Raw genomic sequence first — 60,948 nt, forward strand, 5'->3', positions numbered from 1 at the left:
GACCGTTGAAAGCAGCAAAGAACATGGGAGCAATCAGTGTTGGCAAGACTCCTGGGGGAGCTCCTTGGGTGAGGTGTGGTCACAGGAAGGTTACAGCGGTCAGAGGTCAGGGATGGAGGTGTCGTTAACACTGGGGTCCACGGGTGTCCAGGCTGGAGCAGGAAGGAGGCGGCTCCCGCTGAGACAGACTCTGGGTGTTTAGCCTGGAGAATGTTGCCAGTGGGCGTGTCAGTTATCTAAGCCAGAATAGGAACCATCACCCTGTAACCCCATTAGGCCTGTCTGATTATAGCTCAGTTTTGTCTATTCAAGATTCCACATAGATAGAACTATATAATATTATTTGCCATTCTTTTTTTTTTTTAGCTCACTGGGGTGCTGGGTGTGCAGTCCACACTTTGGAGACTGGGTATCATTGGTCTGTGTAACTACTTCTTTGTCCATTGGGATGCCTTGAGCTTTAAATTTAAAAATAAATAAATAAATAAATCACTCAGTACATTTTGGAAAAGAGGTTGGGGCGGAGCAGGAGCGGAGGAGGTGAGGATTGCCGAGTGCTCACCGCAGCAGTCCAGGTGGACTGAGTTTGGGGACCGATGAGGGAGACAGACTTCAGAGCTACTCGGAGGGTAAAATTAACAGGGGCTCGCTCCTGTTGTTTGATCTTGGTGGGTGTTGACACCTGCTTTCCCTTTGTGGCCCCTTTATCCCTAGACACTACGACTCCTTAAACATGTTCTATTGAATAGTACGCAGTCATTAAAAAGGGTGCTGTTCAAGCAGTGCATTTGAAATCTTTACCTGTCTGTGTAGGATGACCTTGGATTTTCTGGTCCAAGCCTCTACCTTGCTTGAGGCTATCTTATACCGCCCACCCCGGACCCCTGGTTTTTATGTCAGATGAGCTTGAGCATGTGCGTCTAGAAAATTTCCTGTCTCCGCCATTAGTGCTGGGATTCCAGAACTGAGTGATTCCACACTCCACTTTTCATGACTTCTGGGGATCTGAACTCAGGTCTCAAGACTGTATGAGAGCTTTGTGCACCGAGCCACCCCCCCATCTATATTTTCCAATATAGAAGGATTTTCAAATATTTTATTTAGGAAACAGGTTACAAAACTGTATATAACGCAGTAATGAACATTTTTTTCTCTCTTTTTTTTAAAGAATGCTTATTTATTATTTAGACAGTATTCTGCCCAGATGAGGGGATCAAATCTAGATGGTTATGAGCCACCCTGTGGTTGCTGGGAATTGAACTCATGAACCTTTCGGAAGAACAGCCACTGCTCTTAATCTCTGAGCCATCTCTCCAGCCCTGACTTCTGTATTTTAAAAAGTTAATCCGTCAGTCAGTGTGCCTGTGTGAGGAAAGCCCACTCCACAGCACACAGGTGGAGGGCAGAGGACAACCTTTGGAGAGTCGATTGTCTCCCACCAGGTGGGTTTGGGAAATTAAACTCAGGTGGTCAGGCTTAGCAGCAAATGCCTTTCCTCTCAGCCATGCTGCCAGCTCAACTTTATGTGTTTTAGAAACAGCACTGAGCGAGATGCATGCTGGCATTAAATGCGACCTCCAGTTTGAATTTTCAAAGCGGTTTTAAATTTTGGTTATGGATTTTCGAAAATTTCCACGAAGAACACACGCTAATTATAAATTACGAAGAAGGCAATTACCAGCAGTTAGAACTCCAACAATAGGAACACACTTTGAGAACGTAACACAAGAATAAACAGAGCCCCACAGGGGTGGGAAGGGACTGGGAAGAGCACCCTGCTCCTCCCCCCATCATCCTTGAAAGGCTTCTTATGAACTTGTGGTCAAGGACCGCTCGTTCAGATGCTGTGCCTACAGGCTGCAGGGCTTGCGAGAGGCTGAGCTGAGTTCAAGATTTTGAAATCCATGGGGCTTCCTCTGCTCTTAATTCCAGCAGTGCTGAGCTGTTATGTCTGCCATCGCATGCAATTGCTCCTGTAAGCCAACCCAGACTGTTGCTCCTCCGGCCTCAGACCTCTGTTACACGTGGAGAGCGGAGGCCGCCTTCCTCCAAGCCCCTCCCTTCCCAGCCCCTAGCTTTCCAGTCTCCTTTGCTGAGTTTCTTCTCCAATGTCTTAGTTGTGGAGGGTCTGAGGGTTCAGATGCTCCATCTATGCCTATTACCCTAGTGATGTCATTCAGTTTCAGCTCTTCGTCTTCTTCTTTTTTTTTTTTTTTTTTCCAACATCATATTTTTATTATTTGGGAGTTTCTCATAATTCTCCCCAATCACACTCACTTTCCCAGTCCTGTCAGGTCAACCCCCCCACCCATGTGACACCCTCACCCACCCAACACCGCCACACAAAACAAGTCCAGTTTGGGCTGCCCATATACTCACTGCAACACGGTCAAACTCCCAGTGGCCAGCCCCTTAGAGAAAGCTGAGTCCTCCCCCACCCCCGCACCCCCATTCAGCACCCTCATCACAGTTTTGAAGGTTTCTCTTCCATGGCTTCCTGTCTAGGCTGTGGCTGTTTGGGTGTTGGGGTAGGGGTTGACACAGAAGCCGGCTGTTTCTATTTCTGAACTGTGAGTTTGCAGTCATCTGTAAAAGCAGCTCCCTTGCCCTTTACAGTCAGCGGGAGCACAGACCATGGGCTTCCACATGGCTTCCGGCAGCACGAGCCAGTCTCTTAACACTCCCGTACACACAGACTCCCCCCTCCCCAAGACATTGTTTTCCTGTGTAGCCTTGGCTGTCCTGAACTCTCTCTGTAGATCGGGGCTGGCCTCAAACTCAGAGCTCCACCTGCCTTTGCCTCCCAAGTGCTGGGATTAAAGGGGTACACCACCACCGCCCAGCGTGGACTTCTAATTTCCATCTCCAACCTGGAGTTTCTCTGAACTGCAGACCCAGCATCCCAGCTAACTTTTTTTTTAATTTATTATCTTGTGTGTGTGTGTGTGAGTGTTTTGCCTGCGTGTATGTATGTATGTGTAGTGTGCGCATGCCTGGTGCCTTCACAGAGGGTACCAGAGCTCTGTAGCTTGAGTTACAGACAGTTGCTAGGCACCGTATGGGGGCTTGGGAATTGAACTTGGGTCCTCTGCAAGAGCAACAAGCCTTCCTCACCACCGAGCCAACTTTCCAGTTCCCCAGCTGATGTCTAATGGTTGCATAAGTTAAACACATCTTGGGAGGAGGCCTGTTCTTCCTCAATCACAAATCATTTCTCCTCAGCTTTCTTTCTTGGTTTCAGTTCGTAGCAACTTCAGTCTTCCTTGGCCCCAAACCTTGCAGCTGTAATGAAATCCCCTTTGCCCCAACAACTGTTCAAAACACACTGGCTCCGACTTACAGCCTGCAGCTGGCCAGGCCTCTCCCTCCCCTGTCACCTGGATTTCTGCAGCCGCCAAGGTTTAGTTTTCTTGCTTCCTTCCTTGCCCTCTCCTGTTCAACTCACAAGTCAAAAGAAACAGATTTTGAAGTAAATATCAGATGAGGTCATCCCTGGGCTCAGAAAGTTCTTAGCAGCTAACAGAGAACAAAGCAGGTCCTGGCATCCTGAAAGTCTGTGCTGCCCATTGAGACCATTGCTCTTCATCCCTCAGTGTGGTCCTTGCCCTTCCACAAACATTCCCAGGCAGCTTTACTCTTTCAGACTTCCACCTGGCAGTAGTCTTTTGTTTGTTTGTTTGTTTGTTTGTTTAAGTCTTTGCTTAACTGTGAGGCCTTCTTGCCCTTCACTGTCTCCCCTCAACTTCCTCTTCCCACAGCAGTTAGCATCTTCTGGCAAATGCTAGCACCTGTTTATTCCTTTTGCTCTTTTGGTCCCTTCTGCCACACAAGGTCCGGAGCATAACAATTCGAATTTGCTTTCCCTCAGCTACACCCCAGAGTAGCACCTGCCCTGGAATGCTGTTACTTAACAGACGGCGCCAGTCAGTGTGCTATGCGTCGAGTCTAGAGAAAGGTTTTGTTGGTAGCCTGAGAGCTGCTTAAGGACTCCATTTTGACTCCCCGCAACCCAAGCCATCTTTCGAATAATCGGCAACTGATGGGTAACTGAGTGATGGAGATGCTCTGCCCTTCAGAATGGAAACAGGGGGAGACCTGCTCAGCCTCAAAAGGGCAATGCAGGAGACACCACCCATGCTCCTGGCACAAAGTACACAAAAGTGTTAATGAACATCCAAGTCAAGGTGGTCAGAATAAGAAGGCAGAGCAAGTGTTTAAGTGTGAGCCTGGAAGTGGAACAATAAGCATTTGAGGGGTCATTTTTTTTTTTTTTTTTTGGTAAAAGGTTTATCTATTTACTTTAACGAACGTGAGCACTCTATCTGAATGCATAGCTGCATGCCAGAAAAGGGCATCAGATCCCAGTATGGGTGGTTACAAGCCACCATGGAATTGAACTCAGGACCTCTGGAAGAACAGTGCTCTCAACCACTGAGCCATCTCTCCAGCCCCTTGACGGGTCGTCTTAAGTGTTACCATCCCACAAAGCAAACTTTAATTTGAAACTGCTATTTCTAAAGACTCCAGCAGTGACTGGCATCTAACAGGTACTCAGAGAACGCTTAGAAAATGGACAAATTTGCTTAAACGGAGAGCTGCACTATATAAAGGAGAAACAGTGGTATTCTTAACTGTTCTGTTTACCCTCAACGCCAACTGCACACACACCTTAAATTCCCCGGGGAATGTCCCCTGCCTTCTAGGTCTGGGAAGTGGCACCTCACCAGTGCCCTCATTGACCTAGCATGGCCCCCAAGATCACACAGCTGGGGCCAGAACCTACACGTCCAGGCTCCCAGAGTCTAGCTACTGTGAAAAGAATGATTTTGGAGGCCGAGAGCCACATTTTCAGATTTGATTTCAACCAAGTGTTCCCATCTGAGAAAAGCCTGCCAAAATTTTTTAAAAAAATTTCTAAAAAGTGCTCTATAAACTGTAAAGTGCTATCAAATGGTTAGCCGCCTTTGGATCACTGCCAAAGTCAACAGATTGAAGGCTGGGTTTAAGACTCAACTCTTCATTTGGTAGGGGTGGACACTGAAGGGTCCTCTTCTAAATAGGGTCAGTGCTTTGGCCAGAACTAGGACACAACTTGCTTGTCCTTGTCCCACCACAGAACCCTCTATCTGTGTGGAGCAGATTCACATAGACCACTGAGAACCAGTGTTTTGCTCTCCCCAGAGCTCCCCACCACCTAGATGTTTTTCTTCTACATTACCCAGCCCTACTGCTTATAATTTACACCGTGAGCGAGCTCTGGCTTCCAAACCACATTCTTTCGCCCTCACCTAACAGCTGAATGGGCATTGATTGTTCTTCCAACTTGGCTTGTGAAAGGGGATACCACAAAGAATAAACTTCACATTTTCTGGCCTCCTTACCCCAGTGTCCAACGCTAGGAGGGCAAGTGTTGGGTGACCTCTGGCATTAGGTTAATGATCTGGGTCTGAGCCTGGGCGAGATAACGAGCCTGGGAATGATAAATAAGGACCTGACTGTCTAAGCTTTATCATCAGGAATCTGAGGAGAGCCCTCTGTCCCGCGTGCCCTGCCCTCTCCCTGAGCATCTCTTCTTCATCTGTCGGAGCTAATGGGGTTTATGTGGCAGACATTCATTCCCCACAAGTTCCCATTCAAAAGGCGGTGTACCAACTCAGTCTCGGATGTTTCCACACTTAAGGGCTTGTAAAACAGTAAAAGACAGATAGCAGATAACTTACAGAGAGCCTTCTGTTCTAGGCTGTAAAAGGCTCTATTTTTTTTTCTCTTCTGTAACAGGAGTCTTGAAAGCTCCAAGTTAAAAGTGCACAGGGATACAACAGGAACCCTTCACACTGGATGCTATACAACTGCTGTTGGTTTTCTTCCATTATCTCCTAAGTGTTGTATGTGTTACATGCTGTGTATTTTCCTCCAAGAGCAAGATATGGACACAGAGGAAAAGTATTTGCTGTTACATAAAACAAACCAACCAACCCTAAACAAAACAAAAAACAAAACAAAACAAAAAAACCCTAGTTCTTTTGAGAGACCAAAAGAAAGTATTTCACTTGTCCAAAGCAAAACCTATTCAGAGAAAAACTGGGAAACAGTCTTTGTGTTTACCAGTTTTCAAAATATCAACCAAAGGTGCTGAGTTAGGACTGACTAAAAATAAAGACCTGCCTGGTCAATCTTTCCACAGAATCTAAGGTTCAGGCGAATCATGTTTTAAAGGGGGAACATTAGTAAACCCTGGGTTGGGGTAGGCTCTCTGCCTCTAACCCCTTGGGAAGAGATTTTTTTTTAGTCCTTTTTTCAACCCCATCATCCATTAGAGAGGGGGGGAGGGGCAGGGAGTTGAGAGAAAGCCCAATGGTTCTTGCTTGCTTGAAAATCACAGCACTGAGGTAAAGAAAGAGGCAGGTTTGAGGAGCGTGTAAAGGAAAGCAAACTTCTTTATTGTACACAGTACAGAATATAACGCAGCTCGGCAGGATGTACACAGCCCTGTGCAGGGAAGAGTATTTCAAATCAACTGGCAGGCTAAAGCCTTTCTGCACTGTAGACTTTCCACACTCTGGAAAAGAAGTCAATGAATGAAACAACCCCCACACACCCGGAAGGAAAGAGCTATCTGGGAGGTTCATGAATCCAATGGGAATGCAAAATGACGCTGCTGTCCTGTGTCCCTTGATGGCACAGGCTGTGCAGTCACAGCGGGGGGAGGGGCAGCTCAGGCTACAGATAATTCTTTTCATACCCAATGAAACAGCATAAACTTATTAAAAAACAAAACAAAAACAAACCCCAAACCAGTATTAAGTAAAGAGAGGGGGAGAAAAATCTATACAGCATTTACAACAAATAAATCTCTAGCCAGCTGGGGTAAAATACGCATCTATGTATAGACTATGTGTAGATTAGAAAGCTATAAATATGGTTTAGAGAGTCCTTTCATTAGAGTACAATGCTAATTAAGGCCCAAGCTTCAGGTTTGACATCTCTGTGGGCTGACAAGCTTCCAAGAGGAGAACCTTCTTAGGTCCTCAGAGCTGTAAACTGCAGGCCTGAGCCCTGTGACCTCCTCAAGTGTGCTGTAAGTCGTGAGAGCAGCTGTGGAGTGCCTCTCTCATAGGACAGCAAAGCGTGTCCCATGCTCAATCAGTTCCGTGTCCTGCACATGAGGAACACTTTTAACGAGTGGAGTGTCAAGGACAGCACAGACTCCTGTCAACAGGGCCGCAGGAGCAAGGGACTGGTGCTTTCGGCTGACTTTTCCTCCACTCCGAACCCAAGCTCCATACAGCTTTAGTTTGGTTGTTTAGAACATTCCCAATATAATACAGCGATCAGAATAAAAATTGATTGAAGAAGAAGAAAAAAAAGCAGGAAGCCAGAATGCTAGCACTTTTACCTGTCAAGGACAGGTAAAGTTTTAGACCCTAGGGAACCATTATGCAGGGTTCAAAGTCCAGAACCGAAAGGAAAAAGGAAGAGAGAGACTGGGGCCTGGGGTTCCCCACCAGGTGACCAGTTGTTAACATGGATATGACGTGTAGTATGTACATCTGCTTTTCCCGGAGAGGGCAGGTTGGTGAGCGTGGAGAACTATACACATAGAAATCTAAGCTGTGTCCAGGCTGCCCTGCACACTTCAAAAATGTACAGATTGGGTGGAGGTGCCGTGAACAGGCGGCCTGGTGCAGAAGGCACCACGCAGGCTTCCATGCAGCGAACGGGAAGCCCCAGCTAAAGCCCCCCTCAGCTGCAGCGTCTTCCTAAGTGGGCGCGGCCCTGTCTAAGGGATGCAGTGCAGTTACCAAAAAGTTTTTATTTTTTGCTTTAAATACCAAAACTACAAAAATCAGTTTATATAAACTGTTTTCCCCCCCAAAACAATCACCAAAACCAAAATGATCCCCCCCAAAAGCAAAACAAAATACTGTCAAGTGTTAATCATCTTTCCTCTAAAATAGAAGCCATCTGCACTCAGCCATGTGACTGGGAGGAGAGGGGGCTTGATCTACCTGGTTGACCACTCAGCTCAAGAGGAGCAGTGGTCAGAGAACCATGGAGTGGGTTAACAGCTGTCCTGGCCTCCCTAGCTCTGGACTAGGTAAGGGAAACGAGCTACCAGAGTTTTGCAAATTCTAAGCCTCAATGGTCTGAGCCTTCCCAACCCAGCCTATTGACTCGCCTATGGGCGTGCGGTTTCTTTCCAAACAACTGTGCAAGTGAAAGCTCTTCTACGCAGAGGCAGTTAGCAGTCTGTGATCAACGCAGATTGTCATACACTCGTCCCCTTTTGTCGGTGCTAACCTGAAAAAGGTATTGTTCTGCACACACTGTCCATAATGGCCAGGAGGCTTCGCTTTCATCTCTTCTCGGGAATCAGAATCACCAGCGGCCTGGGGTTTTTTCTGTCTCTCCCTGTCCCCACTCCCTAGCCAAGGTATTTGTCTTGAAGGGTGTCAAATCCAGAGACGGCTTGGGTTCTCCAGATAATACTCAAAGGGCAAGCTTTAGGAACAGCCAAGAACACAAACAAAACCACTGCCCTCATTTGCCTGAATGGGGACTGCTAGCTCTAGGGTTTGGCTACTCAGCCATTCAGAAACTTAGTAAGCGAAGCCTTCAGCGTAGGGGAGGCTGCTGCAGCGATCCACGTCCAGGAGGTAAGCAGGGTTGTCTTCAAAGTGAGTCAGCGGCAGGGTGTCCTCCTCGCTGAGGGGGCATTCTGACTCTGCCTTCAGGAAAGGGCGCTGATTGTCGGGGAAGGCCATGGAGAAGAGCGCGTCTGGGTCACAGACAAACTTGTAGACGTACCGTTCCCCAGCCACCTGCATGAGAACACATAGCACACAAGGCTTAGCTGGGGCAAGGCATGGGGCCCGAGCGGAGAAAATGAGAACTTTCAAGACAGCAGCTTCTCAGGGAGTCAAGCACCCAAGAGCTAATTAGAGTTGATTATTCCAATCATACGCAATAGAAACGCAACTAATAAAACACTTCTTTCTGCATCTGAGATTTGATCTGATGCTATTAAGTAGGTTGGAGGGGAAATGGAGATTGAATGCTAATGAATATGGTTTTGGGGGAGGGGTGGAGGGCTAGTGGATAAAATACCATAAAATCAATTATGCAAATACTCAAAAAATCTGAAAAACTTCAAAAGTGTATGAGTGCTCTTTCTGCATGTACACCTGCATGCCAGAAGAGGGCATCAGACCCCAGTGAGGATGGTTGTGAGCCACCAAGTGGTTGCTGGGAAATTGAACTCAGGTCCTCTGGAAGAGCAGACAGTGCTCTTAACCACTGAGCCATCTCTCCACCCCCAGTTCCATCTTCTACTTACCAATGGGGTTTTACGGTTGAGGTCTCTTAACCCCTACCCTAATAAGGATTCTACACTGGCTCTTGCAAAATATACTTTACTTTCTCTTCTGCAAAGGGAGGCCTCTTAATGAATGGCTGTGGCTGCTAGTTGACAAGAACTGTGTCTCTTAAGTTCCAGGCTGTGTAGGTCGGAAATAAGAAATAGATTTTCGCTTTCCACCATCTTGGCACCCGGAAAGGCCTGCTGGGAACAGGATTTCTAAGCAGTGGATATGTCGGAAGGCTGTGGTACAAGGCCATTTTTGCTGACTACAAGTGGATTTGGGCAAAAAAAAAAAAAATTTTTTCTTATTCTTCTATGGTGTTTCACTGTAATGACAGGTGTAGAGAGCTGTGCCCTGGACAGTTTAACAACTAAAGATTCTAAGAGGTCTGGAGCAGAGATCTTAAACTCATTCCTCTGTGTCTTTGCTTAAATGTTTGGGACTTTTTTTTAACTAGAGGAGGCTTCAGAAAAGCAGACAAAGCCAATTTCCTCCTGTGTCTTCCACAGCAACTTCTGTTACATGTATTCAACATCAAAAGCACTTTTAAAACAGGTTTTGGGGGCTGGAGAGATGGCTCAGAGGTTAAGAGCACTGGCTGCTCTTCCTAAGGTTCCGAGTTCAATTCCCAGCAACCACATGGTGACTCATAACCACCTATAATGTGATCTGGTGCCCTCCTCTGGTCCACAGACACACATGCAGGCAGAATACTGTATAAATAATAAAAAAATATTCAAAACAATAACAACAAAAAACAGGTTTTGCTGTTGTTAACGTGTACATGTGAGGAGCAGGGCGCATGTATGTGTATCGTGTGTACACGGCCTGCGAAGGACAGAAGACGGCGTCAGATCTGCAGAAGCTGGAGTTACACAAGGTCGTGCCCTGCCTGGTGTGGGCACCTGAAGTCAGGTCCTGGGAGAGCACGCCGTGCTCTCAAAAGCTGAGCCATCTCTCCAGCACTAAGGGTACTTTAAAGATCTTTTCACGTTTTTAGAGACAGGTTCTTACGGAGAGTGGGCTGGCCTAGAATTTGATACATAGGTGAAAGTGGCTTTGAGCTAATGATTCTCTTGCTTCCACCTCCCAAGTGGTGGCATTATAGGTATGTGCCACTCTGTCTTGTCCACAGATTCCCTTACGAGGCTCATGGCTTCCTCTAGTTAGTATAAAAGTCTTATTACAGAGGTTAGCCCATTCTCCTCGGAAGCGGCTAAGTGATCTAAGCTCACCTTCTGCATGATGCCCTTTTCGTAGTAATAGCGCAGAGAGCGGCTCAGCTTGTCGTAGTTCATGGCTGGCCGATTCTTCTGGATACCCCAGCGCCTTGCAACCTGAAGGGACAAGAGAGCAAAGATGCTAACACATTCCCAGGATGTTCTGTAACTCAACGGCGGCGGCCAATGATCGGCTTCCTCTAACCTGGAAAGGAAAGCGTTTAATTCTCTCAAGATCAAATATTAAGTAAAGGTGACGATTCGGCCACAGTTCCTAGGATGTGAGGCCTGGGGGTGAAGACTCCTAACATTTTAAGACTGGAGGGGACTTGGTTGGCATCCCAGAGGACACAGGCCCTCTGCTATTTCTCCATTTATGAATTATTGACCAATACTCACAGACCATTAGCGTTCTGCCATTAAGTGCTATGGTTTCTGTAGCAGTCAATAAGGAATAATTAGAACGGTCATTCCTGAAACATTAGGAACATGCCAGTGAGCTGCTAATGGGCCTGCAGAGCACAGGTTCAATTCTAATAAGATTGGAGAGGGGCTGGAGATGTTTACTTATTGCGGCTCGTGGACGAAGGGGGACTCAGATCATTACAGCCTACTGCCATCCAGCCATTTGCTCACAGCAGACCCGCAGAACGGACAGCAAGGCACGTAGCACCATTACCCATTTAATGAAAAATTAACAGGGCTTCTCGCACGGTTCTAAAGTGCATTACAGCAAGCCAGTCCACTTGAGGTGCAGGGATGGGGAGACGTAATCAGAGCTTTGGGCAAAGAGGCACTATAGTAGGAAAATTTCCTATCAGAGTCCACCTGATTATTGGGGCAGCCAATCAAGTTTGGCTACCAGCATTCAAACTTTCAACGGTGGAAACATGAGCTGTCTGAGGTCTTCATTTTGGTTACTTCTGGAAATTTTGGCTGGGTTGTGCCAATCTTTAATCCTAGTGCTCTGGAGGTAGAGGCAAGTGGAGCTCTGAGTTCGAGACCAGCCTGGTTTACAGAGTGAGTTTCAGGACAACCAGGGCTAGACACAGAGAAACTGTCTTAAAAACAAAAACAAAAACCAAAGAGCAAACAAAAACAAAAGACACTTCAAAAAAGGCCTATCAAACTACATTCTTTTGATGTTTTTCTAATTTTTTTTTGTGTTATTTGGAGATAGGATCTCTCTCTATAGTCCAGACTCTCAACCTTCCCACCTCTGCTTTCACAGTTGCTTGGATCACAGACATGCACCATCAATGCCAACTCACTCTTTGAGACAAGGTGTGTGTGTGCCCACACCCACACATGCGCGCGCGCGCGCGCGCGCGCACACACACACACAGAGGGGAGAGAGAGAGAGAGTGACTCCAGGCAGCAAGACCATAGGTTAAATGGTGCAACGACCTCTAGCAAACACCAGAGACAACCCGGGAAGGAAGAACCCATCTGTCCTAATTACAGCAGAGCCACCCACCGGCCACATCTTCTACTCTGTCCTACAAGAAATCCCATGCAGGTTCCATCTCCGATTGCTGTTCAGTGTCTCCCAGGCAACTACGAATCTCAGGTCTCCCCCTTTTCATCAATTCAAGTCTATTTTAAAAAATAAAACAAAGCTGCTTTTTTGAGAAAAACAAAAACAAAACAAAACAAAACAAAAAAAAAAAAAAACAAAAAACCACACCACCAACAACAAAAAAAAACACCAAATGGCAGCTGACGCCAGTGCAGTGGGAGGGCCCAGAGGACTTAGGGGCCCGGGAGGCCGAGGCGGCTTCTGAGGAGGATTCAGCATTGGTCTTAGGGGCTGCAGTTGTGGCCAAGAGTGGGGGTGGGCTCATGGAGGTAAAGCTGAAGACAAGGAGTGGATTCCTGTCACCAAGCTGGGGCGCCTGGTTAAGGACGTGAAGATTAAGCCCCTGGAAGAGATCTACCTGTTCTCTCTGCCCATTAAGAAATCCAAGATTACTGACTTTTTCCTGGTGCATCCGGAAAGGATGAGGTTCTAAAGATCATGCCATGCAGAAGCAGACGCAGGCCAGGCAGTGGAGCAGGTGCCAGGCTTTTGCTGCTATTCAGGACTACAGTGGTCACGCTGGTCTTGGTGTTAAGTGCTCTGAGGAGGTAGCCACTGCCGTCCCAGGAGCCACCATCTTGGCCAAACTTTCCAACGTCCCCCTGAAGAAAGGCTACTGAGGCGACAAGATTGGCAAGCTCCTCACTGTTCATGCAAGGTGACAGGCCGCTGTGGTTCTGTCTGGTTCATCTCATCCCTGCCCCCAGAGAAACTGGCATCATCTCTGTCCCTGAGCCCAAGAAGCTACTTAGCAAAAACTAAATCCTGGTGAGAGGTCTTTTTTATGAGACAGGGTCTTATTATGTAGCTTATTATTATGGGTCTTATTACGGCTGGCCTGGAACTCACTGTATAGCCCAGGCTGGTCTTGACCTCTGGAGTGCTGGAATTAAAAGGCATGTGCCAACCTGCCCAGCAAGGGTAAATATTCTAAATCAATGGAAATATTGGCAAAAATAAATAAATAAATATAATAAAAAATTCTGCTCAGTCAATCTCAGTCCTGCCAGGATCAACAGCAACTCACACGCCAAAACTAAGCCCCAACCTGTCTGCCACAAGGGACAAGGAATGTCAAGGTAGCTGGCTTCGTCTCTGTACTCCACCCAATGGTAGAAAACCACTTTGCCTAGCCTTCAGCTTGCGCAGCGACCTCTCTGCTGTTAGCGCATGCGATAGCTTACTGGAGAGGTTCTGTGTATGTGCAGATTTCAAAGCTGCTCTGGTAGTTATAATTACTGACTCACCCTCCAGGCCGGTGCCCCATGACTCAGAGGCCCCCTCTATAGTAAGGCATGATGCAGCTGGAGACTCGGGCGGTCCTTATTTGGTGTTACGAGGAGCAGGCGAGAGCGTATTGACAGCTCGTTCTTTCTTTCTGTTTCCCGAGTAGTAGGTTATAGAAGGTTCATTTTGGGAGCTGAGATGGGGGGGGGGGGCGGCAGCGGCGGGGGAAGGGAAGGACACAGGGACTCACCTATTCCTCTTCAAAGAGCAAGCGAACAGTCGCAGGACAAGGAGCAGCTCTTTCTAGCAAGCCAGCTTTGAAGACCACCCATGGAATCACTGGTCTGCCTCATGTCCAACACACAACCCCATGGCCCCCCAATATTCATATTAATGCAGATTCACAGTTAAAATGGCTCCAGATTAAAGCCGAGTCAGTCACAATTGAGAGGGTGCTAAGTTGGATGACTGTCAAAAGACATTTGATTAGGGGGCCTGCCAAAACGCAGTTCTAAAACCACAGTTTCCATGCACAGTGTAATGGATATTATGGATAATTACCCAGAGTGCGCTACTCAGCCACACAGCTGCCTACAATTACATCCCCAACAGCTTCCTCCTCTGCTTCACCCTTTAAGCTCCCCCATGACAACTTCTTACAGCTTTCCCCAGGAGCTGGTGGCATCTTCCTGACATTAACAAGGACAAGGTCCTCACAGTTACACAGGGAGCAGAAGAGGAAAACAAACACTGCGTAGGCCGAGGCTAAGTGTTCTGAAGACTGCAAAGGGCCCCGTATGAAGGCACGGAAGAACGCCAGGGACCTCAGCATAGGGAGAAAAGAGCAGCCCCTAAAGAAACAATGCTGGGGATGGTGGGATGCCTCAGTGGGCGGAGGCACCAGGACCGCGCCTCCTGGACCCACATGATAGAAAACTCCTGTGGGTTCCCTGTGATGCATCACACACAAACCGGTGCCACTCCCACAATAAAAAAATGCAACAACAACAATAAATGCTGCTCAATCCACAGAGAGGCTCAGGGCCACACATGTGACTTGGCATTTATGAGCATTCTGGGTTAATATTAGTTCCTTCATTAAGTAAGAAAGCAGGGGCCCTCTGCCATCTGTTCATCATTTTCCTTACTGCTGGTAGGAGAGCGGAAGATTCAATAACAGCCTTACAGAGGCTCATAACCAGGTTTACCTGCAGCTGGACAGCCTGTGCTCAGGCCTGAGGCGGTGGCAATAAAGTCATAAAAGCTCCTGTTTGTGGGATGAGATGAATCAATAAGGGCTGCCCACAAGACAGGCTTACTTTCATTTCAAAAAGCCTTGATGAGTCAAGGTGTCCCCCAGCCTCATGTAAACCAGGCCATATTAACAGGAAGGTACTGAGTGAGGAAGGAATGGGCCTAGGTGGGGCACTGGCCCTCTAGCAGGACAACTGAGGCCAATCAGAGGCTGGCTGTGGTGCTACAATGCTGATAGCATTTCTGTGAATCAACAGGAGACAGGGAATGTGGTGCTATGTTCATTTGGAGGCCAGAGAGGCAAGCTGGGCGTCTTCTGTGCTTGTTCTCTGCTTCACTTTCTGAGACAGGGCCTCTCCCTAAACCTGGAACTCATGCATTTGATTAGGCTGGACAGGGATCTGTCTGCCTTCACCCCGAGTGCCAGCGTTACAGATGTGGTGCTGTGTCTGCCTTTTCCATGGATGCTGGAGACACACACTGGAAACTTCATTCTCGTGTGGCCGGCACCTGAACGACTGCACCCTCTCCTTAGCCTCACACATGGGGGTTTTCTACCACGTTAAATGAAGCCTGCCATATTCTTCTTCTACCAATTCAAGATTCCCCCAATGTCTAATCCCTCTTTTCTCCTCCTTTTCCTATCAACTTTCAGGCCACATCCTCCTTCCAAACCAAGTATCAGGGTGTTACCTCCTGTTGCTAACTCTGCAGTCCTTAATGGGACGCTTCTCAACAGTGCAATTCTCATTTCCGTTGTAGCCAACTCAGGGACAGCGTTTACCTAACCATGCACCATAAAAGCAGCATATGTCAGCCGGCGAGTGTCTCTTTTTGTTGTTGTTTTTCGAGAAAGGGTTTTTTCGCGTAGCCTAGACTGTCCTGGACTGGCTTTGTACACCAGGCTGGCCTTGAACTCACAGTGATCCACCCACCTGCCCCTGTCTCCCTGAGTGCTAAGATTACAGGTGTGTGCCACTGGGCCTGGCTCGTGTGTGTGTGTGTGTGTGTGTGTGTGTGTGTGTGTGTGTGTGTATTTTTTTCCACCTTTAATTTTCTAAACTTAGTCAAATAGAAAGTACTTCCTTTGGAATGGGTTCCACTAATGACCTGGTTTAATTCTTCTCTGTGCTGTCTATTCAGGAAGGGGACCTACGGTCGCGTCTTCACTGAAGATGAGGTGGTTAACAGTGCTGGCGGGGAGGGAAGGACCCTTTCAAAGGAGTCACCTAAGACTTAAAATCAGAATATTTACATTATAATACTTAACAGTAGCAAAATTATAGTTACGAAGTAGCAACAAAAATAATTTTATGGTTGGGGGGGGTCATCACAACAGAGGAACTGTATTAAGGGGCTGCGGCATCAAGAAAGAAGGTTGAGAACCACTGCTGGAAAGCATTTTCTTAATTAGTCGTTGGTGTGGGAGGGCCCCTTCAATTTTGCGTGGGGACTCCCCTGGTTTTATAAGAAAGGCTGAGCAAGCCAGTCAGCAACACGTCTTCAGCTCTGCGTCAGCTCCTGCCTCCAGCTTCCTGCCCTGTTTGAGCTCCTGCCTGGACTTCCTTGGATGATGAACAATGATATGGAAGCGTAAGATCCCCTCACCCCACCTCCCAAATACCCCATAATCCTTTTCTACAGGAGTTGCTTTTGGTCATGGTGTTCTTTCACAGCAACAGTAATCCTAACTACAATACCCAGGATCCTACATAACATCTTTTTTTAAAAAAGCATCTATATATTCTGGAGAGATGGCTTAGCAGTTAAGAGCACTGTGTTCTGCAGAGGAACCAGGTTGGATTCCCAGCACCCGCACAGTAGCTGTCAACCATCTGTACCTCTAGTTCCAGGGGATCCAATGCCCTCTCCTGGCTTCCAATGGCACTGCACATATGTGGTAGATCTACATACAGCCAGGTGCACGCGTACGCGTACGCACACGCACAAACACCAAACACACACATACACACACACAGAGGCATAAAATAAATACTTATAAAAAGTTTAGGTTTCTAAGACTTATCTTGGGTAATTTTATTTCTCCTGCAGTATGTAGTGAGGTCAGTGAGGACTCAGCAGGTTAAGGCACTTGCTGCTATTACCAATCCTGGCGACTTGAGTTTGATCCCTGAGACCCACATACAGGAGAGAACTGATGGCCAAAACGGGTCCTCTGACTTTCACACTCACACATGAATTGAATGTACAAGCACGGAAACACACACTAAATAAATATTGAAAAAGAAAAGAAAACACGTGGCAGGGTAAATGCATTACTAGCATGTCACACAGTATGTTCAGGCAGCCTCAAGCCACAGGCTGTGAACCAACTAGGGTTGAGATCAGCTCAGCTGTGTTACAGAAACTGAACTCCCACAGCTTTTAAGAGGACGAACGCATCCTATACTAGAGCAACTCTTCATGGCTTCAGCCCCCATTCCACCCCCATGCCCTGGGGTGCGATATACTTTTAATGTTGTCTACAATGGAGGACGCTTGCCTGTTCGTTTGGCAACATGCAGGAAATTGTCCTACTGACAGGAAGAACACTGCTGAGCCCACCAGGCACAGCTTCTCTCTCCCTCTCACATCCAGCAACTACTGTGGTGGCTTAAGTAAGAAATGTGCCCCATAGTCCCTGGCAGTTGAACCCTTGGTGTCCAGTTGGTATTGCTGTCTGAGGAGAACTAGGAGGCATGGCTTTGCTAGAGGAAGTGTGTCACTGGAGGGGGCTCTGAGGTTTCAAAGTCCTGTGCCATCCCTAGTGCATGCTCTCTGCCTCGTGGTGTTAATGCTGGAGCTGTGAGCTCCCAGCTTCCTTCTCCTGCCACCATGCCTGCAGCTTGCTGCCCTGCCTCCTCACCATGACACGCTCTTACCTCCCCGGAACTGTAGAAAGCCCAAATACACGTTTCTCTAAGTTTCCTCGGTCACGATGTCTTATCACAGCAACAGAAAAGTAACGGAGACACTCAGACTCACCTCTTCCGGTTCTATCAGCTTAAATTCCATGCCTCGACCAGTCCAGGCGATGAAGTGGGCATTGGCTGGGTCATCGAGAAGGGTGACAAGGAACTGCCACAGCTGAAGAGAGCCTCGTCTCTGATAGGGGGGGCCCTCTCGGTACATGGTGGGCTCCTGCTTGACTTTGCCTGTGTGGGACAGGGGTGTACATGTAATAACTTAGGCTGGAGTTTCTGGGGGAAGGGGGGGTTGCTTAAAAAAGCAGTGCAACCCTCTCACCCAGCATCCGGTCTTGGATGGGCATCTTACCTTCCAGTCTTTCCGGCACCACGCAAGTGTCGTCAAAGTATAGCCTGGGGTCCTTTTCGTATGTGAATCCTGAAAGAGTTTAAAAAAGAAAACCCCAGTTTAGCATCCGGTACTATACTAAAAACTATGGCGTTAAGGACTATACTGACATTCTTTAATGCAAACAACTTTTTTTATTATCATCTTGTATTCATACCCTCTCACCAGGTTGTTTCATTTTTGGTTCCTTAAGTGTTACTGTTGCACCAATGCCAGACTGAATTTCCAGAGACTTCCAAAGGACTCAAGCATTCAAGTTCTGATGTCATTATCTTGGTCTCAGTGAGGGCTGAATCAGTTCCTGCTAACAGGGCTCGAGCTGCAGGAACCACTGAGTCACCGCAGGGTCCTTCACATCGTAAGCCGTTTGCAGGAGGCACTGTTTCTATGACTAACGCATCCACTCTGGTCAGCCTAGCACGCTGGCTTTCTTTTGTGTGACAGTGCTGTCATTTTCCTTTCTGCTAATATGAACTCAGCCTTCCCAACAGACGTGTCCAAGCTCTCCACACATTTCATGGGCTCTGACAGAGCATTGAAGAAAAAGAAAACAGGCAGAGCCGCAGGGCGACAGAAGACTGGTTATAAGAGCAGCACACTTCAACCAAAACTGGAGCACTGTCTCCAAACAGAAGGAATCAGGGGAGAGTCGTCACAGAAAGGGGGTCAAGAAATAGGAATCAAGCTGGTGATACATGCCTGTAATCCCAGCACTCTGGAAGACACAGGCCGGCAGATCTTGAGTTTGAGGCCAGCCTGGCTACAGAGACACCCTGTCTCAAAAAACCAAAATCAAAACCAACCAACCAAAAAAAAAAAAAAAAAAAAAAAAGAAACAGAAACCGAGGATGGGTAGTGGTGGCGCACACCTTTAAACCCAGCGCTTGGGAGGCAGAGGCAGGTAGATCTCAGAGCTGGAGGCCAGTCTGGTCTACAGAGGGAGTTCCAATTTATTCAGGGTCACACGGAGAAACACTGTCTCATATAACCAAAGGGGGAAGGGGAAGAAAAGAAATGGGAACCGAGTGGTTCAAAGACACACACCAAAGACTAAATGGCTAAGGTATGAAGTGAAGGGATGATGGAAAAAGATGGCTGCACATTCTCCACCTAGAAATGCTGGCAGGTGTGAGTGTGGAGCCTCCCACTCCTCAACAAGATTCATGGTTCAAGCCCAAGGCAGCTAACAGCTCCAAGACAGGCACCCCATGTTCCCTGCCTCAACAGCATCACACTTGGTGTAGAGTCCCTCATCCCTGGGCTCTTCCCTGGCTTAGTCCCTGGCTTGGTCACCTGGTTGGAGGCTGCTGGTCCGTGTGCACTGAATACGCAGATGGGACAGGCAAAGTGACACGCAAACCCCACACAGGTCAAGGACCCCAGACGGGATCCCTTGGTCTTCAAAATCAGCCCAGGCCCGGCACCATCATAATATGCGAGGCCTAGAAAAAACTCAGTGCAGTGGAGGAGACTAATTCTACTGTTTATGAGGTTCATCTTTCGTTCTTCAGCCTTAGGTGTGATTTTTCTGTTTAAATTAACGGCACCATATACAGGCCAGAGAAATGGCGCAATGGGTCAGAGCACTGGCTGCTATACCACAGTGCAAAAGCTTTTGGTGCAGTGTGTGAAACAAACGACAGCTGCAGGCTGTAGCTGGCACCGTTAAGACACCGAGTGACCCTGTGCCAGGTGGAACGGCTCATGCCTTCAGTTCCAGCACTCTGGGGGCAGAGGCAGGTGGATCCCTTTGGAGTTCCAGGCAGCCTTGTCCACCCAGGACTAACAGTGAGACCCCGCCTCAAAAACATACAAACTAGCCAACAACCCAGAATGCCAGTGTGAGGATTTTAATCTTGATGTCCCCTGCCATGGAGGGGATTTCCCAAGGACAAACGGTCATACCCTACGCATCTTCGTGTTGTCACAACCCCTCACCTACAATAACTGCTCAGTATTTGGGCGACTGCACACCTGCCAATTTAAGAACGCTGACACTTTTTCCCTTGAGACATGCTCTCATGTGGCCCAGGCTACCCTGAATTCACAGAGCTGAGGACGACCTTAACCTTCTCATCCTCCTACCCCACCCCCAAGCACTAGGACCACATAGGTGTGTGCACAACACCTGGCAAACCGGCTTTTATGACGATCTGGCGTACTTCGTATTATCAGCAAGACATAATTCCTCATGCGTCATGCTTCTTACCCTCGGCTGCCAGGAGGTGACACAGTTCCCACCTCCCATATGTGTTTTGGTACTCCAGGACTGTTTAAATGGTCTTGTTATAAAGTCAATTTAAGCGGAAACCACTTTAAAGTTTACACACCTGTCAAACGTGCCGTGTTATTTCTCAGCACTGTTTTTCCCCCCCTCCAAGGCATAGATAATTCATCCACAACCCCACAAAGCCTAGATTAAATTCTTGTCTTGGTTTTCAAAAGCCTGTAAGGAACATCATCTGGGCACATTTTGTGGTTTCCGGTCATTGCCACAGGCGGTCCTCTACAACACCTGAAAGATGCTCCTGGTTGAAGTAATAAGTCAGTTGAGTTGGCATCAGCAGTTATTTCAGTTGTGGCCAGACCTGTATCTAATCACTCAAATAAAGGTACAGGAAGGAAGAACCTTTTGACGGGCAGAGTGGAAATGAAAGACTCAAAATATCACAAGAGGATTCTAGGTGGGTACCCGAGGCAGAATGGCTATCTTAGCAATCAGAGATGCCAATCAGGAACACTTGTTTTGATAACTGTTTCCTGGGCATCTGTGGTCAAGACTGTGAAGGAAGGATAGGAAAAACCAGCCCAAGATAATTTAGAGCAGTTTAAGACGCTGGCTTCTTCGAAATTCACTTTTTCAGTGTGTGCGGTCAATTGGGGAAAGGACTAGGTTGGAGGGGGGAGGCTGGCGGTGGCTCCGTGAGATGGTCTGTGTGTAGTAAGCAACCTAAAATCTTACTAAAAATATTTCCCTTAAGAGCACGCTCTCTGCTAAATGTTGTAATTATACGAAATGTTTGCCTCGCTCTCCTTGCTGCTCCCTCCACCCCCCGGTGCCTACTGCAGACATCATCAACTGCCTCTACAGAAACAGCGAGGAATCTGGAAGCAGCCCCGCACAGCTGCGCCTCCACAGCCAGCGGTCCGGTAGACAGCCCGCCTGCTCACGTCTGGACACTCTGAGAATATCGCGGGGCACGCGGCAGGGTAAGCGGCACTGGTCTCATCCAGCTGGGGAAAGCTGCCTGCCCAGGAATCGGCGCTCATCAACTCGTCACTTGTAAAAAAAAAAAAAAAAATCGATGCTCCCTGAGTACTTAAAATGCTACAGACAGGTGTTCACAGCCTCAGGTACACGAGATCTCACTACGGAATTTGGGAACCCCACCACTTAGGGCGGCGGCTCTCAACCTGCGGGTGGAGACCCTTTCACAGGGGCTGCCTAACACTACCTTGCATAATCAGATACATCATGGTCCACAACAGTTGTGAAATCAGTTAGGGAGTAGCAACAACAATAATTTTATGGTTGGGGTGGACCACATATTGAGGAACTGTCTTCAAGGGTCACAGCATTAGGAAGGTGAGAAGCACTCTCTCAGCACCAAAACTTTTAACTTAAAAGCCTCTTCAGTGAGTCTACAGTACAGCTGAGGATGAGTGTGATTTTCAAACTTGGAAACCAAGACTTCTGGGCTCCGCGTTGGAGCTTTTGATTCATGAGCTCTTGAGACTTTATTGATCAAAATTCCAAGGGAAGCCTGTGCCAATGGTCTGAGGGGGTCAGACTGATGTAAAATATTTATATGGACAGATCTGTTTGACAGAAAATGAAATACTTCTGGGGACCTACGCTAAGGAAAAGTATTTCCCAGCCTCGGTGTTTGGAAAGGAGGTCCTGACCCTACCCCACTGCCTGAAAGAGTAACTTCCAGCCAGTGCCTACCTCTGAAGGACTTCCCTCTCAGACCACACAGAACTCCTTCCCATCAAAAGAGCTGCCACTGCCACCCATTCATGCAGGAGCTATGAGTTCTGCAAATATTCCTCACGGCTCTGACAGCTCAATTATCCTCCGCCCACGCTGTGGCCGCCTTTCTCCTCTGGATTCCCACCCCATTACTTCTTCAAACCAGCCCTAAAAATTTAAAAATTGGCAACCACACACTGAAGACAGACAATAAAATGCTGGCCTTTACAAAACCTGGCAGTGGATGCCTCAAAAAATGTCACATCCCCTTAACCCAGAAGGTTCAGGGATTCAGCTTCAAGAAGTAGTCAAGGAATTGTGGAAAGATTTAATGAGATGGATGTTCGTTTTTAATTATTTTGTGAGGCATTTGTAAATATTTAACTGTTAGCAAGTGGTCATAAGCCAAATGCCTCCTCCCACGGCAAGTACTATGTAGCCACCATGGACAAAGCGGCTGAGAGATGCTGGATCTGGCTGATTACACTGGACAGGTGGTATGGAGAGAGATGAAGGCTGGGCCCTGGGCCATGAGGGCTTATTTCAGAATTTTGGGTCTACCTTCCAAACTACTTATTTTAGAGTGAATCTTGTGACCTCTGGGAGTTTCAGCGGCTTATACGACTGACTAAATGAGTTGAATGCAAGTAAAAAGCTCAGGACAGAGTCTGGTATGAACACACGGTGAATTAAGAACTCCCGTTGAAAGACTGGACAAAAGGAATCATGGTATGATTTGTACAGTTCTGTATAGACGTGTGCACAGAAAAGAAAGCTCCTGACTGTCTTTGGACAGTGAAATCTGATCTTTGTATTTGTGTCTGTCTAAATTGTGTGTAATTTGTGCTTATTGATTACAGAAAGAATAAGCTATAAAGTCTGCACTGTGAACAAAAGACTCACAAGAGCAAGGCTTTCCAGGAACTCCCGGCTCCAGATCCGTTCTGACCATTTCCTTGAGATACTCCATGCTATACAACATCTATGAATCTTTCTAAACATTCTATTTAAGGGCCTGACATAGCGGCACATGCCAAGTTCCCCTTTCCTTTACATTGTCCTATGAACTCTGCAAAGTTAGGGTCACTGCCATTTTAAAGGACAATGGCTCTCAATGCTCGGAAGGCTGATCAAAGCCTCTGTGCAGACTAACTCAGCTTGCACACTCTCACAATCACACACCACGGAAGGTCTAACCACTGACCGCACAGCTCAGCTTAGAAGCAGTAATTTTTTAAGTTAAGCACGAGTAAGCTGGGTGTGGTGGCGCATGCCTTGAATTTCAACACTTGAGAGGCAGAGGTGGGCAGATCTCTGAGTTCAAGGCCAGCCTGCTCTACAAAGAGAGTCCAGGACAGACAGGGCTACAAAGAATAACCCTGTCTCCGAAAAACCAAACAATGTAAAGCATGAGTATTACCAAAAACAAACAAACAAACAAAAAACTAAACACTAAAAACAGACAGACAAACAAAGTTAAAGGAAGGAGGAGAAATCCTCCAACTTCCAGCATGCTGTACCCCACCCCAAACCCCAACTAAATTAATTTTAACAGGGCTAAAGCAAGCTCCTTACCATCATGGTTGCTGGAGAAATACCCTCCTCGCATGTAGGATGACTGGCAGTTAGGCACTTCTGAAAGGCAAGAACAGATGCTCCCTTAGCAACCGCCCCTGCAGAACAGCAGAGATCACACCAGGCAGCAGGGGCCCTAACCCTCACAACTAAGGTGCTGCTGCTTGGGTTTTGTCAACTTTAACACAAGTCAGAGTTCCCTGGGAAAAGGGAAACGTCACTGAGTAACTGACTCTGTAAACCTAGCCCGTGGGGCATCTCATTAATGACTAATACGGGAGGGCCTGGCCTACTGTGGGAGAAGCCTGTCAGAAGCTGCTGCTTCTGGGGTGTGCAAGAAAGCAGGCTGCGTAAATTCCAGAACAAACAGACAGACAAGACAAACAAGCCAGTGCAGTCCCTACTGTGGCATCCCCCGGTGGTGATGGGCTGTAATCCCTAGCCAAGCCCCACCCCCACCCCCCAACCTGATTCCGACGAGTGTTTTACTGCAGGGACGAAAACTCAATCGAAGACAACGGACACGCCTTTGGGGTTCTGTTCTGTGCAGGTGTACCATGTTAACACACAGTAAGGTTCACACCACAACCCACGGCGTGCGAGTATGACACTCCTCATGCAGAGGGCCGCTCTGTCTCCAGACATCACTTAACAAGGCACCGGGTGAGGAAGCTGGCCTTCAAAGGGGCTTTAGGACGGGGAAGGGGAAGACGTCTGTTTCAGATCTGCTCCTTTGGCCAATGATGGTCATGTGCAATTCTGATGCCAGGGGGTGAAGGTATCTAAGGCCAAAAGGATTAGTGGAACTAAAGCTCCGAATCCAGGGCGGCAATGGCAGGGTGGGCACTCTAGTTTGGCAAGCACGTTCTCCCCACGGTGGATATGTTATGCTGAAACTCAACCGCGCTCAAGGGGTCTTTTCTTCGGGGCCCCGTGAGAGGAAGGTGACCCGGGTGCACCCTGGGACAAGGCGTCTGATGTGAACCTCTGCTGACTGCCTTTTGACTGAGTGGGAGGAGATTAGAAAGAAAGAAAAAAGTTGGCTAGATTAAAACGCCAATGCCAGGGGCCTGGTGGTTAAGAGCACGCCCTGCTCTTTTAGGGGACCTGGGTTCAATTCCCAGCACCCACATCAGGCAGCTCACAACCACCTCCAACTTCAGCTCCAGGAGAATGGCCCACCTTCTCAGATTTCCCCAAAACTAGTTTCCACCCAAACAAGCACAATCAGTGTGTTATCTCAAAGACCACCACAAGGGGCACTCAGGTTCGGGTTGCTCCAACCTTCCAACCTATCAACCACCCTGCGGTCACTTCAGCCCCAACCATAAGGAAAGCGTGGGTGCAGTGCAGCAAAGCTCGGGTCTCCATTAATGGGGCTGGCCCACAAGACGGAAGAGGGAGGCAGGTCGGCCTCGACTTCTTCATATGTTTTTGGAGGTGCTGGCAGGCCGTGGAACCCAGAAGACTGCACTGCTCCACCCTCAGCCCCTGAGGGCAATTCTAATACAGTGATTCCCCCAAAGCATTGCACAGAGCAGACCCAACACGGATCAGATAGCCAAACACGAGAATGCAGAAGCCAACGCAGTGAGCTTACACTAACCTGAATCGGCACAGTAGTCTCGGGGCTCCTGTTTGATTCCCATTGGTGACTGGAACCCGTGCGCCGGGGGACCAGGCATCCCGGGGACCCCATGTTCGTAGAGCGGGTCATGGTATTCCTGCTTGAATCCCTGAAGGGGTGGGGGAGCGGCCGGGACAATGGGCTCTGACATCTGCCGGTGGTAGCTGGGGCGATTATCTCCAGGGACTCCTGACTGAGGGAAGGGGTGGCAGGGCTCAGACAGCTGTCGCTGAAATCTGCAAGGAAGAAAAAAACCAACATCGTATTGTTTAATAAGAAACGAATACTTACTAGGATCCAGCATTGGGGTTTTAGTCACAGCATCTGGTTTTGAGATGATGAATTACTTTCTAAATTAGAGAAATGTTGTTATTAATGTGAAATGTTGTTTATTATTAATGTGTGTGTGTATGTGTACACATGTGGGTGGGTTGGTTCTCTCTCCACCTCTACACAGGTTCTGATGACCGAATTCTGGTCACGTTAGCTCATATAGCCAAGTACCTTGAATGGCTGAACCACCTCACTGGCCCATGAATTAATTCTGAAAAGAACCAATGACTTACTTGGGATTGATACATATCATAAAGCTACCATAACTATAAGAAATGTAAAGGTAACTGGTAGATCAAAAGAACTGAATAAAAAAAAAATCAAAAACTGTCAGGAATATTGCAAAATATACTTATTACCTGTTAAATTAAAGCATTTCAAATTTGTAGGGAAGGTTAGGTTCTATTTTATACTGTATTCTGAACTAAATTTCATATGGATCGAAGTATCTGAGAACTTATACAATCTTGGGTTGAGAGAAAACTTAAGTCATCATGCTAACAGCAGGCACCAAGATACATGTGGGCGAAGCCGGCATGGTGGTGGATGCCTGTGATCCCAGAACTCAGGAGGTAGAGGCAGGCCGATCTCTGTGAGTTTGAGGCCAGCCTGGTCTACAAAGTGAGTCTGGAGTCCAGGAGAGCCAGCCAGGACTGTTGCACAGAGAAACCCTGTCTAGATTAAACAAACAAACAAACAAACAAAAACAAAAAAACAACACCCCCAAAACACATGTACACAAAAGTAAAACATGAAAGTGGGAAGGAAAAAGAAAAGTTGTAATAGCTAGAAAGTGCCAGAAACAAAATCAAGAGTAAAACTGGGAATGCAGCAGTGATGATACTGCTTTTATCTTATTTATTTCACCCTGCACACAAGTCAAGATCTCATCGTCAGACCCTAATCTCTAAAACTTCTACCAGAAAAATAGTAGAGTACACTTCAGGATACAGGCTTAGGTAAGGACTTTCTGAGTAAGACTCATCATGCAGAAAACAAGACCATCAGTCAGAGCGGGACTCCATGAGGCGGAAGCCATCAATGAATGAAGAGGCCACCTAAATGCGGAAAGTCTTTTCGAGGTTATAGCTGGCAGAGGATTAGTATCTAGAGGAAAAAATAAACTAAACATCAAGAAAATAAACGATCCCATTAAACTAGGAGCACCACGAGCAGCTAAGACAGATTTTTACAGAGTGTTGGCCATCCTTAGCCATTAGGGAAATGTAAACTAAATTACTACACTGAGATGCTAGCTCAGCCCAGTCAGAACTGTTAAGATTAAGAAAACAAAGCACACCGTTCTTCTGATAGTTGGTCTTAGATGTGAATCAATCTGTGTCAACAGGTGGCTAACAGACTGCTAGCGCATCAAGACTTCAACCAGGGATCTGGGTACAGATAAAACCGTCCAGATCAGCCCACAGTAGGAACTGCAAGAAACACGGAAAAACCACCATACTCTCGCAGGATGCCTGAGCTTTTGTTCCCGTCTTAGCTGCCAGGCCAACATTCCACCACTGTCAAGTCCAGCGGTGCAGGCTAGCGCTTCAGCAGAAACCTGGGCTTAAGGTTGCTGCTGGCCCTTCGAGGGTCTCCGGACAAGCAAACCTGGGCTTGTTTCAAATACAGGCACGAGTCATGGGCTAACGACCTGTGGGGAGCCTTTCGGAAAAGCATGGAGATGTTCCAGAGGCTTTATTCCTATTAGCGGCTCCAACCCCTTGTTACTTGAAAGGAACCGCAGCGGGACAGTCCCTCCTGCCCTCCTCTTCTCCTGCCCCTCTGCCACCATGTTAGAACTGTCCAAGGTGACCCCCACCAGTCAGTTCCTTTGACGGCCCGCACCACTCAGTTCTGTAACCAGAGCCTTGGCAGCTGGCGCAACCAAGGGTCCTGCTTCCGCTTAGTATTCATCTTCTCACCTTCCAGAGTGTAACCCTAGAGCTGGCCTGGGATGGCCTTGTTAGGAAGGATCGAGCCCAAAGACCAGGACAGACAGGGGTTTTCACTGGTGATGCTCTGCACTGCATACTGGAGAGTGGTAAAGGAGATCCTGGGGTAGGTCACAAAACCAACATATCTTGGGGGGGAGGAGGGAATGGCCCAGAGCTTGGCGCTGTAATTGCTATTTGCAGAGATAAAGTAACTCAGTACTCGTCCTCAAAATACATCCTGTGCATTTTACTCACTGGCCTTCATCTGAACCCCATACCGCTCTCAGCGATCTTTTTGAAGTATCTAAGAATGTGTTGTCCCCATAAAACATCCACCAAGAGGCTGCTGGGACCATGCCCAAGGAGCAGCAGCTTAAGCTGGCCAGGTGCTCTTCCTCCCACCCCATCTGGGACCCCAATGCAGCTTACAAGTAAGGAACTCACATTCAGTGAGCAAGGGGAGATAGACTACCCAGCCAGGCTCCAAGTGCCAGTTTATTTAAAGGACAAATTATTTATTTATTCGTCAGATTTATACAGCTAGCGCCTTTCCTCTGGAGAGCAGGCCCACGCCACCAACATTTGGTTTACGTTATGAAAACTGTTAGATTCTTTTTCTGCATTTCCTTTTTGGTCTCAGCTGCCAACATGCAGAGTAAACACAATGGTAAAAGGAATAAAATGAAAAAAAAAAAAAAAAAAAAAAAAAAAAAAAAAAAAAAAAAAAAGCACAGAATCAACGCTGGGCTCACGGTGCCTGTGACTGGCAGGTGACAGCTCAGAGGTCGCCTTCAAGATGATCTATAAAATTCAATAAAAACCACACCACACCTCACCGTGAAGGCTAAGAGAACATGACGGAAACCAGAGAAAGAGCAGAGGCAAAAACGAGAGCCTGGCTGTGAGGTCAGAACAAGCTGAGCTGAAAGCCATTCAACCACTGACTCTCTCCTCATGACTTACGCAAGTTACATAATAGCTGAGCCTTCATTGTTTTTTTTATTTTCCATCAGCAGCATAAGGATGACCAGGGCACCTGCCCCAAAGGTCTGCCGTAAAGATTACATAAGATAATGCACGTAACTGGACAAAGCACGTAAGTGCTCACCACACAGGAGCTGGAATCACAAGCCATGCAAACATAAAGCCCTCACAGGATCAGGAGAGGCTACACACCAACAGCACAGCTAAGAGGCCCAGGCTGTCCACAATACCCAGTGCCCCTCTGAGGGACAGCACGTTGGGCTGTGTTCCTGAGTGACCCGTTCGTGCCCACCTGGGAAGAAGACTGATGCAGACTCGGCAGGCCGCAAGGCCGTCAGCTGACGTATCCACACACAAGCCTAAGTCCATCAGCAAAACGACGGGGAGAACTTTACACTGTGAAAACCCGTACAAGGACAGCAACTGAGCGGGGTGCGGTGGCGCTCGCCTGTCATCAACACCAACACTCACTGAGGCGGAGGCAGGCGGATCTCTGTGATTTTGAGGACAGCCTGGTCTACAAAGTCCAAGATAGCCAAGGCTACACAGAGAAACTCTGTCTCAAAAAACCAGAAACAGACAAAACAACCCCCCCATAAACATAACAACTGAAGTTTCTAAGTCTGTGGTATCAAAAAAGTTATGTTCAAAACAATTATTTGTCATTATGTGGTTCTGCATGATAGGACAAGATCATGGGACCAGAGCTCAAGAGGACAAATTTCAGGACCAACTTCTCCCCGCCTTTCATGTGAGTTCCGGGGATCCAGGCTCAGGTTGTAGGTTTGGGTAGCACAAACTTAACTCTTGTGACATCTCACTGGCCCTAAAGTGATGCTTCAAGAGCAAAGTGCAGAGCCGGTGAGATGGCTCAGCAGTACAGACATTTTGCCAAGCCTGACCATGTGCGTTTGTTCCCCGGGGCCCATGTGGTGGAGGGAGAGGCTGGACTCAGTTGGCTTCTGAGCCATGGAATAAATGTGAAGAAAACAAAACAAAACAAAACAAAACAAAACAAAACAAAAAAAAACCACACACACAAAAGAAGGTGAGTAAAACACAGCTAGGCATGGTGTTTAACACAATGACTGCTAGTCTGGGTAAGAACCCCAAGCCTACAGAAGGTTATCAGTTCCCTTGGAACCAGTGTTACAGGCAATTATGAGCTGCCTGACGTGAGTGCTGGGATCAGAACTCTGATCCTCTGAAAGAGTAGCAGGTGCTCTTAACCACATAGCCCCCTCTCCTGCCTTACCTAAACCACTCCCACAACCACTTTTCAAGGCTCTACTGATGGCATCTAAAAATCACACTAGTCCATGCACCAGAAAAATAACTATTTTTAGGACCTAAGGAAAAAAACTCTAAAAAAGTTTGAAAGGTATGAGAGCAAACAGCACAAATCATACCATAGGCAATACATCCACAGGAGAGTTTGTGTAAGTACCTGAGCCTAAGGTGGCTGTCTAAATGGGTGACTTTTATAGAAAACAGAACCAGACAGTCCAGAAAGAGTGAAACTAAGACAGAGACAGACAATGACTGACACCGCCAAGAAGTTGGCGGTGTCTGCCAAGGCTTTCAAGGCTCTAAATAAAAAAAAAGACAGTGACAGATATTCCAGGTTTTTAAAAGGTATCACTGGCAACTTTGTGGTAATTAATTTTAAGACACCTAAACAAAAAAAATCCCTTGAATTTATTATTTATTAAACTACATAGAAATTTAAGGCAAAACTAAAAGGTGAAAAACAAAACAAAACAAAACCGGAAACTAGTTCCCACAACAGTATATCAAGAGTAAGTTCAGTGGTAAATTTTTTCAACCAACTTCAAATAATTCAGATTTCACATGAAATATTCCAAATATAAAGACATCCTCCACGTATTTGATGAGTGCAACTTCAGTGCTAAACCCAACAAAGTCCCTATATAAGAAAGAGAAAACCCCTTATTCTCAATCATAAATTAGATGCGGAGGTCCTGAACAATGCACGAGAAGCCAGGTTCAGCAACTGCAGACGACCGACAATAGAGGCAGAACAGGGCTTGGCTGGCAAAGAGTGTGTAGGAGTGTGCCCCACAACCCTAGTCGAACCCTGGAACCCCGTGGTGGACGGAGACCCCTGACTTTTGCAAGGTGGCCTCTCATCTCCATATACATTGTGTCACACGCACAAATACACGTGTTAAAAAAAAAATCCAGATAATAAAGATACTACAAAACAATAAACATCTTGTATTTTTCCCAAGAATGCAAGGATGGTTTCATAATATTCATTAAAAGAATAATTTGATCACTAAAAACTGTTTATTACATATACAGTATTCTGCCTGCAGGCTGGAAGAGGGCACCAGATCTCATTATAGATGGTTGGGAGCCACCATGTGGGTGCTGGGAAATGAACTCAGGACCTCTGGAAGAACAGCCAGTGCTCTTAACCTCTGAGCCATCTCTCCAGCCCCTAACTTGATCATTTTTAATAGAGATGAAAATATTGTCTGACAAATTTCAACACTGACTAATGCTAACTTTTCACGAGAGATAGAAGGAAATCTCCTTTAGCTTGACAAAGGTAAATATGTATATATAATATAGGATGTATAATATATATATATAAAATAAAACAAAGCTTTAAAGAGTCAGAATACCCTCTATTTCAATTGTTAAGAGAAAGTTCTTTAGTCTGTCAAAGAAGGTTTCATTAAGAATTCAAGCAACTTGGATCTGAGATCCCCAAACGAACCTATGTTCCTCCCCACAGCGAGCTGTCAGCCAGACACAGGATGGGGAGATGCCTGTTCTGTATTGCAGGCAGAGTTACACGTATGACTCAGTCAACCCTTTCCTGTGTAACCACACGAGATCTGGAGGGCAATGGTGAATGGCAGTTTACCAGGGATGGACTCCAGGAGGAAGTACACCTCGTAATTTATCAAGCAGCTTAGTTTCTATGAAATCAAAGTCAGAGAAAGCAGCTCAAGCCAGGCTTTAGGGCAGGCCCACACAGCAGTTGTCCTCTGAGCACAGTGGCACTTTCCTCTTTCAAAAGGTACTGACCACCATGGCTGACCTCCTGCTGCCTTCTTCATATGGCTACTGAACACTGTAATATGGATACTCTTTTATACTACCCGAAGGCACTTTTTTTTTCCTACTACGGAAACATCTTTAGTCTTATCTTCAGTTTCTGTTTTTCTTGATGTCAAGTGTGGTAGATGGCAGAGTGTTTCAAAATTCTTAGATGGAGTATTCTTTTCATTGAAGTTTCTTTAGTCAAATTGTGAGGCTTTCTTCAAGTTGAGATGCAATGATAAATACAATACACGGAAAGACAAAAACAAAACCCAAGCCCACAGGCTGTGGGTAGAATACAGCTTCTACGTTCTTAGCATGTATGACCATCAAGATTGACCTCACTGAAGGAAAAACACAGCTTCAAGTAGTATAAACGGACTGTGCTGGAGCATGCCAAATAACCCATCCCTTCCACACAATGTGGGAGGAGCCACCACTATAAAGGACAGCTCTCAAATAGAGTATTTAGCTTCTAAAAATAATTATAATGAAACATTCAGAATATACTTACTTTGACTACATTAATTTCAGTTGTTTAAAGCATGACCACAGCAAATGACTGCCACTATCAATAAACACACGGGAGACAATTACAATCCAGTCTATGGAAAGGGACCCAGACTCATCACCTGAACAGACCAGGCATTTTATGAGTAAAATAAAGACACCTTGTCTTCCCTTTGAGCTTGCCTTAGGAGATAAAGCAGGAACTCCAAAAATATTGCCATTTAAGAGAGGAACAAAATTCAAGGACAAAATGGACTCATCAAGGTCACTCAGCTTTTTATAGACCTTGGTGGATATTTGCAACTCAAAGACAATCTTGCTGCGGTGTGCATACCCTTGATCTAGGCAGAGGAAGGCGAATCTAGACTGCTTTACAGAGAGCAAGGGCAGGACAGCCAGGGCTACCCAGAGAAACTGTCTTAAAAAACAAACAAACAAACAAACACAGTTGTAAACATCTCATGCTTTGCTTTCTCACTGTAAAATTACACACAACAACAGAATTCTGCTTTGGCCACAAAGCTGTGTTCCCTTTATCCTATAAAATAACTACACTTAACAAAGGCATGCTGGGATGAGGCAAGGCAGAGGAACACCTTCTCCACACTGTATCAAAGTGTTATGGAAACATATGAAACACCCCAAGATCCACCAACTCAGTCTGGGGATGGAGCAAGGGATGTCTGAATGTGCGCGGTAGCCTGCATGTGCACACACACACAGTATGGCCTGACAGACACAGAAGGTCAACCCCGGGTGTCTGCCCTCAGGTTCTGTCCACCTTGTTTTTTGAGGCAGGGTCTCTGACTAGACCTGACCTCACCAAGCAGGCTGGGCTGGCTGGCCAGCAAGCCCCAGGGATCTGCTTGTCAGTGCCTTCCCTTGTAGCATTACAAGCAGGAACCACCATTGCTGGCTTTTTCCACGTGGGATCTGAGCATCTAACTCAGTTTCTCATGCTCTCGCCAGCATGAGGGTGCCCTCCCTGCTAGAGCCTGTTATTAGATTTTTATATTAATTAATTCAATTTGCTGCTCAGTCAAAGGCCCCTTCCTCTTCTTCCTAGAGTCTGTATTTTTATCTCCATCTCCTCATACCTGGGGCGGCCTCCTATGCACCCTCAGCATCGACACTGCCGTGTTCTAGGGGTGTCACCTAGAACTGAGCACCTCAGAACTGCTCTTCTTGCTGCTTTAGAAGCCTACACACTACCTTACCTTCCAAGCCAGGTTCCTCAGTGAGGTCTTGTTTTAGAACCACCATTAGTACAGGCAAAGGGTAAGAAGCAGGAAGTTCAGAAGAGACAGGCCACTTCACAGAAGACTCATGGTGGAAAAGAGATCCTACGTGCTTTCCCTCTGGACCCGAGGGCAGACAGTCATAAACCCCAGGGATCTAAATCTCCCTCTTTCTTGAGGGTGGGCAGCCAGGAGACTAGTCAGTTCTACAACTGACACTCGGGCTCCTCAGTCAGCCAGTGTGACAAGACAAGGGCTCAGGATAAGAAACAAGGGTTGAGAGGAAAGTGCTAGTCAGATTTAGCAAGGCAACTTCCCTTTGCCTCCATTTGCCAGGCATTTCAAATACTGAACAGATTCACTACCCCCCCCCCCACAATTAATAACTCCTGCAGGAAATCGGTGAGACGCTGTTTAAAAACACGACACCCAAATCCGTGAAATAAAAACAGCAGAAAGCCCACCGACTTCTGACCCCCAAAACCCATTTTTCATAAAAATATCAATTTTCTTGAAACTGAACAAGGTTATGAATATACGAGACTGGCAGAGCCTGGTGGCGGCTGTTATCTTTCAGATGCGCTCTCCATAGCAACAGAAGTCCATGAACCAGCATGTCTGCCACATCACACATCTCACCCACCCCCTCACTGCGGATCACCCCTGGGGCCCTATATAACGCCCATGCTTCTCTTGTGGCTTTTGGCTTGACCATGGGAATCACTATCAGTCAGCTTTATCTTGCAGGTCAGAAGAAGTGGGGACAAGACCATAGCCAAGGACCCCCTCTACGGCCCCCCTTCTTCTTGCCTGGACCTTCGGCCGTACAGAGCAGGATAGACACAAGAGTAGTGGTTTCCATCTTGCCGTCTTTGGTAACACGGCTGATGAGTCACTGAATCTCATTACCAACACAGATGAAAAACATATGACATGCAGTAAGTCCACAACAGGCCAAATCTCAGAATGCCACAAAGAACTTAGAAAGCTGATTCCCTTCTCTACCTTCATTTTTGATGAACGAAGGATTCTAGGTAATTTCCCCTGATGCCTCAACTGTTAGAAATATAAAACCACCTAGAGGGAAACCAGGAAATTTCTACCTCAAACGTAGATGTTATCACTAACATCCTTAGCTCATTCTATTGCAGAAATATGCTAAAATCTGATGAATAACGCCTCCTCTAAGTTGGAATCTTCCCCGGATGCAAACAGAATGACAGCAATGGAACTAAGAGTAGCATAAACTAAAGTTCAGTTTTATAAGCAGTTTCTCCTGAGGAGCCCAGAAACTTGTGGGCGGAGGTCAACTAGGCTTCCCTCACAGAGTGGTCTATAATCAGCCCATCCCCACAGTACATCAGCAGCCTATTTCACTACGGACACAGTGGAGTGACACCTTTCCAGGTACCAGGCCAACAGGACTAACTGATATGAGAGAGGGAATTCAAGTTCAGGAGCAACCCACCTCTGTTCTGATGGATACTGGCTTTCAGGCATCATCTTTGGCATTTGCAGGGGCTGATGTGGTGGCCGGGGGACCGCAAATGTTTGTTGCTGTGATCCAGGTTCCGGAAGTGAGTGAGGGGTGGGAGCAGGACCCACCCCTTGAACTGGGCCGGCTCCGGGGGCAAGAGCTGAGGTGGGCAGAGTTGCCTGAGGTGGGGGAAACAGGGAATTCTGATGGGTGGGTGACAAAGGAGTGGTAGGAGGGGTTAATGGCTTGAACCCAGAGGGAGGCTTCCTATCGTAGGCACTGTGAAAAGAAAGAGAGAAGGACCCATTAAGCTGAGTGAGGCATTTGCATGGTAACCAGGCCCAGCAGAAACACCAGTTTGCAGCCCATTGTTTCCAGGAAATGACATCATTAACATAGTTAAATTGCTACAGCCCTGGGGGAATATTTGTACCTCTGAAATGTGACAAATACACTGCGTCAAAGGACTTGTTTAACACTTCTAGTGATTTTTCTCAAAGATAATTTTAGCTTCTGCTTCCGGTTTCCTTTCTCCCTCCTTCTAAAAGAATTCTCTGTATCTGCATGTGCAGGGGTGGATGGGTGAGGCTGGAAATTTAAGGGCCTTCTATGGTCCCCTCTCCAAAATATTCCTGGGTTCCCAGGAACCGGTCAAAGTCTTTGGGGAAGGTAACGGCACTTGAATTAAACAAGCCTTTGCTGGTTCCAGGCAGATCTGTGTTTACCTTTAAGTGCAAAGAATGATTAAAATTAAAGCCTCATTCCCGGGGCCTGGATATTCTTAAGTAAAGGGCACAAGCGAGGGGGCTTTTTTGTTTATTCTGATTTGAAGATTATTTCCTTGGTGCTTAAAGTTCACATTAACATATGATCGACAGGAAGAAGTGTATATTACCTGCCCCAAAGCCACAGATCAAATGACCCGGTATTCCAGGCCCTGGCCCTGGCTGGACTTGGTTTTCTCTGGAGCCACAGTATTTTAATGAAAGTTTTGCCTTTCATGCATATAATGGCCCCAGTGAGATGGGCTACACCTGGAAGGCTACCTCACAAGGCAGGCATGCTCAGCCCACACCCATCCCCGCCCCCAGGGCATGCTAGGTAATACGTGATGCTGCTCCCAGAACCTTTGTGTGCAGCTCTCCAGCCCACCCAGCCCAGCCCCACCCTAGCCCCCCTCCAACACTTACCAATAGCTGTAGAGGCACTTTTCTCCATACTTAGCACCAAGGGCCTGCTCATGGCTACAGGATGACAACTCAGAGGAGGGGCTGTGCAGCTCCCGTTTGATCTTGGTGGGAGGTGGAGCATGAAGCACCACTGAAATCAGAAGAGGAGCGAGGGAGGGAGAGACAGAGAACAGCGGTAAATAAATCTCGATTCTTTCCTGCAAACTGCTGGAGCTGATCTTAGAACTCAAGGTCAACTGCCCCACCTAAATATGCAACCTTTTGTCAGAAAACAATTAGCATTCCTTCAAAGGGCAAGGAGGTGCACACCTGTAACCTCAGCTCTTAGGGTGAGTTTGTGGCTAGTCTGGGATACATAGTGAACCGTCTCAAAAAAAAAAAAAAAAAAAAAAAAAAAAACCCAAACCAACCAACCAAACAAACAAAAACAACCCCAGAAATCATCACCTGACATTTAAATGAGCAACCAACCCCCATTCCTATTTCGTTAAGTCATTGGTCTTGTTTCCCAGTTTCTGAAGTCCTTAAATATCCTGGCAGTGAGGATGAAGAAAATATAAGGTAACAGAATACCAAGAATCCTGTCTCAAAACGGAGAAAACAGCCAAGAGTGGCGGCAGCCATTACACATTAGCTTCTCAAAGGCTTTAAGTGGCTGTGGTAATACACCCCCCTGACAGGGTTCTTCTGTGTAGTCCTGGCTATCCTAGAACTCTGTAGAACAGGCTGGCCTCAGAGACCTTCCTGCCTCTGCCTCTGCCTCCAAGTGTGCCACCGCCACTGCCACCACCACCACCAGGCTGGCAATACATTTCTTATTCAGAAGCATCATTTTTGAAGACTTTTTCAAGTAACTCTAAGTTTTAGTTCTGAGTAAGAAACAGTCAGGCTCAGAGGAATTATAAAGTCTTAAAAGTCAAGGACTGAGACAACCCAGCAGCCTTCTAGGCAGAGGCTGCCTAGGAAGTCTGTGGAGGCCTTGGTGCCCACAGTATCTGCTCCCACCCTTTCCCAGACACCTATCAGGAAAGGGCAAGTTCCTTCAGCACATGGTACCCAGTGATGGCTTGGGCTTGTTTTGTCCCCTCTTTGAAACTCATGTTGCAATCTGCTTCCCAGTGTAATGGTGCTGAAGGAAGGTGCTTGTTCAGTGTTCCACCTCGGAGAATGGATGAAGCATGTTCCTACACAAACAGCCTCCGAGTCATACATAACTCTGCCATGCCCTCCCCCTGCCCTTTGCTTGGCACAAAGACGTCAGCAGATGCACCCAGGGCCCTAACCAAAACAAACTTCATAAACTACATATTTAGGCACATGGGTATCTATGTATTAATAAGTTGACCAGTCTGGTTATTCTGTACAGCAACAGAAAATGGACTGAGACGACGTCATTGGTGCTGTCTTCTGAATACGTAAGGTAAGTTCCTGTGGCAGGGGCTGTGTTTGGAAGCCAACTACAGATTCCGCGGGCAAAAAAACAGGACTTTTCAAAGTGAAGGTGCCTTATCTACAGTGTTCCACACTCCTGAGCACAGGGAACTAAGCCTTCCCTTTCTTTCTTGCTTAGAAAGGCCTCCCCCCCCCCCAAGTAGGACAAACCCCAACACAGATTCTATACCACAAGGGCTATTCCTTCCAACAAGAATTTTAAAATGGCTCCTCTCTGCCTAGCTACCTGGCTGCAGGGTGTGGGGTGATGTTCTCTGGGGACTACTCACTCACCTTGCCACAAGATTCTCATGAGCAGCCAACCACAAGCAGTGCCCTGGTGACCCACAGAAATCTTCCTTGACTCAGTGTTTACTCTTAAAATACTTTTAGGATTCTGGCTAAGATCTAGCGATTTTACCAGGCACAATCAGCTACCTCATCATCTTCCACCTAGTAAGTCTGAACAATCCTTCAGACTTTCAGGTTACTCTTTTAACTTCGAATCGGACAACCTGAATTTGATCCCCAGAACCCAAGGTGGACAGAGAACGGACTTCTGAAAGTTGTCCTCTGAACTCCACACAAATGCCATGGTAAACGCACAGGCAGACACACGAACTCACCCTCTCACCTGTGAGCGCCCCCCCCAATATAAACATGTGTGTGTGTGTGTGTATATATATATATATATAGAGAGAGAGAGAGAGAGAGACTATCCTGCCAACAAACTGGAGAAGACCGGTTTTCATAATTCCTTTCTTACATAATACCAACTGTGTTTTCCTGAATCCATGAAATAAGTTGAGAACTAGCAGATTATATTTAGAAGTCTAATATTAGAGTCTGTCATGAGGTTTTGATGGTGACATCATGGCAGCCTAGAGCTGTTATCAAATGTTTTCAGATACTCAGACACAAAAGGAGCTACACTTCTCTGTTTGCAGCTTGTTAAGACGTGAGAAACTCAGGCAGCCATCAGGGTGGCCCCTTGGTCGCACTCTCCCCCCCTTTTTTTTTAAACCACTTTCTTGCTGTCAAAAGTCTTGGTAAAAAAATTAGCCAGGACAGTATCAACACTTCAATTAAAACAAAAATTATGTATAGCCTTAAATTATGGGTAGACTTTCCTTTGTCTAAAAATTGTCATTTATAATCATCGCTTTACCTAGATTTGCAAAGTAAATGGTTATGGATGACAACATTCAATTTTTTTTCATTTCTGGTTTTAGAAATGTCTTTCTTCATTTTCCCAGTGTTATTGTTAAAATTATCAGTGTCCCTGACAAGGCAAACCTAGAATGTGAACCAAAGCTGCTCAGAAAGAAAACTTCGTTGTAATTTCAGGAAAAGCATAATCCCCTTTAAAAGGGACTCTCCGCCGCTTACTGTCTTCACCTCAGTCAGTGTATTCTCACCACTGTTACATAACGATACGTTTTCTATACAGAAAGGGAGAGTTCAGGAAATCCGAATTCGAATGAATGGCGGCACCAGGCTTGGTGGGCACATCCTACAATCCCAGTATTCAGGAGGCTGAGGGTGGAGGAACAGACTGTGGCCAGCCTGGGCTACATGGCAAAACATCACAAAACCAAAACATCCGCATTGCAATAAATTATGACTTAGTTACAGTGCCACCCGGCTTTTAACACTGAAGGCTGGGTCCACATTTGCTCTTTAATTCTAGGTATAGTTTAGCCATAAATGCCCTCCCTACCCCCAATCAATCATCTTGAGAGATCTAGGCTGACAGGAGAGCCGGGGAGGCTGCAGTTCGGCCGGGTAGGGGCTGTGAGCAGGAGACTACCTCTGGCATGTTTCGATTAGAGACCAGTCCACTGAAATCAGGAGCCGCAAAAGCCAAGGAGAGCACCTTGCTCTTGGGTTTCCTCACAGGGAAACTGTGCACACGATGCTGCCTTAGGAGCAAAGGAAATGGCGTAGAACCTCTTTCACGAGGTGTAGATGTCGTCTGTGTACTAAACAGTCCCAGGCATCTACGGCCGTAAAGGATGGAGCTGATGAGACGTGGGGAGGATTGTGAGCTCCAGAGAACTCTGAAATGTTCAAGGTGTTGGCTATTTGAACTGATAAGCATCTATAATTAGAAAGGTCGGAGCTCAGAGGAGGAAAGATGGACCCACAAAATCAGTTGCCAGTAATTCCTGATGAATTTGGACCACCTTCAAGGTCGTGAAGATTTCACTCCTGCCTTCCTTTCTCAGATCTTTTATGAGACCATGCTCTGACCATATGAGCGATCGAAACAGTCAGACCCCCTCCTCATAGCACTCACACGTTAGCTGCAGATTTTAGAGTGTTTTTTTTTTCACAGACGCAGTTGAGAGGTTGCTGGGGATTTGGTCCACTGAGTTTAATCCCCAGAGGCTCAACAGAGTCGAAGGAATTGTTCAGGGCCTTAGAGCTACTGGGAAAGATAGGCGAGCATTCCACGCCGTCACCCTATCTGCTTTCTACTACATGGTCAGAAACAGGAGACATTCTAAATGCCTACTTTGTCCATTAGAAAAAAAAAATAGAGCCCATCCCTCTGCCTCGTTTCTCTGAGGCTCTTTGAGGCAGGATCTCTCCCTGAACTTGGAGCTGGCCTAGCAGTCAGCAAGCCCCGCCTCGCCATGTCCACCACAGACACAACACTGGGATCACACCTGGCTTTTCCCTTGGGTACTGGAGGTCTGAATTTGGGTCCCCTTGCTTGCTCAGCAAGTTCAACAACCAGGCAGACGCCTCAGCACTCACTCCCGAAGGGCCAGGTGCCTTCGCTCACTTCACTTAGTCTCTCCAACCCAATGGAAAATATCAGTTGCACTCTTTCCATTTACAGATAGGAAAACAAAGCTGGTACTTTGCCAGGACTCCTACCCAAGCAGTTCTTAGGCATCCCATTATAGTCTCGGAGGTAATCAGAGAACAAAAGACTACTTAGGAAAATGGATGATGGCGCTGGGCATAGGGGCTCATGTGTGTAATACCAGCACCCGGGAGGTTGGAAGTAGAAGGATCAGGTGTTCAAGGCCATCCTCTGCCACATAGCAAGTTTGAAGCCAGCCTAGGCTATATGAAACCATGTGTTGGGAACGGGAGAATGTTGGTAAAAAAAAAAAAAGCCAGTCATGAAACAAGGCATGGTGGGATGTGCCTGTAGTCCCAGCACGCAAAGGCTAGAGGGACAGCGTTCAAGGTCACCATGGGCTGAGAAAAGCAAGATCCTGTTTCCAGAGAGGCAGCTTAAAAAACTAGCAAAAAGAGATGGAAAAGAAAGTCAAATCAGAAAACATGAAAGAAATATTTTTGCCCAATCACCAAGCCGCATGTCCGGGTGGCCACCCAAGACACCTAACCCACCAAGGAACACACACCCTCCGCTGCCCCCACCACGCAGACCGTCCTGGTTCCTCCTTCATGCCTACTGGCAGCCACGCTTCCCACAGCCTTCATTCCTTGCAAGCCATGCCTTCCGTTCCAGCGTTCCTCCTACAGGGTCTCATCCCCTCCTACAGGCCGGTTGGCCAAAGCCTTCTGCTCCTTTAGAGAACTGCCAACACACGGGAAGACCGAGATCTTGACAACCCTTCTCAAAGGCACCCCTGAGGCAAGAACACTCACTGGCCGAGGCCACGCTCCAGGCTCCCATTCGACTACAAGAATTCTAATAAAGATCCATATCCAAATACAGATAAAAATTAGCCAGCAACATTTAACTAAGGCTACACCTGGGCGTTCATTACCAAGTAGTTGGCGATGTCTGAAAGCTCGCCATCACGCTGTTTTAAATGTAGATGCTGTGTCCACCTATCAGCCAATGTCACCCCACAGCTCTTGCTCACATCACGCTAGGAAACTCCTTGCAAAACACACGGGACTAACCCAAGCAGCTGCTCCTCAACAATGGGAGAAGGGAAAACAACAAATTCACACGTAGAGCTCGGAAAAGAACTAAACTGTCATTCTTCACAGACGGGCTGGGCGAGTACGCAGAAGATGCGCTCACAGAGAGTGAAGAGGCTCATCTGGCACAGTCATTCGTTACAAGGGCAATATATGAAAAGAACTGTCTCTACATACAGTAACCACAGCAATATGGAGGACAAACATATATTTGGGCGCTGGAGAGAGATGCTTCTGCTGTTAAGAGTACTTGTTCCCTTTGCAGAGGACCTGGGTTTGATTCCCAGCACCCACATGGTGGTCACAACCCTCTGCAACTCCAGTTTCAAAAGATCCAATACCCTCTTCTACCCTCCCTACCCTCCAATGGCACCAAGCACACACATGGCTGGCATGCATATATATATATATATATATATATATATATATATATATATATATATATATATATATATATGCAGGCAAAAACGTACATAAAAATGAAATACATGTAATAAAAATGAAAGAAAATACATTTAGGGCCAGAGAAAAGGCTCAATGGGTAAAGCTGCCCGCATGAAACCCTCAACTTGATCCCTGAACTATAAGGTAGGAAAGACCTGACTCCCCAAAGTCATGGACTGACTTCCCCTTGGAAGCAGCTGTCTCGGCAGCAGCACCAGTGGAAGATAGAGACAGCAGGCAACACCCTGCACAGGAAGATGAGGAGGGCAGACAGGTTCTGTTCCTTGATGGGGTTATCCAATTCCCAGACCTAGTAAGAGACATGTTCAGATGGGCAGGAAGGCTGACGTCCTGTTTGGCAACTGTCTCAAAATAAAATAAAAGCTTGGAACATTATCAATTACAGTTAGAACAAGTTCCAAGAGCAGAACTGGAAGAAGTACATTCTTTTATAATATAGCTAACCTCTGATAGCACAAACTCAAGTTTCATAGAATGAAATCAATTTTTGGATGAACTATGCTAAATTCTTTTTTTTGGACCCTGCTACCCGCCTCTCCCCATGTTTTCATTGGACTTCCCTGGACACCAGTGGGTTGACTGCTACGCTAAATTCTTTAAAACCTGATTTTGTTGATTTATTATGTATGTGTGGCATCCATGCATGTGTGTGTATACAATGTCACCAATGGGGAACAGACATGGACACTGAGGCGTCCTCTATTATTCTCCTTCGAGACTGAATCTGGAGTTAAGGCTAGCGGCCAACAAACGCCAGCCATCGTCCTGTCTCCATGTCCTCAACACTGGGGTTACAGGCATACACAGTCACACTTGGCTTTTCACTTGGGTGCTGGAGCTTCGAACTCGGGTCCTCGTGCTTGTACGGCAAGATGGGCACAGTCCCCAGGCTAACGATAAAATCTGTAATGGGTTTCCCAAAAGCCCTCAAGCACGACCAAGCCCTTTCTGATAGTATTAGCAACATCTGACGCTATTCTTCTAAGTTCAACACAGTGAGGGGAGTGCAAGTGAAAAGGTGGACAGTATAGGAGATTTCCAAGCCCGAGAATAGCATTTCCCACACTGTTTTCACTCCTACACTCTTTTTAAATATACCCTTAAACAGGTCAACAAGTAAAAAGCAACTTAATCACTGGCCATGGCACACACCTGCAATCCTAGCACTTCAGAGACTGAGACAGGGGACCATGAACTTGAGACTAACCTAGGGTACACAGCAAGACCGAGTCCTTGAAACAATTCGGTGCTATGGGGAAAACTGTGGGCGGGTGGAGTAGGGAGGGCCTGACTGACCCACAGGAACCCCTGCCTCCAATAAAACCAAACCCAGAGAGGCTGTTGCAGAGAACAGTCAAATGAGGCACACTCAAATGCAGTTGGTGACTGATTCTTCAGCTAAATCAGAAGCACTGTCAATATTAACTATTAAAAAAAAATTCCTTGGGGACAACTGCAGAGTTTAGAATAAGACCACATTACTTTCCTTAGATTATAACAAAGAATTTCTTTAATTTTTGGAAATACATACTACTGGAGGGGAAATATCACAGTTTTTACATTGCTTCTAAATGATTCAATGATGGGGGAGCATGCAATAAAAAAAAATGTAAAAATGTTGTGATCTGTATTTAAAAATAAACCAAGAAAACAAGCATTATTTTCTTTTCCTCAAAGAAAGCGACAGGGCAGATCTTTTCTCTCTGGTTGACTAACAAGTCAAGAGTTTAAGAATTCAAACCTGGAGCCGGGGAGATGCTCCAGGTAAACTAGGTAAATGCTCCCTGTACCAGTGGGCGGGTCTGAGTTCAGATCCCCAGCACCCCTTTAGAATGCCAGGTGTGGCAGTACGCCCCTGTGAGCCCAGCTCCAGCCATCTGATGAGGTTCAGGGACAGACCCTGAACCTCAAGAAAAATAAATATAAATAACTAAGATGCAGAGCAGTAGAGGAAGGAACCCAGGCTGAACTCTTTTCCATCAATGCATGTGTGAACACGCACGCCTGCACACACAACACACATGACGTCCACATTCACACAGGGAGGAAACCAAACAAAGCAAAAAAAAACGACAACAACAAAAACTGAAGGCTAAATGCATTTACACATGAAGAAAGCCAACCTTGGTGTGTTCCCACACCAGGAACACAGGACCTTGGGAATCTAAAAATCACAAATGTTGACCGTATTCTGATGCTTAAGACTGTGGTTATCGAGTATTTTGTTGGCTCTCACCCACTTAGGAAAAAAATAGGTAAAATATCTTAGAGTGGGCAAGATGACAGTCACCACTACTCTTCACTGCCCTGGTGCGACATACAGAATGACTGAAATAAAGCCTAACAGTCATTTCATACACATATGGAACCACGCAGAGCAGGAACTAGAGCATATGTCCAACTGATAACCACAAGCATTCACAAGAATTTCCTCTCCTTGTGAATGAATATATATATATGTATGTATATATATCTCAGACGTCCAGCACCACCAGACCAGCTGGACAGCTCATTAGATTTCATGCCCACAGTCCAAGAGCACACAAAGCAGCCACCACCAGCCTGTGATAACTAAAAAGACTTCAAATCTCTTCCTTGACGGTCTCCTCAATCTCCCGAGTAGCTGGCTTGGTCTCCTCTGCTCATCAAGGCTGAACAGGGCAAGACCAGGAGAAGGGCAAGGAGAGGGAGCTTGAGTAACGAGGCTGAGGACCCTGGTTAGCCTATACGAATGCACCAGGCTGGGGGATCAGAAAAAACACGAAGCCAAAGATCCAAAAACAAAAGCATGCTGAGTGAGTGTGGTGACTTAGGCCTGTAACTCCAGCGCATGAAAGGCCAAGGTAGGAAAGCTGAGTGCAAACTAGGGACGGCCTGGGATACACAGAAAGTTTCAAGCCAGGCAGTTCTATATAGCGAGACTCTGTCTCACACACCGTCACATCCACCTTGGGAAATAGTTAAATCTTTAGGAAACAAGGATGGAAGCAGGCTCCCGGTACAGCACCGAGGCTTACCACACAACTCCTGGAGACAAGACAGTCACCTAGTATAGTGAGTATTGAGGTGGGCCTATGTCACACGAATGCTGATCAGTCTGAAACCACAAGGGCAGATCTATTTGTCCCATGCAAAGTCTCACATCAAGGAAGCGTAGCTTCTGCTCTGGGACAGAACTTGTTCCCTGTGTGCACTGGAAAAGGCTGCTTCAGGACTGGCTGCATTATTCAGGGCTTTAGGTTGAGAACCAACCATGGCGGTGCGAGGGGGTTTTAACATTCATTTTTACTGGATATTTATATTCTCTGTATGGTTCTCGCCTTCTGTCTTCCTCCCCTTTTTGCTCTCCTTCACAAGACTCTCACTATGTAGTCTCTCACTTGGCCTGTAAGTCTTGGCCTCAAATTTTCTGTGATCCTCCTGCATCTGCCTCCTCAATGCAGAGATCACGGGGTGTCTGCCAACATGGCTAGAGGGGTTATTTGTCCTGTATGTCATTTCAGCAAGGACCACAGAACTCACTGTCACCCTGGCCCTATGATTCAGGATTTCATGATGTAGAATCAATCACGAAGAAGGAGAACTGATCAATGAACAACTGCAGAAGACTGTGTAATATGGCCAGTACCTCTCTTTGTACAATAAATAACATAATAGTCAGATCAAGAGCCAATAAAGCTAGTTCCTGGAACATCTGACTTCGGGAGTCAGATTTCTCTACTGCAGGGGAAACGCTACAATCAGCAGAAGCAGATTCAGGAATAAGTATATAAAGAGGAAACAAAAATGTGCACACACCTTTAAATCTCAGGAGGGCAGAGACAGGCAGAGCTCTGAGTTCCAGGCCAGCCTGGTCTACAAAGTGAGTTCCTCGATAGTCGGGACCACACAGGGAAACCCTGTCTTGAAAAAAACAAAAGGAAACAAAATAGTGGAAGTGCAAAACTGTTAGGATTCAGAGCTAGAAATCAGGTAATGTAATCAGCCAAAGAAAGGCTATTGAGTGTAAAGTCATGGCATGGACTACAAGGAAAGGCCTCACACTGGGCCGGGAATATGTAGGCACGGGAACTGAGATCAAGGTTTTGGAAAAAACCAAAAACCATGCCTAGCTGGGAGGTCAAGCAGAGGAGAATAACCAAAGCTGCCACTAGCGCCAGATCTTGCCACAGCAGGAGCTGCCTGAGGGAAGAGTACAGACGGTCCATAAGAACATACAGGGCCATACCAAAGTTTTAGGAATTTAAGAGTCAGGACCTTTCGGGTGTAGTGTTTTGGGGACACCGGTTCAGGAATTTTGTTGGTAAACTACCTAAAAAAATACTGGGCACCTTGAAAACATCCGTGGTGATAGGGAGGGGGCAGGCAGAGAAGTTACTCTGATCTAAGTGGGTTGGTACAAACACTTAAGTGACAGGATGGCGCAAGACTGCTTTAGAATTCCAAAAACGGGCACCTGTCTCCAAATGCAGGAGGTAGAATTCCGAGGAAGAAAAACGAGCTGATAAAAGAACCGCGCCAGCTCTGAAATGGAGTCAGCAGAAAAGTCTAGACAATCCCCTGAAGCGCTCTCCTCCGAGACTCCGGACCGAGCAGCAACAGACCTCCCTCCAACCTGCTTCACAGTAAACCGACACCACACAGGTCAAGCAAGACGAAGACACCATGCTGCACAAACCGTCCTCCCGTGGTCAGTTCATCTCCAGCAAACTCAGCTCTAGGCTGTGGACTCCGGCAACACCGCAGTGGTTCTAAGCCGTAGCATGCTTGCAGGACACGCCTTCCCCAGGGACATGCTAGATGGGGATGGCATGAAGTTTCGGTGACAAGAGGCGCAGCATGCACACGGGCTGGGGACAGCATTTCTAACTTTTGTTTTTTTGTGGAGATTATGTCATACTACTTTATGTTCTCATTGCTCCCTGAAGTATGGACAATTACGTGAGGCACAGAGAGCTTCAACACAGAAGTCAGTCCCATTTTGAAGGTGCCGAAGTGCTAATGGCAGCCTAGGGGGCTGTGGTTTAGTTTTTAACTCCCAGAACAACTTCCTGGCTATGATCGGAGGAGCATGGTAAGATGAAAATGGGGGCTTTGCACTCAAAAAGCAATTCCAACTTCCTTGTGAGCAGGGCCACTGACATGACAAGGGGCTTTAGATGGGAACTGGCACACTCCAGGAACTGTTTATATTAGCTTGTAACGACATATAAACAGGGAAGGAGCGGCAGCTTAGAGGTTTCTGGTGGGCTCAGATCAACAACTTAGTATCTAGCAGGAAATTCTCCTTCCTCTCCAGCCAGGGTAGCAGCTGGTTATAGCACTTGACATCCGTAACTAAATCATCAGTTGGGAAGGCAGGAAACTAAATGCTGCCTGTGAAAGTCAACGTAGGAGACCACTGTACGATGACCAATACATCAGAAGAAACAAGACTATGCAGGCTGACCAGGCAAAATGTGGTGGGCTCCAGGGAGAGCTCAAGGCATCCCTCACCTCTTTATTCACACACACACACAAACAAACACACACACACCCACACACACCCCAGAGAGAGAGGGAGAGAGAGAGCACGCAAGAAGTGTGGCCAAGAACATAATGACTTCCATGTTCTGAAGCAGGCAGAAAGGAAAAGCCTGGCTAGGAAGAGCAACAGTGGCCCTCAAAATTCTCTACCTCATCCACTACATGAGACTGGACATTGCCTCCAAGGGAGAAACTGAGAGTTAACGGCGTGTATAAGGAAGCCCAGGTTGGTCTATTTCAGACCTTTGTTCAAAGGTGTTCAAAGGCAGGGGTGTAGTGGCATGCACCTGTGGTTGAGACAGGAGGATCATTTGAGCCCTCTAGTTCTGGGTCAGCCTAGAGACTCCATCTGAGGGGGAGAGTCTTAGATTGGGGGGTAAGCCACAGCTCCGTGACACAGGACTTGTCTGGCACGTGTTGCCACTTATCGTACAGGCAGGGCACCTGGGCACCTAGGCTGGGCTTGCTTCACTGGCACATGCAGATGTCCTGGGAGGCTCAGAATCAGCGGCTCCATCTAGACACCAAGGAGCGAACAGGAAAATGAGAAAAAGCGCTAGTTCGTTTTCTCCCTAAGGTCACCATTGCATCATATAGCCTTGAGGATCTTATAGCATTACTCCCTGCTAGGCCACTAAAGGAGGGGTAGGGAGAGGATGGACAGAGACCATGCCTGTGTGCTAGGTATCTGACCAGGCACTATTGACCATGCAGGGCTGGGGTCTGGCTGAGGAGCGAATCAAGAGACACTACAGAAACTGTAAATGTGAACAGGAATGGAGACTGAGGCAGGGACTAAGATTAATATTCATAAAAAGAAAGGACAAGTTCAGGCCCCACACGATATCTTGGCTTCTCTAAAGAAAATCTGAGGCTGGTGAGGGAGGAAAGGGATGATGGCAAGGGCCTGAGGGCAACCTAGAAAATGTAACTGTTTGCCACTCATTAAGGTTCAGGTTAGGCCACGGACCATTCATAGATCTTACCATGTAGCCCACGGCAGCTCAGTATCCAACAGGGTTCCCTAGAAATGGGAACAGGGAGTGTCTCTGACATGAACTCTGTGGCTAGCTCTTTCACTACCTCCCCCTGAGGGGGAAATAGCCTTACCAGGCCACAGAGGAGGACAATGCAGCCAGTCCTGATGAGACCTGATAGGCTAGGGTCAGATAGAAGGGGAGGAGGACCTCCCCTATCAGTGGACCTGGAGGAGAGGAGGGAGGGAATGAAGGAGGGGGCTACAGCTGGGATACAAAGCAAATAAACTGCAATTAATATAAAAAAGCTAAAAACAAAAAAAAAAGATTCAGGTTAGGAAGTGGTGGTGGCTCATGGCTTTAATCCCAGCCAGCACTCTGAGGCAGAGGAGGCCAGTTTGGTCTACAGAGAGTTCTAGGACAGCCAGGACTACACAGAGAAAGCCTGTCTCAGAAGAAAAACAAACTAACAAGATTCAGATTAGGAAATTTGGGCCAGCTCCAGAGTCTGGTCTCCAACACAGGAGACTATGTATTTCCAGGGGTGCAGGGAAAGGCCCCACCAGCAACCCCCGGGGCAGCAGACAACCTAGAGTCACCACCTGACAGGTTTCAATTCTGACAAAGGACATTCTACCCAGGTAACATTAACTCAGGAAAAAGGAGGTACCCTGAACAGGGCCAACTAACTGCCAGAGAAGAACCCAGGGTAGAGAGCCTTTAGGACAAAACATGAACTTCCTGGTTGTGAAAACAGAAGACAAACACTTCGATAGCACTTTTAAAATCCCGAGGAAACCATGCTGATCGTTACTATTAAGTTCTGCCCATTAGCGGTGTGTGTCCCGCAGTGCTGAGCCAGCCCAGCTCGCTCTTTGGGAGTGTCCCCGGAGCTGGTTGTCAGCCAACATGCTGCAGGATATTTCAGGCTGCAGAGTATTGAGCTGGGTCCTCCTAAAGCCCCAAGTACTTCCTGCACGAGGAGGCTCCCCTGGCTTTGGAGCTGTTCCAAGGCAGACTTCTTTCTGGCACTTCCTGGGTATTCATTCGGGGAGGCCATCCCTTTCCTTGGGGTTTGGGAAGCAGCAAAGCCACAGTGAGGGAAGCCTGTACCTAAGGACTAAAGTTTGAGAAACATCATTTTAAAGCAACACGTTCTGAGCATAGATAAAAATGAAAGAGAGGCCAAAGGACAGAGAGAAGTACATTTTTATTGGCTCTGGTGAAAGATTTAGAAAGATGGACCTGCCTGCGACCTGCCAACACCTATCTTCCAGACCTGGAATAAAGAAGAGTCTAGAAGGGCTGGCAGCCATCTGGGGTGGGGGCGGGGTAGGCAGGACTGGACTACGGACTGATGCCACAGCCCCAGAGATAAAAGGATGACACTCTCAGATCCAGTCTCTCTGAGGACACTGGCCCGCACTCCACTCCACCACCACCACCGCCTTTAGACAGCCGCACTAGAACATGGCAGGCAAAGCAAGGAGGGAGGACTCAGCTTCTCTGCGAGCCGTCCTCACAGGCCAGGTCATCAGCCTGGGAGCGAGAGAGTTAAGACAACCCTTAAAAGAAAACTCATACCCCATTAAGCTCAGGCTTGGAGAGCAGGGAGCAGTTAGGAAGCCAAAGGAAACTAATTCTGGAGGCTCTCCAAGCTGCCAATCACACGCAGATTTCTAACAGTCCCAGCGTTGTTGGAGTTGGTTGTTTTTCCACAGGCTGCACAATGGGGTCTGGTTATTCATTGAAAAAGTCTGCCAGCGGGCCCCGCCCTCCATTCACAACCAATTTGGAATGCTCCATTCGGGCCGGAGGGGGAGTCAGTCTGCAGCTCAGCTAACTGGGACAGCCCTTCGACTAGTGGCCAGCTCAGCTGCAGCCGCGGAGAAGCTTGCTCGCCCGGTAGGCCGTGTTTATGTAAGAAATTCAGTCGCAGTAGGGGGCGCTGGCTGGGTCTGCACTCTCCCCGGAATCCAAATGGCTGGGATTATTGCTGAAATCTGCAAGGCTGGGCGAACCCGCGAAGAGCAGAGGTGTGGGGAAGTGCCCTCAGGGAGAGGCTAAGGGAATAAATAGGACTACTGAGCTGCCATTTAGAATCACTGTAGCTTCCAGGGGAGAATTCCGATTTCCACTGCCCTGCTAAACTGGTTTAGATTCGGGGGAGCTCTCTTTCTCTGAGAGCTCGCGCTGCCTGGCTTCTGCTCCCCCATTTATCCCTGGCAGACAACATGGGGAGCCCCAGTGGCTTCCTCCCCAGAGCGGAGGGACTTGGGACAAACTAGGAATTTCAACAATGTCTTGGCTTGCACGCACTTGGCCCCCGAAGGGTTTAGCATACCCTCCTGGATGTTCAGGCAGCGAAAGGAAAAGAGCGCGCAGATTGGGAGTTGAGAATACAACCTCTCCCAAGCCTTCAAAGGGCACTAGGCTGGAAACTGGTTTGGTGTCTTGTTTCCCTCTCCACCTCCCCCCAAACACTTAGTAATCACCCGGAGGGGGAGCGAATGGAGCCAGCCTGACAACCAAGCTTGATTTCAAGGAAAAGTTCAGGTATATCAAATGAGATAATTTTGAGCTCGTAAGCCGTTTTCTTCAAAGCATACTTATTTTCTTTTTCTGTTTCGTCTTTCGAGACAGGGTTTTTTTTGTGTAGCCCTGGCTGTCCTGGAACTCTCTCTGTAGACCAGGACAGCCTCGAACTCAGAGATCTGCCTGCCTCTGCCTCCAGAGTGCTAGAATTAAGGCATGTGCCACCAAGCTGAGCAAGCATACTTTTTTTTTTTTTAAACAAATGTCTTCTGTTTACTGCTTTTCACTGCCCACCCCCACTTCTCTGAGATCTTTCTCGGTATCAAATTCACCAACTATACCTGGCCTGTTCAGGAGATGAGCCTGGAGCTTAGCCTGTTCAGAGATCCTCTACCCTCTGCAGCAATCCTCTAACTTCCTCTTTCTAAGCAGAAGGAACATGGTTGTTTGCTGGGCAGGACTTTGGGGGCGGGGGGAGCTCTCCTCCAGGTAAGACTGAGTTCTAGCCTACTCATTTTATGTGCCAGGACCTCACCAAATAGGCTTAAAAGTTATGACTTATGCCCACACACGCTCACGTGCTGTGCCCACGGTAAGGGCCATTCTTTCAAAAGCAGCCTAGAGAAGGGACAATGGTAGCTCCGTTAAATGAGCTTGATGAGTTCACAAAATGAATTTTTTAAAAAGCAACCTAATCCGGTAATGGCATCAGCAAGCCTGGCATCCATCCAAGAGCTGGGAGCCGCCGCATGACGAGACTCTGAGCTCCCTGGGTTCCAAATGGAGAAGCAGTGAGTGCCAGGGCACAGATGGGGCCCAAGCTGCTCAAGGGCAGCCTATGCCCAAGAGGGGGCCGTCTCAGCCTAAGGCCGCTTCTTCAGCACACGAACACTCAAGAACCGTCTCCCACACACCCAAACTTGCCCCACCCCAGGAAGTCTTTTCTGGGGCTGGTACCACAATAATGAAATAGATAGCATGGACTCTCAGCTTTAGGGTTCCCGTTTCTGGTAGAACATGGATGCCGGAGTATAGGGGCTAAATGGTGGTTTCTTGATGATGCCAGGATTGTTACTTCTGCATCTACAGGACTGACCTGCCTGGCAGCCTTGATTAATCTCCCCCATCTCAGGGCTTTTTTTTTTTCACCAAATACAAAGGACTGGAAAGGCTTCCGGGCTCTATTCCCTAACTTGACCATATGGCTCTCGTTCAGATCAATGGTCTTAGGTCATTGACAGCTGTACAGATGATAGAGGCCATGGAACCAGGAATGACCACTAATCATTTAGGGCCTTTCTACAGCAGCGGAGAGACCCAGCTAGGAAAGCCTCTAAAAGTCGATTCTGAAGCGGGGTGTGTTGGGGGTGTGGGGGGGATGCAATCATCTCTCTACGTTTTTCCCTCACACTTTTCCAACAGCTTTCCTCTCTTACCTTTCAGTACTAGAGCCTCCTGAAAAACACCAATAGCCAAGACCCGCCCAAGCCTCCTCTTCCTAGGGGTCTTACAGTTTTCTTTTTCACCTTCCAACAAGAACACATTTAGGATCCTTTTACGGACAAGTGGCCTCATTCTATCTACAGAGCAATGGCTGCCATGGCTAGACTACCGTGTTCTCTGCAGAAGGGCCCAGTGTCTGTTCTCTGAGGCTCCAGACTAACACGACCGTTAAGCCTACTTGCCGGCCGTCTACTGCACCATACTTAGGGAAGACTAATTTTTAATGGTCAATTAGCTGGTCCTTGGAAAATTACTGGCACTTCCGCAGTCATTACTTCAAAAACAAACACACACACAAACACACAAAAGAAACACAGGTCTAAAAAGAATTCAAGGGGAAAATGGGTCCATTTGGATTTTAAGACCAATTTTGTAAATTTGGTATAGAGCTATGACTCTACAATGAGATTTATTATTCCATCTACTTAGGATAACTACTTCAGTTACTCAGATGCTGACATTATTCACAAAGCCACCACTGAAACAAATGGGATGTTAAAAAAAAAAATGGAATTGAAACCTGCATTTAAAAAACACCCACTAGTATCCAGAAAAGTCAGCTCAGAGAAATGAAGGTAACAGTTCCTTCAAGCCCACATCAAAGTACCAAAGTTCTCTGGGATTCCATCTTATCTGTGGCTTTGACTGAATTCTGTGAAAATATGTAGAAAAGGGTTGGAAAAATCTACAGAGACTCCAGAGCCCATGGTTTAGTATAACATGTGGTCTGTTTTTACAGAGAGACATGCAATTTTACAACTTTCTATACTAGCTTTGAGGAGCTACATCAGTTTTAACAATGTTTCTGTTTTGAATCTCTTCCAAGCCCTAAACGAAAAGCAACTGTAGGAAGGCAACTCCATAACACTGAGATATCTATAGACAGGATGGCCAACGGCCTCCCTAGCACTTCCCTGACAGTCACCCCCTGGACCTTAAAGGAGGAGGGCCTGATCCCCTGAGGAGGCTGCTAACAGGGCTACAGCTTTCCTTGAGGACTAGACTATTTACCGTTTATTTCACCGAAGTCGTCCTATTTACACCCACACGCTGTTGAGTTTTTCATACTAGCTCTACAAGGGATTTCCAGCCCAGACAATCTTCAAAAACAATGATTACTGAAGGGCGGAGCAGGAGGCACTGGAAGAGAGCTCCCAGGCTCTAGAGCGGCCATCCTCAACCCCTTCTGGGGGCTGCACGTCGGATATTCTGCATATCAGACATTGACACTACATCATGGCACTAGAGATATCACAGTTAGGAAGTAGCAGAGAAATAAGAAGCACTGGTCTGGAGGATGCTCTCTCTGTCCTCTCGATTTTATTTCTTAATATTTCCAACAAGGAGGTAGCAGGATGGCTCAGAGGAGAGAAGCACTGGCCGCCAGGTCTCATGACCCCACACATGGTGGAAAGAGAAAAGCAGCCCCCACGATATCCTCTAACCACCGTAAGAAAGCTGCGCCACATGCGGACCCCCTGTGTGCGAGCACACACCCCACACTAAATACACAAAGAAAATACAATTTTAAAAAAGTGAAGAATTTACTATTTACTTCTAGGTACCTTCCGGAGTGTGTGTTCATGAGACAGAGGTAAATTCTGCACAGCTTGAGGTCAACTGGGCATTTCTGTGAAGCTTACGATGGGTTCATTGCTTTATACGTTTACAGGAAGATGGCTACAGGCGAGGTACCCGAGTCTGGAGGAGTTGCAGAATCTCTTTTACAGATTGAGCCTATCCTGTTTGTTTGTTTTTCTACACACACCCCGACCCCCGTGGTTCTTCCAGAAGACAGCCAGGAAAGCTGGCCCTCCGCACAAGGCCATGGAAAGCGTCCACAGGGAAGCAAGGCATGCAGGCTGACACTGCTGAGCTCTACCGGCTCCCCCAGGGACCCCTTGTCAGCCTGAACTTGAACTGCAACCAGACACAGCAGCCTGAATGAAGGGGTCCAGGCTACCAGAGCCATACTGGGGCTCCCACCTCAACTTTCCAGGTGGGTCAGCCTACCTGACTCCACCCTTTCCCGGGCTTTACCTCAAGAAGAGTCAGGGGAGGGAATTATTAAGAACCCCCTTTTTTCTTAGGCTACTCAACCATCCATTTTATCCTTAAAATACAGACAAGCTCAACCCTAAGCAGTTATAACAACAACAACAACAACAACAACAACAAAAAGCAAGCAAAGAAAACAATAAAGAAACAGAAGCCATCCTATCTGGCAGGGAGGGCGAGCTCCCAAGCACCTGCATTTAAGGTATGGCGTTGTAATTAAAGAACCTAGCGCGCTTTATCTGCTGAGCAGGAATTCTTTCCAGAGCACCAAGACACATTTATTGATTCCTTTGCTCTCGCCTATTCCCACAGATAAGAATCTCTGCTTGATGACATCCCCCACCCCCAAGAATAGGCAATCAATCTAAAGCTCGGCTGTCTCACCTCCCCTTTTAACTCTTTTTGGGCTACTGAGAAACAAACAGTGTAATAAAAGCATTTCAAAGAACCTCTGCCATGAAAGCCACCACCCAAAGAGATTGCAGCTTGAGCTGCTCCGGGTAAGAACCAAAAAGACAAGAGCCAAACTGTCAAGACAGAAACAAGTTTGGGTAGAGATTTATGTCTCATCGTGAAAATCCCCCTCCCTAACCCCCTTACCCCACCCGGCTCACACCCCTGCCACAGGTTAGCTGTTTAGCTCTTAAGCTGCAAGCTCCTCAATCACTTGAAAGCAATCAAAGGGCAATGATAAGCATTTCCTTCTGCATAGACAAATCTCCACAGCACGCTGAGATAGCCAGCCGGTGGTCATCTACGGGTTGCAGCCTAGTCCCTTTTCAACTGTCATGGCATTCTGCCTTGAACACCAGGCCTATCACTACAGAATGCTTTAGCTGCTACCTCTGTTCTTTTATCTAACAGATTTAGAATACTCTGCTTTTAAAAAGACCCAGATACTCTCTCTCTCCCAGTGGCATTTTTATACACACATGTACCCGAGAGATAAAACAAAGCTGAGAAGAATCTGTTGGTGCAAAATGAGAAATCAAATCCCAGCCTGGCTCAGGTGCTTGCTATTATAAACTATGACTAAGAGACATGAATTTCTCTATGATGCAACTCTCAAGAGAGGCGGCATTCTCCAGACCTCTCTTAAACCTGCTCATTCGCCAGTGACTAATGCTCTCTAGAGCAGCCCTGTGCTGCTCCAATTTCATCAGCCAGCTTTGTCCTTGGTAGCTCTGCCTGGACCATAAAGCCCCCAAACGTGTTGCGGACAGCCCAGAAAGATCAGGGCAAAGCTAACCATGCCCTATTACCATCATCAGGAACCATTTGTGGGACTCCTCACTGCATTTACTCTCTTAAGGAACAAGCACTCAAAGACACTTGAGAAACAGGCTTTACTTTACACAACAGTGGGTTCTAACAACCACATGAAAAGTAAGAGAAAATCAAGTCATTCTGTGGGCACCCTTTCCCAGCTTAGAACAAAACTGACATGTTAGGTGGAACCACAATCGACGAATTTTCCGTTGAGTTTGCACTGTACCTTTCAAAGGAAGAAAAATGTCAGATTCATCACTGGCTTTGCCTTAATTTATAACTTTTTCCCCCCAACGCTAGTGACAGGCTAGACACGTTCTACACCAGAGCTATATCCTCAGCCCAAAAAATTAATTTATAAAACAAAACAAAAAGCATTTGAACAAAAAAAAATATGATTAAGAGGCACTTGGGCTGGAGAGATGGTTCAGAGCACCTGCTGTTCTTCCAAGGACCTGAGTTTGGTTTCCAGCACCCACAAAAGGCTTCTCACAACAACCTGTAACTCTAGTTCCTGGGGATATGACACCCTCTTCTGGGCTCTGCAAGTACCTACACCCACACACGTTTGTTTGTGTATGCGTGTGTCCAACCCAGGCAAATCTAAAAACAAGCATATGTTTGACACAAGATCTTAGCTAGTATACTAATTTAAAATTCTGGAGTTCAAGCTATTGAGGTGAAAAGAAATTTTACTGAAATTACATTGAGTATATCTTGCCTTCAACAGAGCCAGAAAGTATTTCAATAAAGAATGAAACAGAAGTCTTCAGGACTAACCCTGAATTATTAAAATGCATGCATACCACTGCCCAAATCTTCTGGCTCTCGCTGAAGAGTACATTCTAGATGGGAATGATCCAAGACCAAACAATTTCAGAGTAAATGTGTCACCAATAGAAAGGTACTTACAGTTATCAGACTGAAAATCTGGGACAAATTGTTCATCATCAGGAACTTGAGCTGGAAAGAGATTTCTGTTTTAGATCTTTGTGTTGTACTAAAAGGCACAGTAAAATGTTTTACATGGAAAACAGGACAGTCAAGAAACTTGCCTTCAGCTAACCAAGCCTCTTGAAGTTGGCTAAGATCCTGAAACAACTCTGTAAAAATAATAAGAAGAAAAAACCCAGATTCAAAATGGGGCTAGTCCTTGTGCTAAGGAGAAGCGTAAGGAAAGCATAATGCAGGGAGAGCTCCATTTACCTTCAGAATCATGAGCCAGATCTGTGTCCAAAAACTTCCTCTTTCTGTCAATCACAGGTCGCCCTCGACATTCCTCTGACCGAGATTTCTGAAAGAGGCCAAGGAACGAAGATTCAAATGCAGAAAAGAGGTGCAAAGGGGCCCACCCACTTCTCCAGGAAGAAGTCCTCTCCAAGGAGGAGATCAAGGACCAAACAGCACAGAAGCCAACTCACCCCTGGGACCATAAAGGGGACTTGCTGATCACAAAACCCGTCCATGGTGTCTCCAAAGTCTCTGATGCCACTCTGAAAGGCTTCAGCATTGAGTAGCTTCCTGGGGGTGGTGAAGAGATCCTCCTGTAACAGGAATTTGGGAGATGTGAACTGTGGTGGGATGGAGTAGTTTCATAGTCCCCTTCCCCCTTGCCTGTGCATCTCCTCCCCTCTTTGATGTCCCTAAAGCCTACTCAAGAATGCTCATCTAACACACAATTTAGTACAGACTGCCTATGTGTCTACTACAAAAGCCAAAACCAACCAACCAACCAACCAACCAACCAACCAAATCCCTTAACTGACTTTCACTGTAAATGTCCTTCCAGGACATTTGTTCCTTTTTTATTTTTCGAGAATAACTTTTTAACTAAGTTCTGTCACTGTGCTTGATAAGAACTAGGGAAACTAGGCGTAAGTATTCTAAATTATTGGCAATTAAGAGACATATGGCTGGGCAGTGGTGGCACACACCTTTAATCACAGCACAGAGGCAGAGGCAGGCAGATTTCTGTGAGGTCGAGGCCAGCCTGGTCTACAGAGTTAGTTCCAGGACAGAAACCATGTCTGGAAAAAAAAAAAAACTGGAAAAAAAAAAGGGGGGGTGAGAAAGCAAAGAAACTAAGACGCATCATGCTTCTCAAAGGCTTCTGTAGGTCTATGGCAAAAACACTAAGTACAGTTACAGGAACAAACTGATCAAAAGTAGACTTTCTTCACACACACCTCTTTATTTAAAACCCAAGCCTTCTGTCCAAACAGGTGTACACCTGAAATGACATAAGCATCTCCATGGAAACGTACAGAGATTATCTGCCATCTACTCAACTTCCAAAATAAAATATCTATACAGACGATAAAGAAAACTCAATTCCACTGCACATATTTAAGCATCTCCTGCCAAAGGCAAAAATGAAACAACAACAACAAAACAAAACAACAACAAAAGCACAAAAACTTTCAAAGCAAAAATATTCATGGCAAAAAGCTTCCTTTTCCAACAGTGACATCAAATTTTCAACAAAAATGGTCAAACACTGGTGACGAGCTGGGCTTGAGAGAAGGCAACAAAAGCGAGAGGAGACACTTTTCCAATGTGTGGGGGGGGATTAACCAGCAAGTTTAGGAGGTGTCACCCTCAGGAACTCTTAATTTTCCAACTAAAAACTCAGTGGAAAAACAATGGCAGAGGTACAAGAATTCATTTGCCCAATCCTAAATAATAGAAATGCCTAAATGGCATTTTCTTTGAACTTGTACACAAACTAGGGAACTTCTTTCACAGTAGCCATTTCCGTCTGCCTTGTTTTTCACGCTGCGAACACCATATCAAATTTTCATAAGTGAGCAGGGTACGTTACAAGAAAACCCTTCACAGCCGGCACTTGGCCCAAGTAATCAGATCTTTTCAAAGTCAAAGGAAAGAGTTCACAACTTCCTAGAAAAACACCCCAGCCGACTTGCCTTCCACACAGTGCAAACATCGTTCAGAACGAGGCCTCTCTCTCCTGAATGTCACCAACCAGAACCCAAACCTGAGAAACCTTAGGACAGTCAAGACGCATGAAAGGATTCTGTGTTGTGTTTAAAAATCTGATTAAATCGTGGCCTCAGAAATTCTTAAATGTCTGTTGTGGGTAAAGAGGACAACGCGCAGGAAACCAGAGGGTATAAAATATTTTTAGAATCTCATGGTGCGCAAACGTATCTTTTGAAAAAAAAGAAAGAAAGAAAGAAAGAAAGAAACTGCCCTAAGAGAATCCAAAAGCAGCATCGAGGATTTTCTAAGCGGCCCTTAAGAGTTCAAGGGCTGGAAACATCGTGTTCAAAGTATCTTTTAAAAAGCCTGCGGGGAAGGCTTGGGTTCATCCTGGAGTTTTAAACCACTTCCTTTGTGTCGTCGTCGTCGCTCAACCCCCCCCCCCAAATCCCGGGTGCCCCCAGGAAAACTTTAACTCGGCGCAGCGACTGAACCGAGGCCCCTCCCCGTGGCGCGCAGCGGGCCTGGTTTTATGAATGGGAGAACGAGCCGCGGCCGCCACCGCAGGTAGAGGCTGTAACTAGATCCCTCGCGCCGGGCCCCATTCACAAAACAAGACACACTTCCACCCCATTTCCCAGCCTTCCCATTCATGAAAACCGCTTCAGCGGCGCCCCCGCCCCCACCCCCAGCGCACGCCGAGCCTCCGACGCAGGCCCCTCACCCCAGCGTCTCAGAAAGCAAGCTCAATGCTTCATTCACAAAAAAGGGGGGGGGGGGAGAACCACAGGGAGCTCGCTCGCAGCCCACGAAAGAAACCTGCTTCATTCATAAAAGTCACCCACATTCAGAAAAAAAAAAAAAAATTAAAAAAGAGGTGCAGCGCCTGGGCGCTACCGGCCCGCCTCTAATTCACTCCGGACCCCACACGCCCCCTCCCCTCATCACCCCCCTACTCGAACACCCCCACCCACGCAGGCCGGACCCCGGTTCATGCATGAGGCCCCAGCATCGCTCTCGGCCGGCTCGCCACCGGTTCTCCCCCCCCCCCCCAGGCCGAGACCCAGGCGGCCCCCCGGCCCCCTCAACCCCCACGGGAGGGAGTTTGGGGGCCAGGGGGTCCGCTCACCGGTCTCCAACTTGCCAGGCCCGCAGAAGTTGGGAGCCAGCCCGCACCCGCAGGCTGCACATGCCGGTGTCACCGGGCTCTCGGGGTTCTGGAGCAGCACCCCGGAACACTGCTGCCCGCCCCCCTCCCACCCAGGAGTCGCGGAGCGTTTCCTCTCGCGAGCCTCGCGGGGCCCTCGGGGGCCCACAACTCGGCGCCCCGCACCCCGTCCTTGCACCCCGCGCCCCGCACCCGCTCCGACACCCCGGGTGCCTCCTCCGCGACGTGCGGAAACCCGCTCTCCGCTCGCTCCGGAACCGCTAGCCGCCCCCGCCCGATGCCTTCCCTCCCGGGAACCGAACCGGGCCTCGGGGGGCAGAGGGGGGGCGGATAGTTAGCTCCGGGAGTCACCCCGAAGCGCGACCAGCTGGGGACTGGGGACAAGCCCGCACCTGAGCGGCCGCTCCGCGCGCCCGCCTGCGCGCCTCGGTGGCGGGCCGGGCCGCAGCGATCGGGGATGAGGACCGCTCCGCACGCCGGCCTCCGGACTCTGCGCCGCCCTGCAACCCGCTGCAGCGCCGGCCCGGCCCCCGCCGGCTCCGCCCGCCGCCATTGGCCCGCGGCCCGGAGCAGGCGCGCCCCCATTGGTCCGCGGCCGCCCTCGCGGCTGCCCATCACCTCTTGTTTACCCTGTCTTCAGGCAAATCCAGCGGGGCCGCCCCATCAGCTGCCGCGCCCATTGGCTGACGGGCGGCTCCTCTCGGCGCCCTCCGAGCTCTGTTTTACATAATTTATGCGCTGGGAGCCGCCGGCCAATCAGCGCCGGCTTGTTTATATAATGAATGTGAGGACGTTTTTCATTCATAAAAAACGCGACCCGAGGGGGAGCCGAGCTGAGTCAGTGAAGCTCTTAAAGGGGCCGCTCGCGAGGTTCCCGCTGGCCTCCGCCTGCGCCGCTGCTCCCGCCACCCCCGCGCGGGGCCGCTTGGCGCCAGGCGTTCGCAGCTGCAGCGGCGAGCTAAGTTATCATTTTAGAGCTCAGGCGAGAGGAATTCGTCATTCCACACACAGAAACTCGCTGACCCGCCCGGGCGTTCGGCCCGTGGAAACACACAAAACGGAAACCGAGCCCTCTAATCTTAGCTACCTTAAACAGAGGCCCTAAATCTCTCTCCACCAGGTTTCCAGGGGAAGGAATAAGCAGTTCTCGTCCTTTTAAGACCTGAGCCCCGCCAGATTTCAGTTACCGTCTCGTGTTGGCAAAAGCCTAAGGGCCCGAACCCGGTCGCTGGGGGCTCCGCGGGCAGAAACCCGGTTCGCGGGCCGCAGCGGGCCGGTAGAGGGCCTT

General features: G+C 47.4%; 1 protein-coding gene across 2 annotated transcripts; it reads right to left on the reverse strand.

Moving 5' to 3' along the window:
• Positions 1-6,419: 6,419 nt before the first annotated feature.
• Etv5 (ETS variant transcription factor 5) lies at positions 6,420-60,175 on the reverse strand. Of its 2 annotated transcripts, none has more exons than XM_021636156.2 (13): positions 60,053-60,175; positions 56,974-57,096; positions 56,759-56,846; positions 56,608-56,655; positions 56,465-56,515; positions 35,877-36,006; positions 34,678-34,965; positions 25,112-25,368; positions 23,506-23,565; positions 17,919-17,987; positions 17,628-17,797; positions 10,598-10,699; positions 6,420-8,822 (listed from the first exon to the last, which is right to left on the reverse strand). In XM_021636156.2, the coding sequence occupies exons 2-13, from the start codon at positions 57,016-57,018 to the stop codon at positions 8,601-8,603; spliced, it is 1,530 nt and encodes a 509-aa protein (XP_021491831.1). In that variant the 5' UTR covers positions 57,019-57,096; positions 60,053-60,175; the 3' UTR covers positions 6,420-8,600. The 2 variants fall into 2 exon arrangements, with proteins under 2 accessions (XP_021491831.1, XP_021491832.1); XM_021636157.2 differs by lacking the exon at positions 60,053-60,175 and adding an exon at positions 59,622-59,645.
• Between the last annotated feature and the right edge of the window lie 773 nt (positions 60,176-60,948).

Source organism: Meriones unguiculatus, chromosome 17 (assembly GCF_030254825.1).
Source record: "Meriones unguiculatus strain TT.TT164.6M chromosome 17, Bangor_MerUng_6.1, whole genome shotgun sequence".
NCBI classification, from domain to species: domain Eukaryota; kingdom Metazoa; phylum Chordata; class Mammalia; order Rodentia; family Muridae; genus Meriones; species Meriones unguiculatus.

Coding starts and splice junctions, on each gene's coding strand:
- Etv5 (XM_021636156.2), bottom strand. CDS start 57,018: ATGGACGGGTTTTGTGATCAGCAAGTCCCCTTTATGGTCCCAGGG. Junction 56,516..56,607: donor AGAGGCTTGGTTAGCTGAAG/GCAAGTTTCTTG, acceptor ATCTCTTTCCAG/CTCAAGTTCCTGATGATGAA. Junction 34,966..35,876: donor AAGTGCCTCTACAGCTATTG/GTAAGTGTTGGA, acceptor TTCTTTTCACAG/TGCCTACGATAGGAAGCCTC.